The sequence below is a fragment of the Amblyomma americanum genome, chromosome 1 (assembly GCF_052857255.1).
Source record: "Amblyomma americanum isolate KBUSLIRL-KWMA chromosome 1, ASM5285725v1, whole genome shotgun sequence".
NCBI lineage: Eukaryota > Metazoa > Arthropoda > Arachnida > Ixodida > Ixodidae > Amblyomma > Amblyomma americanum.
Genome location: NC_135497.1, coordinates 67,293,887 through 67,356,122, shown reverse-complemented (window position 1 = coordinate 67,356,122; position 62,236 = coordinate 67,293,887). Strand labels below are relative to the sequence as shown.

At 43.6% G+C, this 62,236-nt stretch overlaps 1 protein-coding gene across 1 annotated transcript; it reads left to right on the top strand.

Annotated features, from left to right (window-relative positions):
- Window positions 1–6,602: 6,602 nt before the first annotated feature.
- Window positions 6,603–54,663, top strand: Non2 (upstream activation factor subunit spp27 homolog Non2). The gene is made up of 9 exons (XM_077645799.1): window positions 6,603–6,697; window positions 6,820–6,910; window positions 12,181–12,328; window positions 18,403–18,492; window positions 27,651–27,711; window positions 35,878–35,942; window positions 39,178–39,237; window positions 39,345–39,399; window positions 51,942–54,663. Exons 1-9 carry the CDS (start codon window positions 6,655–6,657, stop codon window positions 52,007–52,009), a joined length of 681 nt encoding a protein of 226 aa, XP_077501925.1. The 5' UTR covers window positions 6,603–6,654; the 3' UTR covers window positions 52,010–54,663.
- Window positions 54,664–62,236: the final 7,573 nt, after the last annotated feature.

The window sequence follows — 62,236 nt, the reverse complement described above, 5'->3', positions numbered from 1 at the left end:
CGAGTTGTCACCGAATTCACCTCAACCTCACTCGTGAGGTTGAGGTCATTTTGAGGTTGACGTCGACCTCGCGAGGTTGCCTCATGGGGTTGCCTTGCCCACCTCTGATGCTCACGCTGTTGAATAAGTAGCAAGAACACACAATGGGTCATTCCACGCCAAACGCACCAGACGTTGCACTCGACCATCTTCAATTTGTTCAAAAAAAATCGCGGAAACTTATCCTAATGTGCGTAAGCAAAGCACGAAATATTTTCCCCGAAAAAAATTTATTCGTGAGGTGAACGCACTTTGAATATTTAGAAAAGGCGAGAAACCAGGGACTGCTCAATAATTATTAAAAAATTTCAATTTTTAGAAAACACTTCACAATTTTTTCACTGACATTTGCACAGATTCTGGCTTTCGATATAATTCAGAGCATGCAGCTTCATACAGTATAAATATTTTTAAAAAATCGAAAGAAAAAATGAAAATGTACCATTTTTGTCGTTTTTTGTTTTAAACATCAACTTGCTCTCTGAAATTCGGAAACAGCCATTTTGCTTCTCCAGATGTCTAGTACCTATAATCGATGTTACAGGATATGAAACTGCGTACAACGAAGGAAAAAAATACTAAATTTGGAAAAAAGTGTGTTTTGAGCCAAAAACGCTCGTTAATTTCACCCCGAGGTGGTCCAAGTAAAGATACAAACAATAGCGGGCTACCTAGACCAGTTTATTACCTTTCATTTCTGACATTTTTATCGAGTTTTAATATTTGTTTAAAGCGAGAAAAGAATTTTCGAAGTTGAGCTCTCGCGCCGCAAGTTTCCTCGTGTCTTAACGCCTCTTCACCTTAGAGCACGACTCTGCTGACACTGTGGCCAGACTAAATGTAGAGTTCTTCTTCTTAACTGAGTTTTGCACTGCAGGCAAGAATGTTGAGTAGTCGAACAGGTATTCGTGGGAAAATATTTTCTTAACGCTGCCGAGGTGGCACATTCCCCAGTGGGCTAGTTGTTCGGTGTGGTTCTGTCACAGTCAGTCATTCTTATCAGCGCCTTGACAGACGTAAGCACCAACATAAGAGCTTGTAAGACGCCGATCTGGAAATGACCAGAACGATCCGGTGTTGTTGATACAATCCGCGACGCAGCAGCAACACGTGGTACCGTAAGAGGCTCATGTGATGTCTTGGTTGCATTTGATTTAATCGGTGCAATTTCTGCATTATTACTGCGGCGACAACTGTGCTGGCGAAGCGCCTTCATGTTGGGTGCCTCGATGCCAGCGCGGCGGCGCTGGCATCGAGGCACCGTACCTTCGTGCGAGCGACGCACCTACACGTTGACGAGCCGCGTTCCCCGCCAGCGCGTCTCGCGTTACTCGCCGCAGCGGAGTGCACTCGCACTCGCACCATCACGTGCGCTCCGAAGCGCAGCGCTCTCCGCGATCTTATTCGGATATAAATAACGCAGGTGTGATACGCCTGCCATGGCGGCTGGCCGCTCCTTCCACGTGGTCCCTGCTAGACAGCACGTTGAATTCCCCGGTTTTCCTTCTCTAGGCTGCCCCGCACCAAAGCGGGTCTGTTCGAACTTCGAAAGCGAAGACATTCTCTTTTATTGTATGCCACCCGGCGAACGGCACGCGATATCTTCTTTAGTTCCAGCCCTAAAAATGCACGGCAGCGAGCGAGGGCAAACATGAAGTGGTTATCTGACCATAAGTGTAGTGTCACGCCAGGTGCCGTTTTCTGCGGTGAAGAGGCATTAAGAGACGACGAAACTTGCAGAGCAAGAGCTCAACTTCAAAAATTCTTTTCTCCCTTTAACAAGCATCACCTAGATAAAATCTTCAGAAATTAAAGGCAATAAACTGCTCTACGTAAAGCGCCATTGTTTGTATTTTTACTTGGGCCACGTCAGGGTGAAATTAACGAGTGCTTTTGGCTCAAAACGCGCTTTTTCCAACTTTAGTATGTTTTTACTTCGATTTATCAGTATATGCGATTTCTGCTAAGGGCAGATGTACATGAAAAAACATGAACAGTCTCTTATAGCAAAATAGCGAAGTTATGCCAGGATAATGAAACATAGGGCATTGTGGAGTTACAACAAATATGAAGTACTGAGAGGTATTTGGAAATGAATAATGGTGCTGGGGCTTACTTTCGGGAATGAGGTTCTGTGCTTAAGGGCAAAAGTTCAGTCTAGATAAGGAGTAAATCAGAGAGCTGTAGGAAAATTAGCACTAGGTGCCCACTGGAAAACCACAAACGAGGCAGTACAGGGGGATATGGGCTGGGCATCGTTCGAAGCACGGGAAGCTCAGAGTAAAATACTATATGAAGAACGTCTGAGGAAATTGGACGACAACGGGCAGCTAAAGTATTAAATACCTATACAGAAAGAGTGTTGACTCACACTGGCGGAAAAGAACTAGATAGGTAACCAGTAAGTATGCCAGACACGATGACGGAGAAAGAAAGAGCATTAGACGACAGGTTAAAAACGCGGAAGGTAAAAATTAGATGAATGCAGTGGAAAAAAAAGCATGGTGGTAGAACTGTATCGATACTGGAAGAGGCAGATCAGGAAGGAAGCGTTTTATGGTAACTCAAGAGGCAGTGCCCAACTCTTTGAAGCTAGGTCAGGGGGTCTTAGAACGCGCAGCTACAAAAAAAAAATTAACGAAGAAGATGACGCATGTGTTGTGTGTGGTAAACCTGTAGAAACAATAGAACACCTCGTATCCAAATGTGATGTTATCCATGTCGATGCAGGGACAGTCACTCTTCCTCATCCCCTATGGTTTAGAGATAACAATAGTCATGTAAATAAATCTGCGGTGGAAATTAGCAAAAAGCGATTGGAAGATTGGCGGCTCAAAAGCAGAGAGGTGGCATAAGGTTAGAAGTGTACGAAGACGAATTTAAAGAAAATGGCGAAATTTTATAACTTACAACACAGTTAAACACTAATTAAGAAGAAAAACTAAGCATGGTGGCAGCCGCCATTACCTCGCTTCAAAGGATACGCTCCTACCTTCTATCCATACATCTATCCACCTATCCATCCATCCGAGGAGACGGAAGCGCGCGCATAGCCAGCTGGACGTGGCTAGCTACTGACCAAGGCGGATTTATCTACCTTGTACTGACGGTGTATTGTTGGTGCTACGAATCAGCGTGCTTTCTGTGTTTTTGCGAGTGAAGTTTCTGAAACTGCCGAGTGTGACCGTTTCTCTGCTCGAAATTCCTCTGTTGACACATTTTGGACCATAGAAAAGAAGAAAGAACGCGATACGCATTTAGATTTTTTTTTTCATACGGTGTCCTGTCTGCATCTACTGCTGTTACTCTGAGAGACACGGTTGCAAGTGTCTTGTCTTAGCTCACCTATTTGACAAAGAATGTCGGTAACAAGTACCTGATGGCCTCAAAGCTAAGTCAGGACCCAGTCGAAAATCTATTCGGTATGTACGAAGTGTTACAGGGAAGTAATTTTGAAAAATAGGCTTTTTGGGGTAAAAATATGGCCTTTGCAGCATAGTATTGCTAGCATTGGCGAACACCGGAAAGTTAGTGCATTGTCTTAAGTAATAAGCTGGTTAACTAATTTTTGATAATTAACTTTTTAATTATTTGAGTTAGGCACCTAGTTGCAATTAAAGATTTGTAGCCGGTCGTTAGTAATAGTCATATCAGTTTTTAGAATTTCGAAAACGCAATTATCCTCGGTGCTGTGGCTCGGCGAAATTTGGCTACATCGTGCCAAAATACATGCGCTTTCGAAATCATGCAGGCAAAGCAACCCCTCCAGTGCACGTAACTAGTAAAGAAAGCCAAATTTTGTCGAGCCACAGCGCCAAGTGTATTTGCGTTTTCTAAATTCTAAAAACTGACATGGCTGTTAATAACGACCGGCTACAAATCTCGAATTACGTCTAGGTGCTTAACTTTAATAGTTACAAAGTTAATTATTAAAAAATAGTTAACCAGCTTTGTCCACCAACACTGGTAATACTGTGCTGAAAAAGCCATATTGGTACCCCGAAAAGCCTATATTTTTGAAAATTATTTAAAGGAGTATAGACACCTAATTTTGGTGACGTGTTTTCTTCTCTAGAATGATGCGTAAGACTCTACTACGCATAAATCATCATGTGGTACTCATCTAGGACCACTAAATAATTTCTAATCGAATTTTTTCTGTCATGCTGTTTTGGTTTCAACAGCCGAAGGATAGCTGTGACGTCAGAGTGTGCTTTTGTGTCACGTAAGGCATGAAAAAACGTCCATATAATCGCTGCTTCATCATTTTAATTCCCTAAGTACTGAAGCCAGCCTTCCTCGAGAGCCGGAATGACAATGTGGAAGCAACGATTATATTGCAGTTTTTCGTATCTCACGTGACCTGTAAGCACACACTGACATCACAGTCCTGATTCGGCTGTTGAAACCGAAACAGCATGGGAAAGAAATGCAATTGTAAATTATTTAGCGGTCGTAGGAGAATGCCAGGTGGTAATCCATGTATAATAATACCTTACGCGTCATTACAAACAAGAAAACACGAACCAGAAAGTTAGGTTTCTATGCTCCTTTAAAGTCTTCCCTATAACACCTGGCATAGTGCGACAGTCAAGCGGTTGCAACACCCCAATTACAACCGCTTGATTACTTAAGCTTATTCTGTGGACTTGCAAGATCTGTTACGAATGGAAATGCTGAGCCAGAGAAATGCAACATTGCGCCCTGAGGGCATTTCTGTACGGTTTTCTTTTACAAAAAGTGGCATGTGATGATGTGAAACAATGGTACAACTGGACAACTGAAAGGGAAAAATGTCAAAGCGTGGCAAATTGTCAAGGCAAAAGAAGAAAATAGTGTAAAATGAACAGCTGTAGGCAAAGGTATGTAATGGGAAGGTAAGAACACAGATAATGCTCCAGCAGTATAGTAGGAACCCAAAAAAATATAAAAATAAAAGAAACATGAATACAATTTTCACACTGGAGCGCGGCGCTGCATCAGCATAATCGGAAAAGTGTCGTCGGCGGCTGTAACGAAACCTTCAGGTAATCGATTCTATTGGTTCATTGTACGCGGGAAAAATGACGATTGATATACAGATGTGCGGCAAGCTATTTCGCTTATTTTGCAAATGTGGTGTTTTCTGGCCGAGATACATTCGTAGGCGGCTTTGGAAAATACTGCGATCAACATAAACCTTTCCTCGCGCTATTTGCTTAAGCAGTGTGAGCCTGGATAAGGAGCGGCGTTTTTCAGCAGCTTGCCATGAAAGTGGAACTGGGTAGGAGTTGACAAAAAATAGAGAAATATTTATGTTAAACATGTTATTTGCCTCTGCAGTACGGACTGCGTGCATTACGAAAAGAACCACTACAACTAGATAAATTCCATGCGCCGCGTGCTCTGTGATACAGGTCTTAGTGTAATTTACAATAAAACCATGCTGATATATTTCACATGAAGAAAAAATGAAGGTAGCATTCCGAAACTCCGCAACGCGAAACCGCTTGCTGCGCCTTGCTCGCGGGCCGCGGCAGCCGATGCAGCCGACGTTTGATGGATGGATGGGTGGATGGATAAGGCTGAACCCTTTTAATCGGGCGGTGATTCAAGCCACCTAGTCATGACTTGCGAAATTTTACTCTTGTTTTTATATTAGCCACCAATCAGATAACCTTCGCTTGGTTACTTCTACCCGCTTAAAATCTACTTTTCTTTCCTTCACTGCTCGGGAAGTGAGCGCGCGTCACCTGGTGAGCTTCTACACAACCTGCCTCGCACCGAGGCCGCTGCTTTTGGCACTATCCAATAGTGCTAATAGTTGACTGTGGCCTCTCCTGAGTTTTCCTTCCTGCATGATTTTAGGGGCTTTCGCTGGTTGTGGCGAAGGCTCCTTGCGAATTAGGCGCGCGCCGACCCGCACCTGCATGGTAGACGAACTACTGCAGCGCCACATTCACCTCTAGGTAATTGTGAGAAACTGCATGGGGGGAGTGGTGAAGGGTTGAGGCCACAGAAAGTGTTAGTGTTGGCAGAAAAAGTCAATAGAGGTCGAATAATGGCCGAATATAATAGTTTCATATTGGGTCTGAGGTACTGTGGCATGGAAATGAAGCCGCTGTGGACGGAAGAATTGCAAAGAAAACTATTAAAAGCGAACACCAGCAAAATTGAAAGTGAACAGGGAGAGCTGCAGCAGTCCCAGCAGCAGCGCACATATCCTGTCTTACCTGCAGCCCATCCCAGGTAGAAAATAAACGTGTTTTTACAATAGAACTGCAAGAAAACACACATGCTTGGAATATCCATGCCAGAATTTGGTGTGTTTTTCGTTATCACCGACGTTTTTTTTTTCGAATCTAAAGCACCAGCAAAGCGTGACGAACAAGTAGTAACATCGTAAATGAAAGAACGAAACCGAAAGTTTGCTAAGCAAAATACATAATGAATATATTTTTGCATCGTAAGGTAAACAAAATAATACACAAGACAAAATGTGCAACCAAAAAGTTCTTTGCGTATATAAGTTTTGTTCTTATTTTGTTACTGCCACTGTTCTGTTGGTAAACAGCATACAAAAGTAGCAGCACAGGTAGCAGCACCTTAGAAGCACGTGTGTTTCGGACTGAAAAGATGGCGGAGGTACCGGTTAGCGAACTTCGAAAGTCGATTTCGGGTAAAAAAAAATGTCTCAGTTTCTACGTGCCCTCTTTTTAGCGCTTGTGATCGGCAGAGGTGCGAAGAGATGGTCTGCCAGATCTCGTGCTAATTTTGCGCGTGCTTGTGATGTGCTTCCAGAGATGCTGGAAGGTGCTGATCTGAGCGCTCTTTCATCGAAGAAAGTCCGGAAGCAGCTAGAAGAGAAGTACGGCATTGATTTCACTGACAGGTGAGCGTTGCGTGCATCATATTGTACTCGCTGTTATGTCAGCTGCTCAGGGCAGTGTGTCGTTAAGCTGCTTTATATAGGCAGTCAAAAATCGCATCTGAGATGCGAGGCTTAGCTGTCGCGTGCCGAAGCATTTCGTGGTGATAGGTGCCGTACGCGATCGCGTTTTCTCCAATTGTCTTCTCCCGGGTTCGAACCCGACCGCGGCGGCTGCGTTTTTATGGAGGAAAAACGCTAAGGCGCCCGTGTGCTGTGCGATGTCAGTGCACGTTAAAGATCCCCAGGTGGTCGAAATTATTCCGGAGCCCTCCACTACGGAACCTATTCTTCCTTTCTTCTTTCACTCCCTCCTTTATCCTTTCACTTACGGCGCGGTTCAGGTGTCCAACGATACATGAGACAGATACTGCGCCATTTCCTTTCCCCAAAAAACCAATTATTATTATTATTGTCTTCTCAAGCTTTTGCTTGCAGTGGCAATGCTGTCACTTGGCGAGTACTGCTCTTACTGCGAAAACTGAACCGTTGCAGGTGGTTATTGATGCCTGTGCGAAAATAAAAAAAACGCCCGCCGAAATGCTGCCCAGCGCGCCGACTCCGAATTGTCACTGGCCTCTGTGCACGTCTGTCGAGTGCCTGTCAACTTGTGAATCACGGGGCTTATACTAGTGCGGCGCTAATTTCAGTTGGCGAAATTAGAACATTAGCGTAACAGCGTTGTTTCGGCTGCGGTCGCGAGCGCGTGGGATTGTAGCTGTGGAGTGATGCCGCTACTGTGCAAGTGTCTGCGGCCTGTCGTGTTCGGCCTCGTACTGTTAAGTTGTCAGCGCCTAGCTTTCTGCCGCTCTTAGCATTTGATCCGCGCTTGGCATCAGCACTAGCGCAGAGTGTCAACCCTCTTTGATCGAGCCTGAGCCCCGCGCGTGAGCCAGGTGCTTGCATTGCGGCGTTCTGGGCTCGTGTGGAACCTTTAGCTTTGTACCTTTTACCGGAACGTGCCGTTCTGCGATTCGTTCTTTCGCACGCCTCGGGAATACTGCGTGCTGCAGAGGGAAATTTGTATATTTATTTTTGAGACGCGGCAAGGTGTTGGGAGGAGCTCGTGCATTCAATGTGTCAACCGTCCATATCATCTCGTTGCGCCTGAGCCTTTGCAGCTTTGTGTGCGTGTGTGTGTGTGTGTGTGTGTTTTTTTTTTACGAATGAAATGTTGGCGTATGCTGCTGTCACGAAATGGACTGTTAAGAGAAAGACTACGATTAAAGGCGACTCGCGCGAGATAACGGCCAGACATGGTTTAGAAGCATTTGAAGAGTCCTTTTTTGGTACTGTGACCAGCACTAATATTTTGGTTTGTTTAGCTGTATTTGTTAATGTTTTTCCACAGCTGCATGATATCGCTTTAAGAAGTGTAGTAATTTTCATTACCTAGTATGCTTAGGAACGTGTGCGTGCTGGGCACACCAGAATTGCAATGGCAAAATTGGCATGTGCTTGAGGTAAAGATAAGAGAGTTTCTGCAGACCCTGTGGCTACTTGCATTTTCCTACTTTAATGCTTCTGGTCAGGCAAGTAGTAAATCCACATATATAAGGCATTGAATAATGGTAATATGTGAGTTGAGCTTGTTTGTGAGGGCTGCTTGCATTTACCTGCCTGGAACATACAAGCAGACATTTTAAATCCAGTTCGACTGGGATTTCATTGAGCATTATTTAAATTAGTGTTGGGCTCTTTGTCCAGATGATGCATGCTTGCAGCTAGGGACAATCCAATATATATAGCTGTTTGGTGCATAAGCACAGGACTTAATGTACCCAGAACATTTACTGTTGTGATTGTTGTTATTTACCACAGGCTTTAATATTTAACAGCTGCTCAGCCCAGTACCCTTTTGGATGGCATGTATAGAATGGGAGCAGTTTTGCAACCAATGTTATTTTCTACCCGGTTCAGGCTCCGTACCGTGTGTGTCATGAGCCAAGTTTGGTCTTGAAAGTGTGCCAGAAGTATGCTCCTGCTTTGTAGGTCTTTGTTGGGCTGTCTCTTTTTTTTCTGTGTAACCTTAGTCTTATGTAAGGGGTGTTTTTTTTTTTATGGTAATAAATTTGTAAATTTTTTATCAGTTTTTATATTTTTGCTGGCAATATCAAGGTTATGTGAGCTATTTTATTGCAGAGTGCAAATTAGTTGCCTGATGAACTTTTTCCTTTCCTTATGTTTACAGAATTCTCACTGTCATTAAAGTAGGCTCGCTTTTTAGTATGTGCTTTGTTTTCTAGTTATTTTTGAGCTCTAGTTAATCCAGTTGTGTGTGCTAATGTCAAACATTACTTAAAATTGGTTGTATGCATTATGTATTGCCTGTGTCAGAGAGGTCTACTAATCAGTGTGGAGGGGAAATACAAAAATGTCTGCGTATTTTGCAATGTCAGTGCATGTTAAAGAACCGCAGGTGTTCTAAATTAAACCGCTGCCCTCCACTATGCGTATCTCATAGCCCGTGTGTCGCTTCTGGGCATTAAGCCTCACAATTTATAATTGAATCTGTGTGGAATCAATGTTAGTATTGCAAGAAAATGTCTCTTGGTTTGGGAAGTGCTAGTTTAAATTTTTTTGTGGAATTATTGATGTTTATTTGTTTGGCATATATATATTGTTGTTCAGTGTTATGCTGATGCCGTTACTGCTATCTGCACTTGTGTAGTTGTCAGTTTGGTGAATAAACCAAACCTGTGTGTTTTGGGGAGACCACATTAGTGAAGATATTAACAAGTGTTGCAAATGCTTCGGGAAGCTTGTGTTAATGTTTCCTGACTGTCGTGAAATTAACAAAAACCTGTAGCAAATGCTTTATTTTTTGGTAAGTCAGTAAGCTCGTAGCCTTATTTACTTACTGCGTATGGACATAGAACAGAAGCTATATGTCTAATGCAACAGCTTCCCGTTCTCAGGGGCGGGCTTGTTGTAAGCATGTGAGAAGAGCACACTTAAGGATGTTATCACCTCGTGCTTATAGCTTCTACCGTAGAGCTCTGAGAGGTGGTCCAGGAGTACATTTGTGCCTCGTTAATACAACTCCCGTTAATACAGATGACTCAAATTATGGACAGTTTTTCTGGGGACCAAACTTTTTCAAGGTATTTATGCCTCGTTAATATGGAAACTCATTGTCCGGACAATGGAGAGTACGAAAATGCACGGAGCCCACTGGGACCCATGTATTTTTTTCCCGTTAATATGGACAGCAATGAGGACAAAATCCCGAGTGCCTTGACTGGATGTTCTGCCCCTTTTATTCTGAGTGCAGAGCATCAACAAAAGGCAGTGTGGAAGTGCAAATGCCATAGTAATGGCCTTTTTTTTATGCGTGCGTGTGTTTGAATGTGTGTGTGTGTGGTTTCATGCTTTATAGTGGCAAGGTGCCCTGGCAATGTGCCTTACCATTTCTCGCATTGCATGAGTGGCTGCGAAAAAATTGTCTATGCACTACATTGAAAACCACATTCAGTAGCTGTCTGTCTGCCAAATGAGTACAGAGTTCTTGGGATGGGAACAGTCGAGTAGGAGATAATCACACCAAGAGGATACCATCATGTGTCTCGTGGACCACTAGGCACTTCAAACGTGCTTCAACCTGCACCACATGATTTTAAAGAGAATGGCAATCAGACTAATACACCTGGACCTTTCAAGATTGCCCGATTTCTTGTTCACTGCCTGCCACTATGCTCTTAAGCAGTCCATAACCGTAAACTTATTTTTTTTTTTCAAAATATTTCCTTTTGTTTTTCTTTATGATCTGTTATTACAGATGACTTTCTTTATCAACACTTTTGCGTGGAACCAAAGTGTCTGCATTAAGGGGGCACGTCTGTATAGTATAAAAGCTCATCTTTGCTTTAAAGACTTGCATGCTTTTTTGTGTGTGTGGATAAGATCTAATAAAGGCTTGTGAAGTTTGTGGTCTTAGCTTCATAATTTTGTCAAACAATTAGCCGGGATCCAGACAGAAGGTTGAATTTTCAACCTGCTTTGGATTTTGTCTATTCATTTTATAAATTTATTTCAGCATTTTGGTAGCCTCATATTTGAGGTCGTTGCAGGAAAGGGGCAGCATATGCAATACAGTTAACAAAGTAGAATGAGTCATGTGCATACATTAAGTCAGAGTTTAACAAGGCAGTACATAAGCATTGAATATTCATTTTACAAATGCTAGAAGCTGACAATACAATAAACAGGTTTTAGTCTCATGTTAGAAGTTTATGCATACAAATGCAAAAACAATGATGCAAGTGCATAAATCTGAAGAATTTTTTGGGCAAGTTGGTTCCTATTTAATGGAACTAGCTGCAATGTGAACAGAAATGTAGACAAAAGAGCACACAATTACAAGGACAGCGGTTACTGTGCCTTTAAGGGTGAGCTGTCGTACAATGCATTCAGACGTGATTATTGCATATTTTTATTGACTGTCTATGCAGTCATCTCTGTTACATTTTTTTGCGGGGGTGTAGGTGACAGCAGTGTTCTTGCTGTGCTGTTTCGTGTACTTACCTTTTTTAGCAATCCTGATATCAAAATACTTCATGACTCTGCAGTGAAAAGGTATATAAAGTTCTTACCTTGAAAAAAGTGACTAATTGCATCACTAATGAACAGATAATTGGGATATAATTGGTAACTGTTGCAAACTAAGTGATAAAATAACTGGTAAATTATTGGCAAGCCCCTGTGTGCAACATTCATAACATCAGTGACCCTTCCTCTTGTATAATCTTGAATATCTCGGTTATCTATACCACTTACAAGGCCAGAAAATTTAATATGAAGCAAGCTTGTGTGCTAGTTTAGGGTCACACGATTTTAACTTTTTTATAGTTGCCAAATGCAGCAGAAAAATGTTCCTTTTCGATCTTACAGTTCTGCCTAGTATACTGTCATGTTGGGAAAAAGTTGACATTGTTTGAGTTACAGCTATGATGGGTAGGAATAAAAGTGAGCCTATTTTTCTAGTGCACCTTCAACTGGTTCATGAAGGTTTTGTTCTGCCTTTTTGGCTATTGTACAGCACTCAGCATTTCCTTTCAATGTTTCTGTGCAATTCTTATGCACGTTAGTGTTACTGAAGCTGCAATGGGCATATGAATTAAAAGGGACAGCATAAAAAATTGTAGATGTCTTTTGCTGCAAAAAATTGGGGTCATGCTACGGATGGCTGCACTGATCTTGGCAGCTATCCTAATGCGTGTGACTTGTTTTGCTAGGAAAAAGGAAATTGACAACCTGGTGATGGAGCTGATTACACCCACTGAGAAAAAAGAGGAGCCCAAGGGCAACGAGGAGCAGAATGGTGCTGGGAGCTCTGCGTCACCTACTGGCAGCTCATCCAGTGAGATGGAAGATGATGATGAGGTAAGTTTTTGCAGTTTCTTTCCTTCCACATGATGGAGATGTGGCATGCATACACATTTGAGCATAAAAATAGTTGAACAGTAAAACGGAATAAACGGGAGCTAGTTAATGAAAGAAATTTGCACACCACAACATAACAGGGAACAGCCAGTATTCTAGTAGATGGTTTGGTTTATGGGGTTTATTGTCCCAAAGTGACAAAAGGCTGTGAGGGACGTCGTAGTGGAGGGCTCCAATTAATTTGACCATTTGTGGTTCTTTAACATGCACTGACATTGCCCAGTACATTGGCCTTTAGCGTTTCACCTCCATTGAACAGCAACTGCCATGGCCGAGATCAAACCTGCGTCTTTCGGGCCAGCAGCCGAGCACTGTAACCTCTGAGCCACCACGGTGCCTTTTCTAGTAGAAAAGATGCAATAAAAGTGTCAGTACACAGGTGGCTGTGGTGCATGGTACATTAGAGGGTCTGCAGCAGTTCTCCCCCCGAGATATTCCCAACAGTGTGTTCTAAATGTTATGTAGTGCAACAAAATGTTTTTATCTCACTTGAAGAGTTCGTGATTACCTTTCCTCTAATAATACATGCTTACTTTGAACAAGAGTAGTCTTTTTCCAAAGATGAGTGAACTTCTGTTGCTTAGAAGCTGTTTGAAATCCCTTTGTTTATAGCTGCCATGTTGCATTTGGTGTATCTCCTGAATTGCAGCCACCTAAGCTTAGAGAGGGACTGAAGTGAAATTCACTTATTACAGCATCTCATACCAGAGTATCTATTTGTGGAAATAGAAAAAACATGCAACTCAGTACCTTCTCGCGTGTGATATGTGTAAAATTGCATCCCATTGGTTCATGCGTTGTTTGTGTATTCATTGCTCTTGCTGATGTTATGGTCATTTTCACATCTTCGTGCATATCTTGCTACTAAATTTTTTTATGAGTAGGTTGTGGTGTCATCTTTATCAAATAGTTTGTTTTGGTCTTGGTGCAAAGTCATATTGTGACGTTGTGAATGACATCACTTGCTCCTTCAACTATATTGGAAGTGAAATTAATATAGGTTGTGTGAAAAGGAAAGGCATAGTAGCTGTGTCTCACGGAAACCTCAAACCATGCCTTGAGGGGAGGGTTCAAAGCAGGAGTGAAAGAAAGCAGGTGGCCATATTGATGACTGACTGTTCTTCTAGAGGGAAAAAATACATTTAAACTTGTACAAAATGCTCTGAAAATGAGCTAGAGGTAGTGAGCATTAAGTTTTGAAGGCTACTGCTGAATACATGAAATTCAGAGTCTCTTTCAGGGTGTTTGACATGCTCATGAGGGTAGCAATTCGGGCATGTCGGTGTTTCATGATGAATACTTTACATATTATCTTCCCATGTTACAAGGGTAAGAGAAAAGATTTGGTGTTGGTGTGGATAAAAAAGTCGGCAAAGACACTTATGACTGCTTACGTGTGAGAAGGCGTAAGCCCACCCGCTCACTTTGTGATTGCAGTCTCCTCGCATTGTGATGCAACCCGATGCCACTTAGCTGGCAATTCTACCTCTGCATGGCTGTATGTAGCTGCCACCGCGATGCCACTGCACCCCTTCTGACCTGTGCGGTAACTTTGTGAAGGCAGTCGCTGCCGTACCGCGGCCCATGCTCCGTATTAGGGTATGACGCGATAGCTAATAGGTTAATGCTCATATGTGCAGAATTATCTCTACTTAACAGTCATATATCCCTGGCAGTCCTCGCACCACTCCTGGCGCAGTGGTGTAGCAGTCAAGCGGTGCGCCACTGCCCTGGGATGGCAGATGCTGCCACCAGTGCGGCTTGTGCGACCCAGGTTGCTCTTCCCGAGCAACCTCGCATGAGCAATCATTAATTTAACCGCCACCTGTCAAGGTTGTATGCAGATGCCACCTTTTATGGATAACATCAAGTGTCAACACGCGCGTGCGCGGCAGCATTACTGTTAACGCGACAGCGTTAAAGGCCCTGTTACCGAAAAAATCCCGCATTGGCATTGTCGGTGTTGTGAGCGTAAAATCACGAGCATGATTCTGGCAGGTGGTTCCCAGTGAGTAACCTACAAGGCAGGTCGGCCACCTACGTCGCGTGACCTTACGGTGTCATCACAACCTGCTCCACCAGATAGTGAGAAAGCTGTCCACTGTGGCAGGTGGCTGTTAATGATTGATCGCTTGGGAAGATCAACCTGGGTTGCAGAAGCCCCACCGCTGGGAGCACCTACCATCGCAGGGCAGTGGCGCATTGCTTAATTGCTGCACCACTGTGCCATGAGGGGTATGAGGACTCCCAGGGGTCTATGAATGTGAAGTAGAGAATGACATTCTGCATATATCGGAATTATCCCATTGCACTATCCCGTCATGCCCTCAAGGCAGAGCTTAAGTGTCCCCTCAATTATTTTTTATTCATTGTACAGTCTCTGTGGCTCCCCTTTTTAAAAATTGAAAAGTAATTTAAGGGAATAGCCTGCTGCTGTGTACAAGTGTATGGGTTCACTTCCATGTCATGGCAGCTGTATATTGAAGGGAGTGAAATGCGAAAAAACTTACTGTTTTAAGATAAAGCACTCCCTTATTTTGCCCTCCACTAAAGTATACAGTTGTGAGCACAGTAAAAGCGAGCACGGGATGCGTGCCATATATCTTGGAGCCCTTCATGCAGTGGCTATGTTTGGAAGTACAATGGAAAAAAGGGTGTGATGTTTCTTGCTAGCGTTCCATTTGTGAATGTCAGGGCTGCTCATATGCGAAAAAATGAAGTATAAACTTTTCAATACCACATGCACACAAAAAACCGTTTATCACTTTGCAAAGCACGTACATTAATGTGACTGTGAAGCTGGTTATTTTTGCTTGCCATCACTATTTTTCAATAAAATATGCCCTTAGTTTTGCCCACAATGAAGGGAGTGCTAGCAACAGATGGCGCTAAAGCCTTCTTTCCACCATATTTTCACGCATCACCACCACATGCCGCCATGTGTTGAGCAAGGGGCTGTTTGGTACATGCTGGTGTTTTTTTTAATGTTTTCTCATTACTACCCCCCTCTTTGCAAAATTTGTGTCTATACTCTGTTTCACACATCAGGTGCAATGCTGTCAAAGCTAGTACTCTTGTTTGCGCTGCCTGCATCCGCGAACAAAAAGTAGTGCGTTCCTTGTGGTCAGTGAAAACTAGTAAATGCTTTGCCTGCAGGTTTATTACATGATACATTTTGCCATGAGATTGAATAAATGCACTCTTATTGCTGACGACATGCTGTCGCTTTCCCGTGCCTTAGACCACTCGGCGACATAACAAACGCAGAGTAATACCCCTCCCTTTATTTTTTCATGCTGACTACTGCCGTACCTTTCTCAGCGTTGCACTTGATGTATGAAACAGAGTATAGTCCAAATCCAAATCCACTTTATTTCCAACCTACAAGTTGGGGAGGCAAAAAACTGTCACAGGCAGCTTGACTGGGCCCTGGGGGCCTACAGGCAGCATCACGCAGTGGACTTTACAGCACAATCAAAATGAATATGAACATGAAGCTTATACCTAGAGCAAATGCAGTGCTTACACTTCCTAAAAAAATTATACAAATAGCAAATGCAGTGTTTACACTTTCTGAAGAGTTATACAATAATTATTCAATGTAATATATTTCATTTCTATACATTTAAAAAACCAATACATGCTAGCACATTATGATGCAAACAGAAGTTAATCAGTTGAAAACCAATCAGTTGTCCGTCGGTCGAGTAGTGGTGTCAGTTCTTGTTGGTCAGTGCCATTAATTTGGATTGCAGTAATATTCATTGCTTCAGCAGAAAATTTCTTAATTCGTGTCTAAATATGTTAAGCGAGGCAGTAAAGTCAATGTGGGTTTAAAGTTAATTATAAAGTGATGGTATGCGGTAGTCAAGAGTGGACCGGCCACAATTATTGTGTTATGCCGCTGAACGAAATGTAGAGAGGAGGTGGGAGAGTGGAGAGGATGAAATGTGAAGGCCAATCACAGAAGGGGATGAGAGGTACGGGAGGAAACGCAGTCGCCTATCAGAATACGTAGAGGGTATGGAGAGGAGGAAACATGGTGGCCAATTACAGAGGGGAGGAGTGGGTGGAGAAGAGGAAAGCGCTGTCCATAGGCTGTATAACATGTCAGTGGCAGCACCCACTCCTGTCTGCCTATGTGTGTGAAGCCGCCACCTTCTGGGCACCCACCAGTAAAAATGCATCTCAAGCCCTCCCGCCTGCAACCCAACCACCCATCCTCCACCAACCTCCACTCTCCACCCACCTCCAACAACCTCCTGACACCTCCCCATACCACCAGCCCATTGTGAAAGTAAACTCAGACACAAACAGGTCATTTAGCTGCTGAAGCTGGGTGCAGGAGATGCAGACTCTAATGCTAACACATACAGCACCGCATGAATCGCATTGATTGTCTGTGACTTTTTATTATTATTATTATTTGCAATATTACCACATAGCTCTGGTGTAGTTTTTGGTATGTAAAAATGCATTTGTGCATTCTTAAGTTGCATTTAAGAGTATGGTATCGTACATAAAGCATCAGTTGATCGCAAACTGTAGTGGAACTGAGGTTATACAGCTTTAAGGAGACAGTGTGAAAAAAGGTGCACCTTTGTGCTTGGCAAAGCATAAATAGCTGTCAGTGACTGACAGCATGGCTTCTTCTGGGAGTGACTTCTTGTACTTGCACTGTTGAGCACCAAATCAAAACAATGAAACCTTGTTAATTCAACCCCCGTTAATTTGGAAACCCAGATACTCATTCGGATTGCCGATGTTGTCCTAGCCAACACCTGTGCAAGTCTATGGCGTCAGAATCTTGTTAATTCGGATGCTGCTGGGCTCGCACTGGTGAATTCTGACGTGCTCCCGACCGGAGGCAGTGTCGTTATGTGAACGACATAACGAGCGGTTGTGCTAATGTCTCTCATCTTGTCAGATATCACGTCGGAGAGGTGCCTGCGCACCTCTTGTGTCAAGCAACGGAAGGTGTAACAGCGTTCACGGTGCGCTGGCGCTGAAAAATTGTACGGTCACATAGTTTTGGTTTTTATTATGAGTCTTGCTCCAGGCCATGGCAACGGTGGCCTGGCCACGCATCAGCCAGCCAAGTACAATTCTTTGCAGTTTCGTATGCTGGCTAGCGCATCACTACTCTTGTCATTTTCTCACTAGAAGGCGAGATGCCTTTTGGTGCGAAAAATTGTAAATTATGGGGTTTGATGTCCTGAAATGGCGCGTGAGCCATAAAGGATGCTGTAATGGAGGGCTAGGATTTTGACCACCTGGGGTTTTTTAACGTGCGTTGACATCGCACAGAACACAGGGGCACCTTTAGCGTTTCACCTCTATTGAAACGCAGCCGCTGTGGCCAGGATTGGACTCGGTTTCTTCGCCTCAGTAGCCGAGCGCTTTAACATTTGAGCCACCGCGGCGGGGTTTTCTCTCGGTTCCGTCCGCTTGAATGTTCCACTCTTTTATTTGGGCGAAACTGCATGCTCGCCACGCGTTGTTTGCTGTTTGTGTGGTGGTGCCTCTTCACACGCGACGGCGCAGCTTGTGAAGAGGCTCCACTGCTACCGCGTTGCACCGTGAAGGAAGCCACGGAGGCCTTTATCAATATTCTGCAGCAGCTCTGCGTTAACAATCCAGAGTGTGCACGCAGTAATGCATTGATGTTAATAAAAAAATGTCATTCCCGTGCAGTTGTCATCTCGAATGCAGACAACCGCCGCCCAGTTTTTGTCTAATTTACTGTGGTGTGAATGCTTTCTGGCAACTTTTTTTTTTTTTTTGGTGTTGGTGCACATTTGTTATTTCTGACCTTCTGATTCTTCGGACGTTATTTTCCACAGCTCCTTGAAGGTCGAATTAATGAGGTTTTACTGTAAAGTCACCATGAGAAAACCTCGCATGTGCCAAAGTCAGGCAACCTCTTTTTTTAATCAACTACCACTCACGAGGTGACCAAACTAGTGCTGCTCACTGTGCACATATCCATGTAATATTGTTCACCTTACTTGCAGGAGCGCAATGATGGTGATGATGAGGAACTTGCCCGCAAGCTACAGGATGAAGAAGTTCGTAGCCGTAGCCGTGCTGTGAAGAAGTCGCGGGTGAGCACCCTGTCGGTGTGTTTAGTGGTGAACATTAGAACGGTGGTGTCTGTGACATGCTACCCTGACGTGCTTCCACTGGGACCCAACTTCACTCGCACGAGGCCTTTCGGGGCCATTGCACATGTGCAGTTGGTGCTTCATGGAAGTGCGCATGCACAGGTAGCTCATCGCTGAACGTGCTGAAATCTAATAGCTGGTGCAAAATGCAGCCATAACATTAAGGAGAGATGGGGAGTTGCACCATGTTTATAAAGGGATGTTTTAAAGCTAAATGGATGCAACCAAAGGCAGAGGAGTCACAGGACATTATTAGCTGAATAATTAATTGAGGTTTTATTGAGAGACAGGCTGCCAGGTACAAGTTTGCCATACACGCACTGTTAACAATGCACATGAGAACACTGTGTTCATATTCAAGAGTTCAGATTTCTTATCCATAAAAAAAAAAAATTGAAAGGGTGTAGCCACACCAGAATTCCTGTGTTTCTCTACCTGTCCTCTGGGATTTTGCATGCCTTTCATATTTTTCCATTGCCTTAATTAAATTGAAACCTCATTCAAATACATTGCACAGCGCACCTGCAGCTGTGAAGTGCCAGGTGACCCTCTTCACCAGTGGTAATCTTATGTGCTCATGCATTCTGTCACTTTTAATGAAGATGTCTTTTTTGCAAATTGGTAACCCCCCTGCTGTAACGCCTTCGGGCAATGCGGGGTAATTATTGAATAAAGAATAAGAATAAAGAATATAGCTTTTTTGACTTGTGTGAACTTTTCCACCAGCCACTTCTGGGTTGCTTTTCTCTGGATTCAGTATTCTGTGCTGCAGATTTTTTTTTTCCCTCTTGTAATGAAAGCTGTGAGAAAAGTTGGTTTATTGGCAACCATTCTATTTTTTTCTTCAGTCGTTAGTCCAGACAATAGCCTTTGTGCTCCTGTTTCATGTTGCGCCAACTGGCCCGCCATTCAGCCTTTATAATGGTAGCAGCAGCGCAGTGGGTACTTCGAGCTTCAGTGCATTGTAAATTGTAAGAAATAAGTGAAGTGGATTGTCAGGTTTCTAAAAGAACTTGTGGGTTGGTATCTTCGGTGTCATAGGGTGTCTGCAGCAGTGGGCATCACAATGTCACCGACATTACTGAGCTGGAGACCTGGGTTCGAACCCAGCAGCAGTGGCTCTACATTTTTGTGTAGGCAAAATGCAAAAGGCATCAGTGTGGCGTGCAGAACCCCAAGTTGACTAAATCATTCCGAAGCCCTCTACTATGGCATCCCTCATAGCCCACGTGTCGCTTTGGGACGTTAACACGCAGCAGTTAACAATTTTTTGTAATTTCTGAACTAGCTATTCAAAATATTGGGATCACAAGTTGCTGCAGTTTCAGTATGTTCTGGGCACTTAAAGAATTCGTGCTCATTGAAGGAGCCATCCCTTAAAGAAAAAGAAACTGTATTGCAGGCTTCAAAATGTATTTTATATAAAAACTTAGTAGATAATTATTGCTTGTACTTACTGAAAACAATGTTCCACACATTAAAAATGATTCCAGCAGTGCAGCACAAATACTTGAAAGTGCCTCTGGTGAAGGTGTGGCATGGTATATTGGCAGTATACAGTACACTTTCGAAAATTCACTCTGAAAATTCTTACTTTCGGTTAATCCAAAAAAATTTCAAAATTTTTTGTTGGCTGGTGCTGGTTATATTTTCAATGTATTCTCTACTGCCTTAATTCGTACTGCGATTTGTTTTAATTCGACAAAAGACAAAGTTTGAAACATTCTGTCTTGCTCCTACGCTCCCGGCGTGCGAAAGAGCAACAACTGAGGTTGGATAGGTCAGGTTTCCGGTGTTGCGTGAGCTGAAAATTCGTCGCCTCCAAACAGTTTACTCATACACTGTCCTAGGGAGGGTCATGCCGATCGAAGTTGCCCTGTCACTGCATAGTTTAGTTTTCTGAGCTTTGCTACCAGCCCACAACGATTTAAGCTGTTGACCGCGCTTCAGCGAGCCAAGCCCACTTGCATGCTGGTTCGGCTGCTAACTGGCGTGTCGCTGTGTCTTTTTTTCTTTCTTTTTAGTTTGTATCTTGTCTTTCGGGCACAAATGTTCGTTCCCCTAATTTTCTTTTCATCAATGTGGTGCATCGATAATGCGTGCTCACCATGAGCTGCTTGTTGTGTGGTGAAGCCTTCTTACGTAGATGCTGCTGCTTGTAAGGAGGCTGGTATATTCCCAACAGCGGGCATGCGGTACACCATGGCGGAATTAAGAAAAATGACCCCATCGCCGTGCAGTTCTCTCTTAAAAGCAGACGGTCATTGCCTATTTTTTTTATCAGTTAAATTAGTTACGATGCGAAACTGTTCCTGAAAGTTTTTTTCTTTCGGACCATTTTTCATTTCCTTGGGGTCTTAATTAATGTGGTTTTACTCTATTGGGAAACCAACCCATTATTGATAACTTTTTATCAATCACACTTGAGTACAGTAAAATCTTGTTACTACGAACCTCACATTAACAAATTTTTCATATTTATGAACTTTTTCAAAATCCCCGCCAAAATGTCTATTTTCAGTGTAAAACTATTTCACTACTACGAATTTCAAAATACTGAACATTTCAGAATAACAAGCATAACTTAATTGCCCACCTATTATAAATGCGCCTCATTATTACGAACTTACCCCGAAGAAGTGAGCCAACTGCCCGTGAGGGACACGCTAGCTCTGCTGATCGATATGGGCAGTCATCCGATACAATCCAGTCCAATCCAATATACATGAAAGTGGGGGGAGACCTTTACTACAGTGAACTATAATATTGGGTGGGTAGTGTGCTCACTCTGCGGCGGCTCAATGGGGAGGGGTGGCCTCGCGAATGTCGACAGACTTCTTTCTGCTTCGTGGCGCCGACACGAGGTGGCTCCACAGTAGACTTCATGGTAGGATTTGCCATCCATGTCGTTGCGCTGTTGTTGTAAATTAAATTGGTTTTTTGGGGAAAGGAAATGGTGCAGTAACTGTCTCACATTTCGGCAGACACCTGTAAAAGGGGAAGGTTAAAGGAGGGACTGAAAGAAGAAAGGAAGAAAGAGGTGCCGTAGTGGAGGGCTGTAGTGGAGGGCTTCGGAATGATTTCGACCACCTGGGGATCTTTAACGTGCACTGACATCGCACAGCACATGGGCGCCATTTTCATTTTGCCTCCATCGAAACGTGGCCGCCACGGTCGGGTTCGAACCCGGGTACTCCGGATCAGAAGCCGAGCACCCTAACCACTGAGCCACAACGGCAGGTCTTGTTGATCCGTTGTGCTGTTTTGCGCTGGTTTGTGCGCTTCTCGGAGTCACTTCACGTTTTTGTTCACGTATGGTGACGTTCACGTATTAAGACATTTTTAACATTCCTTGACAATTGGCAGAGGCTTGTAAAAAGCAGTCGTGGTTTTCTGAGCGCCTCAACAGCCGCTGTTCTTCATTTGACTTTTTTCAGCAGACTTCAACTGTTGGCATACCTGAACGAAAAGCTGAAGTACAGATATCTGATAACTTCAAAGCTTAGCCAAGATCCTCTTGAGAATCTGTTCGGAATCATAAGGCAGTCTTCAGGATGTGACCAGCACCATGCACTGACCAAATTTTTAATGCTAGGCAATCATCCTGAGACAGTGCTAGATTCTCTGCTAGACTTTGAAGACGTGATGGAGCATGCCCAGATAAGCAGCCTTCAGTGTGAAGGCCTTCCATCAAGAACAGAATTCAGCTTGTATGCCAGTGCATGACCACGATGAGCACATTGCTAAAAGTGATTGTAGACTTTTTTTCTACCTTGCAGGGTGTGTGGCACGTAAGTGTGTATTGAAGACAAATTACCGAATGTGCGTAACCTTGCTTACAATGCAGTCTTCAGATGAAAACTTTTTCCTTGCGAGGCTGACAAAATACCGTGACCATGGAGTACTGTGCTGTACCCATCGGTGCAGCTTTATGGCTTTGTGTTGAAACTTTAAAACTTCTTCACAGAATGGTTTAGCTGGAATGAATTGCATTTTGAAAGTATTCTTGATGTGTTGGAAGTATGTAGTTAGAAGTAGACTGCAGAAAGAAGTTGGTTGCCCCGTTCACACAGAAGACCTTCCTGAAGAAGTAATACGGTTTTACTTAATAACTAGACTGCACTTCAATGTCAGAGGAGTCATTCAAAAAAAAGGGGAGAAAAACGCAAACAGGCGAAGCACCTTAAACTGAGCCGTTGCTCTGATGTGCTAGAACAAGTTGAAAGAAAAAGAGACGAAGTGAGGAAATGAGCGAGCATATATATGCAGTGGTGACAAATATGCCTCATTTGTTTCTAACAGCAGTGGCTGCATGGCTGCCTAAATAAATAAGAAGTCACTGTTACTGTTGTGTCTAAATGGCTGTGCATCTCGGCTCCTTGCGAATTAAAATAATTGTTGCCGCCGTCACTCTTTTAATTCTGCGTTTGTCCTTGAAATGAATCAAATGCCGCTACACCACATGCTACTACTATTGACATTAAGTATTAAGTAAAACCTCGTTACTACGAACATCAGATTAACGAAATTTTCAGATTTACGAATTTTTTTAAAATCCCCGCCAGAATGCCTATATTTTAAATGTAAAAAACTTTCAGTACTACGAATTTCAAATTACCGAATATTTCAGAATAACGTATGTAATTTAATCTCGCAATCATCGCAAGACGCTTCGTTATTGCGAAGTTCCGTCAAAGTTTCGTACCAAATCCCTGAAGCTGACGCCTATCATCATCCGAAGCAGTAGTTATGCGCTGGGGAACTTGTTGCAACGGATACAGCCTCAGCGGCATCGGCATCAACGCTAGTGTCGCGTTGAATGAATATAGGCTAGGCGGCGCAAGCTGCCGCCCGATACAAAGGGTAAGGCCATTATCATCCATCCAGCGTGTGGTCGCATACTGCGCCGTAGTCTTAAGCCTATTCAGCGCAGTGTCACCACGTCGACAGCGAACGGTAGGATCTGCAAAGTTATCGGCGCTGTGATTGTGTTGTGCATTAGCTTTGCTGACAGTGAGTTCTCCTGGCTCCCGCGTTAAAAAGAAGCAACGCCAGTTTTCGCTTAAAGAAAAAGCGGACATTCTGTTGAAGCTGAATGCTGGAAAAAAGCAAGTGAACTTGTGCAGGGAGCTTGACATCACACAGTCAACAAATGCAACTATGCTCAAAGATCGGGACAAGATAATAAAACTACATCCAGAGTCGCTCTCTCAGAAAACGTCTGCGGCTGGGCCACTACCGTGGACAGCGACTTTCGAATTATGTGGACAGCGACAGCGTGGCGGCTACATGCGCGGAGCTCACCACCGAAGACATCGTGAATCAAGTGCGTGAGCAAGAAGAATGTAGTAGCGATGAAGACGATGCCGACACTGGATCAGCGCACGAAGAGGAAGAGATTGTTTCCGGCTCGGATGTCCTAGTCTTTCTAGAAAAGACCCGATCATTCCTCGGGCGCTGAAAAGATGTCCCCGATGATGTGCACAGGAAAGTCAAGGATGTGGAGGCGTTCGTCCTGCAGCGCTTGTCGTCTACTTGCCAGAAGAAGTTAACAGACTTCTTCAAGCAATAAATTGTAGTTAAACTGTGCCCAGTGTTATCGTTTATTATTTACTTACCAATACATAAATCTGCTGCAAAGGTACGTAATTTTAGTTCTTGTGATGCATTACTGACAAGAAAATAAAGGTTTTTCAGTACTACGATATTTCAAAATAACGAATTAAATTCGGTGGTCCCGTGAAGTTCGTTGTAATGAGATTCTACTGTAATAGAAAAAGCTGTACAACCCTTCAGTGTGCAGTGCATTATAATCTCCAGCAATACTCCCTCATGCAGTGTCCCTTGTGAACCTTTGACAAATGAATAAACATGTGCACAGGCCAGAAATAAAGTTCCATTCAAGGTCTGGCTACCACGCCTACTGCAACGCCTGCTGAATGCGCCACTCGTTTTTGCCAGTGAAGACGTGAGCAGCGCAACCACACACCGCCGCGTCCTGTCGACACCGGCAGGGTCACCCCAAGCAGTGCCTGTGAGCACACTACCCAATATTCTAGTTCACTGTACCTTTACTACAGTGGCTTCCATTCGGAACCTCCTCCGCGCATGCACAGCCGTCGCCGGGATATCCGTCGGGGGACTATGTGACCACGGTGTGCATATGACTGCCTCCACGCTTTTCTTTTTTTCCAAGTGTGCAGCCGCTGTGAGCGCGAGGCCTAGTTGTTTCTCGCCGCCGCGTGTTGACTGTGCTGACGATGAGTTCTGCAGGCGCCTGCGTCAAGATGAAGCGACGACAGTTCATGCTTAAGGAAAAAGAGGATATTCTCCAACAAGTGGACAGCGGAAAAAAGCAGGTTGACATCTGCAAGGAGCGCGGCATTGCGCCATCGACTGTCACGACCATACTGAAAGATCGGGAGAAAATAACAAGCCTCCATCGGCAGTCGCAGCTTGCTCCAACTAGAAAATGGCTACGAAGACATCATGAGCAGCGTTCGCAAGAATGAAGAGTGTGTCGAAGAAAATGAACTGGACGACAATGCCGACTCACCGCCGTCAGACCAAGCGGACAAACCTGTGTCTAGTGCGGAGGTTCTTGCTTCCATAGCCAAACTTTGCACATTCATCGGACGTTGTAGCAATGTGCCCAATTCTGTGCACAAAAAAGTTGAAGACATTGAAGAGTTCGTCCTGGAGCGCTGTGTCGTACCCGCCAGAAGAAAATCGGATTTCTTCAAAAAAACGAGCGTTAAACCTCTCGTTTGCGTTCCTGTTTGAAAATTACATAACTTGTTGTGTGCTCTTCCTGAAGGTACAGTATTTTCATTGTCCAGTAATATTACTACCTTTTTTTCGCGAGTCTTTCGTTATTACGATATTTCAAAATAATGAACGATTATTTGTGACCCCGGGAAGTTCGTTGCATCGAGATTTCACTCTAAATATATCACTGCCTTTCATCCATATTACATGTGGTGCTAAATCTTTTAGCTATATTTACATAAAGAAATAGATCCAAAATTCTGTTTGTATGTATAGATATCCATAAAGAAAATCGTACTTAGTTTTAGATATTAAGGTGCACTTCTGATAATTCAAGCAAAAATTTCTGGTCCTTTCAAGTTTGAATTAATGAGAGTCTACTGTATTACATTTCCGGTAAGCTTGGCATATCTGTTCTGCACTGTTGTACTCTTTTTGTGGAATTTTCAAGCAGACTTTTTATTTTGACATTGGCAGCAATTTGAAATGTGTGGGTTTGATATGAGCAGTTTTAAGAACTAAATAGTAGTAGGGAATTCTCATTCTATGTCACTCGGTTGTGAAAAATCAGGTTAGGCACTCATTCAGTTACACAAAGTTTATTGTAAATGGAGCAACACAGCTGGATGCTTGCTATGCATTTCTTGGAGTGCTTCATTTATGTGCTGCAATTTTTTTTAGTGCAGTAGTACTGCTTGGTGCATTTTCTGATTTCGTGCATACGTACGTATATACTGTATTCACCGTACTCACGTATAACCCGCCCCTGCATATAATCCGCGCCCCTAACTTTGAACTCCACGGGAAAAAAAAACCTGGCGTATAACCCGCACGTTTACCTGAAAAAAAAAAAAAAAAGAGCACTAGAAAGATACAACTGCACACTCGGTCATCATTTCGTTTTCAGAAGATTTATTCAAACGACCACCACCACGTCACTGGTTATCCAATTCTCAATCGCCACTGCTCTTACTGCTGCCATCTGAGGCTTTATTGCCACTCTCAAAGACCATCCAAGCTGTTACTGATGGCACATTTTTTAAACCTTTTACGCACCAAGCCGGCCGGTATCGCTTTCCACGCATCCATGATCCACTGGCACAGTAATGGAATATCGGGCCTTCACACGCGTCCCTTCGGTGTGAGGGCGTAAAGGCTGTCGGCCATCCACTGGGCATACAGCCGCTTCACGTCTGCCTTAAACGGCTTGTTCAGGTGCACATCGAGTGGCTGTAGCATGGACGTCATGCCGCTAGGTATTATAATGAGGTCGGTGCCGGTCTCGGTGAGGCGAGCTTTCACCGCATCAGTGCAGTGGCCTCTGAAGGAATCCAGTACGAGCATCGAGCATCCAGTACGAGCAGCAACTCTTTGCTGATTTCTTCAGCAGTGGCTATAATCTTTGGCTTTTCTTTCAGTGTGAAACACTGCCGCCGAGTCGCACTCATGACACCAAAACAAAGCAGGCAAACAGTGCAAACTGGGGTGTAGTACATGAAACAGCGCCTGACACTAGGCTCAACAACGTTGGCTGAAGAAAACGTGGCCAATGGCATGGGGAAGAATAAACAGACAATCAATGTGGATTTGGCTATGCTTTTTTTTTGGCCCCTCATCGGCTTGACAAACGTCGATGATGGGGATTGCGGACTACACGGGGGAGGCCGCCATGCATTGCCCTGAAGCCAAACCCCCCTCCCCCAAAGAAAAAATTCGCAGATAACCTGCGCCCCCACTTTTGAAACGTGTTTTTTTTTTAAATTTTGATGCGGGTTATTAGTGAGTAAATACGGTATGTCCCTGAAGCCTGCTTTGTAGCGGCCCAGCGTGTTGTGGGCAACCTGCCAGGTGTGTACACCTTGCAGGCTCACCTGGGTGAAGGCCTTTAGGGTGAAGGCCTTCATGGTAAATGCCTTTTGGGTAAAGGTCTGAGTGAAATGCCTTTAGCACGAAGGACCTTAAGCCCACCGTAACTAGTGCTACTGCACAATATTCTGTGCTTAGCCATGCTAAACCGTCTGCCAGTTTTTTTTGTGAACTGCAAGATGAATTAAAGCCATTGTGGTTTAATAAGCTTTATGGTCTTCTGCTGTACTGGTCTGAGTAGTCTAGGTGAGCTGTGATTGAATTGCTTTTAAAGGAAATAGACTTTGGAGCAATGTAATTTTGCAACATTAAATTCAGTGATGTTGGAGGTTGTGAAAAATTTGCATTTTTTGTTACTGTTGCACAGTTATGAGCCTATTCATGTTAAGGCCAGTTTATCTAACCTGCTCCTTGTTGAAATAATTCTATTGCATGTGCTCATGATGGTTGTATGTTTTCTTCAGCCTGCCAAGAAAGAGCCTGCAAAAGCCAAAAAAGCTACAAAGTCATCTGGAACAAAGCGAGGTAACTAAACTTGTCATATTTCTGCCCTCTTCCAGGGTGTAGCAGTTTGCGACTGTGCATCTGTGGGCTCAGTGGCTGAACAAACTTTTCTGGCTGAATTCCGGAGCTCCCAAACATATAGCAGAAGCATCATAATCACAGTTTTTGTGGCTGTGTCAACAACATAACCATTCAATTTAGGCATTTGGAGTCAGCTCCACTTGCTGTGTTTGACGGCTGGGCAAAGACACTTGGATTAATTGTCTAAAGCAGAGTACATTTCTGTAGTGCTGTTTAATAATAGCAGCTTTCTTTTTTAATGCAGGGAAATTTTTTGATCATGCAACAGAAAAAAAAAAAAAGCATGGCTGGCTATGAACATGGAAAGAAGGCGGCACAGGCAGTTTTTAGACCTTATGATTGAAAGTGCTGTTGTGCATTGTATGACCGACAATACAGTGTAACCCCGCTGTAGTAAACACGGCATAGTAAAAACTTGATATAGAAAACTGAAACTGAGGTTCGCTCGTTTATTAATTTTTTTTAATTTATAGTAAATACATCTTTAATAAAGGTATGATTATTCTAAAGAACTTCTGTCCATGGTGTCGTACTTCCTGCAGAATAACAACATTGCAGGATGTGCATAGTCTAGGGCATCTCAGAGCCACAGACAGGTAATGAATGGCATAATCGCAACAGGAGGAGGCAAATCGATATCAACTTTAAACTATAAAGCAGCGCTTTTTCAGATCGCTTAACCAAGAGGCTTGTGAGCTGCAAGGAGAAGCAAACTTAGTGAAGGCCTTGAGGCTGAGAGGCAAAGCACGTGGCATGCAGAGGAAAAAAAAAAAGTAATGCTGACTATGAACATGGGAGGAAGGCGGCACAGGCTGCTGAGAAAAAAAGACTGTTAAAGTGAGGAGCAGGGAAGGGAAAAAGGGGGGGGGGGGGGGGTGTAACACAAAGCAGTTGCAGCAAACAGCAGAGGTGCAGCAGCACTGCGTGGGTGGTTATGCCGGGCCCTAGTTGTGTTGCACATGTTAAGATGTAAACTATTGCCTTATAAATAACACTGAAGTCGTGGAAGACGGACACCATGTTCATGCAAAGTGTTGTTCTCATAGAATCAACCCCCTCCCCCCTTTGCATTTATACAGTTGAATCTGGTTATAACGAAATTTTAAAAAGTACGCGATTTTTCGTTACATCTAGGTTTTATATGTAGTTTTTGTGTGAAGACTTGGAAACGAAAACCGTAATAAGAAACAAATGTAGTTGAAATCACCTTGATGTTTATAGTACCCCCCCTCCCAGGTCATTTATGCAAAGAGAAGTTTCACGGTCATGCTGATAGTGTAACTGCGGCTGCTGCCGCAGCATCGAGGAATTCACTGCATGGAGGTTTGTTACATCCAGGTTTACCAACTCTTAGCCATATTGTATTTGTGCAAATGCAGTACTTCCACAAGACTTGGGACGATGTTTAAGATAAAATATGATAACTGAAGATAAATCATTAGCACAAAATGGGACAGTAAGAGCAAGAATGAAGGTATTTTTAAACGTTTCATTTCTGAACCAAAACTGTGTTTGGTAAGTAGCCAAATTACCAGACAGCACCCATCTTCAGAGCCATGCCATCACCATGCCATCACTGGTAAAGGTTTTTGCTGGTCCGAGCAACTTCACTATAGAGGGGTTCTACTGTATGCTGGCTTTGCCATTACCATGGGTCTATAATAAACGATTATGCTTCGCTATTTAGCCTGAAACATGTGGAGCCTCTGCAGGGAACCCTATTCTTTCAATTTGCTGCTAAATGCACAACTTTTAGGCACCACAAGAGGTGCAGTGTTTGGTGAAATGAATGCCATCTACACGTGTGTCCTAGGCTATACCCCAGCACTGTAGTGCACTGGCAGCAGAGTCTGCTCAGTACAAAGAGTGAATGGGTGAAACCTCGGGAACTTATGCAGAGAGCCCAGGCAGTGATGCTTTGCTTTCTTCTATTGCTGTAAAAGGGCTTTCGAAGGGACGCATTTAGGTGCTCTTTATAACCTATACGTCTAATCCTGGAGCGTAGAATGTTGTCACAATTAAATTTCTGCACAGCAAAGCATTTCAGATTCTCTTGCAGCTAACCATATACAGCCGTCCCGGAAATTTAAAATTATTGTAAATATCAAACTGTCAGAGCATTCCATTGAAAGTCCTTTGGAAAAGTACAGCTCTGTTGTTTGCATTTATTGAACTCCCTTCACCAAATTGTTCAGCATATCGAATGGCGTTGGAAATGGCGCCTCTCCTAATGGCTCTTCCATGATTATTTTTGCGCGTGGAGATGGGTCGGCTGCACGGCCTTGGGCACCTGCTGGCAACGCTAGCACAATAAAGTCATGTTTTGAGGTTAATGTCTGGGATGCTTGAGAGTAGCCTTCGGTTTCTTGCACTCATTTTCCACATTACACCGCTGTTATGCGAAAAAAGCAGCATTAGATACACAGCTGTCATACTGTGAAGCCAACGTAACTGGCCACGGCCAAGCAGCAGCCCTCGCCTGCCATGCTCCGCTGCCGCAGGCAGTTGTGTAAACGAGCTAAATTTTAATGAGAGATTGTTCTATTCAGAATGTACTGGTAGCAGGATTAAACCACTTATGATCAGCAATGGCTAGTTCCAGAGCACCATCTGCTGCAGCTTCGATGCAAAGCAGGCTATGGCTAATGAGCTGGGTGCTGCCAGTAAGCTGACAAAAAAAAAAACGTGGCATGTCACAAGTGTGAGTTGTGTGTTTTCTTACTTCTAGGTTGCAGATAAGCTTTTTTGTGTCCATTTTTTATATATCAAATTATTGATATATCAAAATTTTGCCATTATCCGGGACTGACTCTAAATCCCCCACGATGGGCGGCTTTTACAGCGGGGTTCAGCTTTGATGAAGAATTTCGGAAGTAATAATTTAGAAATATATTTTACATCGTGAGTTTCTGAATCTTTCTAGCTTTTTGGAACCATAATGGCTTTCAGAATGTCCTGAGGAACCTTGTGTATCCAGGCTTCTATCCCTTCCAACCTAACAATGGATGTGAAAAAAGGGCATGGATTTAGGTCCACAGGCAACCTAGAAAAGCACTCAAAGGAACCCAAAGGTTCTGTGGGACGCAGTTCTTAAACTGCTGTTTTACATATAACAAACATTAGGCTGCCAATTTCTTTTTTGTACAATTTAAGATGCTTACGGAGTTGAATTGCATTCGCTTCCTCTCACAGACTATGGAAATATCTACAGTAAAACCTCATTGATACGTTTTTAAAAAAATTGCGGAAAAAATGTCTTATACGGGCAAACGTACTATCCAAAACGCCTAGTTTTGAGAAAGGTAGCTTTTGAATCAGGTACAAAAACATTTATTGACAATTTCACTTCATAAAAATTCCGGTTAGTATTTCTTAGCACAAGATCTGAATAGATCCTGTTCTAATGCTCGCATAATTCAGTCCACTTTCGAGCTGTCTTAAGCGGGGAACAAACTTTGTTTTGCATCCGGTCCGTCAACGGCATTAACAAAAGCAACCAAACTCCCTTCCTCTTCACTTTCTTTTTTTTTTTTTCGGATGCTACGCCCCTTTGCACATAAGTACTACGGGGAAGCCACCGCAGCGGCTGATTGTCGCAGCGTTCCTGCTTTTTAAGCTGCGTTCCCGAGACCCAGCCCGCTCGTATGTAAGCGCATCGCTGTAGTTCGTAGATGCTTCGCCTCTTTTCCCTAATTCACCGTAAAGAAACCTCAGCATTTCTCTTCGTGTCACGTCCCCGCAAGAACAGTTGCCTCGAATGCTAGCGTGCCGTTTTTATTTTCGTTATTGGTGGTGCTTGGCCGCCTTGCATTTATGCACTGCAGAGAAGCCCCGCAGCAGGTGACTGCCGCTGCATTCCAGCTCTTCACTTCGCGTGCCCTCATGTTCGACCGAGTTTTATGTTTGTATATGTACGGTTGGTCCATAAGCGTATTATACGACCACAATTTGTGAAAATTTTAAACATAGTAGCCGGGAAATCATGTTTTCTGGGAACATATTAACCGGGAGAAATATAGTGTAACACTATAGGACATTTTTAATGTCCGCGATTTTGATCGTACGAACTAGGAAATCGTATCAGTCGGGAACGTATCAACGAGGCTTTACTGTATTCAGGTGATAGGGCTGACATTGATATTGGGTTGGCATGCACATAGTGATCAGATTGTGCATGCGCTCATACCGTGTAAACTCTTGTAAGGCCCACATTTCTTTTTTAATTCGGGTGTGAATTTTGAAGGTGCAGCCCTGACACTAATTTAGAAAATTGATGTATGAATACGATAGTCTGTAATGCTAAATTTGAGCGCAGCTCTTTACACGCCACCTGCGACCGCTGGCAGGCGGTGAGTTACTGTGCTCATCACCCTCCGGGATCTTCCCCTGGCAGCCACCTTCCAGTTGTCTATTCCTGCACTCTCGCTGGAGCAGGTGGCATTTCTCTCTGCTACTACCTGCCACGGTTGTCAGGCGGTGTGTTACACTGAGTATGCTGACAGCGGTTAAAAATTTGCTTTTGAGAAGCTCAAATGGTGTCAAGTTTGGGTTCTGCTAGACTTATAGGGCTTTTGTGCAGCACTGTTACATGTCTGATAAGTTCAACGTAAGACAGTGGGAAAGGCTTCAAATGTGCTCCAGCTGATATAGCTCGATTCCATGGGTCTCATTCACATTCGCTACTTTAACACCACAATCAACATCCGAGCTTCTGATTTGATCTTGCAATTGACCACGTTAGTTTGAAATTTCATTGTAGAGCCTGTTCATATAAATAGTAGTTCTAAATAAATTAAGCCATTTGCAATGATGGGGTGGCATTCTTCGTGGGTTGGCATACAGTTGTGCATGCATGATATCAAGCTTGTGTTGTTACGGTACGAGGAAGTCTGAACTGAGTCTCTTTGTGGCAAACACTTGAAGAGGAAGCTGCAGTGCTCCGTGAGACAAAAACCGCACATGCATGATAAAACGTTTCGTTGCGAGAGGCGCACCCATGTTGGACTGCAAGAGACCTGTCATAGTCTCCTAGGAACATGTGCTATGCCATCAAGTGGCGTGGTCTTGCTGTGGCATCATGACTTCAAGGAAGCAAAGTGGCCACACTCATCCCAGATCATCGCTGTGACCGTGGTGGCCTCTTAATGACTAATGTTAAGCCAGAATGAATAAAGTCAGAGCACATTTTAAAGTGCTACTGTTGTGATGTAGGAGCGAAGTCACGTGCCTATTTGAAACCTTGTGGGCTTTTTTAATGTTTTATAAAGGAAACCACGCTAAAGTGATTTTGCGTAAATCAACTGGAATAGTCATTTCTCAGCATCTGGGCTACTTTTGCACAGAAAAATTTGCACTAATGTTAACAATACAAAATTTCGCTCATTTTAATTATGCAATAAGGGTATTTGGCAGCATTTGAAATAAATACACAGAGTTGCCCTAGACTGCTTCCTATAGCCCTGCACCATTCAAATCTTCGTGCAGCGCATTGTCACTTTTTAAACTGTGGCATTCTCACTATAGGGCTCCTGCTCCAAATGGAATTTTGTCCTGCCACAAAGCCTGCTCCAAAATTCTTTTGGCCATATCCCCCACTGCAATGTGGGCTTTGCCTGATCGTGTGTACCTATGGCAACATGTGTACAACAGTGCAGCAGTGCAGCTATTGAACATCTAACACATTAAACTGATCTGAAATTGTCTGTATGCAGTGATAGCATGACATCTGTTGTCGCATGCAGTGTGATCTTTCAGGAATGTAGAATGCTCAGAAGACTAATCAATTACTTGCTTGGCAAATCTCAAGTTAAATATTTAATTTCATCAATTGGTGCCATTTGTGAAAACCTCAATCAATAGGAATCTTACTGGAGCACAGGCAGATGAAGTCGTGTTGTAGCTGGTAATGAAGTGTGGAAATGAGCTGATGTCAAGAGGGGCAGTAACCAAACTGATTTGTGGAGGTAATTCATGCACTGTCTGGTCATATCTGTCACTGCTCTAGGCAGATTTCACGATGAGACCTGCTTCAGCTAAGCTCTCGTTGCAGCATGCTGTGACTTTACCATCTAGGGCCCGAAAATTTAGTCATTTGCCGGAAGATTCCTAATAAATAATTAAATGTGGCATTCCAGAACTTGTACGCAAGGAGAATCCCCCCCCACCCCCACCCCTCTCCTTTAAAGGGAAGAGTTTAGGCGAGGCTGTTGGGTGGTAGTTAGTAAAAGTGGGGGCTAATAAACGTCTTTCTTCCTTAAACTGCCAGGTTATAAGTGCATGCATGTAGTATTTACCTGCATAAGAAATGCACTCAGTGAATGTTATAGCTGTCCTTGTCTGCTGCTCAAGAACAACAATAGAATGCACCCAGGCTATCGGCGAGCTTCCTGCAACACTGCGCTGCCTGCCAATCTGCTAGGCACTTGGTGGTGTGATGGTTGCTGGGCATTGCTAGGCCTTTGTGACAGTCTAGGAAATTGTGATTTGGAAGTTGCCACTTTATGTTATGAATGTTACCAGTTGCCAGTTGTGTTACCAATTTACCATCAACACGCACATTAAAATTAGATATGGTTTTTTTTTCTAAACACTCCACCAGAGAAAGCAGAAAAGCAGGCCTGGTGGGTGCCACCTTGCATTGGTGGCCATTGCTGTGCAGTTGTGGGTAACAGTTTTCATGCAAGGCTAGCTGGTCAGGCATGCAAGGATGTGTTCTTTACTGTCAGCTGAACTATCGTTTCAGCCAGACGGTCACCACATCGCATCACTCTATACACTCGTATCTCTGTGCGATTCTTATTTGGAATAACATGCCATAATGTAGTGTCTGCCACCAGTAAAATGTGTATTTTTATATGGTATATAGTAAATATTTTTTTATTGCGGTGAACCATACCAGTATCACATTTCCTGTTATTATCTCGTTTTGATAATGTCAATTTTTTCCTAATCATAATGAACAACCCTCAGAATTATTGCAGTTTTTCTAAGGAAAAAAAAGTGTGGTATGTGAATACTAAATTGATATTTTCACCTGGAACCTAACATTTGTTGGTATGGTATCAGAATGCAATAATGGAAGCAGTAGCTGACGGCCTTATGACCTAGTTCGAGGATTGGGCAAAGCACTAATGGCAGCTACACTGAAATGCTTGCCATGTGCAACATGTGCATTTATGTGGGCATCCATTTTTCTCTGCATTTCAAGCAAACTTAAAAATTTTTTGTTGGTGCCTGTTTTCAGTACCAGCGCTTTTCCTATGCTCATCTATTTTAAACCTGTGAATCATTTCTACTTTTATCAGAATAACACTCATCCTAGCTAAGTTTTACACCATCCTGTTCACTCTGTGATAATAAAGGTTTACAGTATTTACAACTGTGGTTGGATGGCATAACGGAAAGGTGGACAGAATGAGTAAAGTTGCTAATGAAACTAGAAAATGTGTTCACCTTCGGATTTTGTGAACATGTATGAACACATGTATTTAATTTATGAGTGATCTTGAGGTCATAATGTCTTGCAAATAATCAAAATAGATATCCAATGTGAAAGAAGTTTGGCCATCGTATTATCACTGTTGGCTTTATTTACCTTTATAATGCCAAAGTCTTGTTATAAAAGCCAAAATTGTACATCTGGATTAGTTTTTTGTTCTTCAGGCATGTCATATTCTGTTAATTATGGTAAAACCCCTATAATTTAAAATCTCAACTTGAGCTCCTAATTGACCTGTAGATATCGTGCAGTACCAATGTTTGCAGTCAAAATTGTAGTGGACTTCGACCACCTCTGATTCCTGTATTGTGCTCTGAAAACTCGGCACACAAGTGTTCCTGCATTTTGCCTCTCTTGAAATGTAGCTGTTGGCGCCACAGTCCCAACCCACAAACTCATGCCGCATATTGCTATACTAGCTGCTGCTCCTCATAGTGGATGCTTATTTTGATAGGCTTCATGTAAATGAGCCTAGCAACATTGCATCAGTTTGCATCAAAAAATTGTTTTTGAGCACGTTTTGGTAGTCTCTTGTTGTTCTGGTTGAACTTTTGAATTCATTTCACCTCTGCCGCTTAGTTTATTCTTGCTTGCTTCCTTTATTGCAGAGTCTGCGTACTCCAGGAAGTGTGCTCTTTCTCCAGAGCTTGCAGCAGTGGTTGGGGCCGAACAGGTATTGCTCACTGGTGGCTTTCATATTTCTCTATTGAAACTTTGCTTGCGGGGCTCCTGCTGTGGAAATGCTGTGCTAAACTTTTTTTTTTTTTCATGCTTTGGAGAGACGTTTTATTGAATCATTTTTTTAGCACTGGCTTTTTGTCCATACTGTTGCACTAATAATGTGGTCCAATAATGTGTACAATGTACCGGGCAAGACTTTGTCATGCTCAAGGAGCTACAAGAGACTTCCCCGTTGTCTTTTTATTTGTCATAAGGTGGTTGCCGTGTTACACTATGTTGCTGCAGAGCTGAAGCTCTTTCTGCAGCTGTTATGCTGCAGTGCAACTGTAAACTTTGAAATATAGGCAATATTTTTTTCACCCTATATTGGAGTACAAATTTTTACAATGGGTGAAAGCTGCCCCTGGCCTAGTGCTCGGATTAATCATGATTAAATGCTTGGGAAATGAGTCTCTGACCCCACCTTGAGCAAACAAAAACACCGTGTGGCATGGCCCTCTTTGGCCGCAGATGCCCATGCGGCATAAAAATTCACTATCATCAAAAAGAATTAATTTCATTCAGTTGTTTTTTGATTATATGCTAGGCTTACTGAAAGGTTTATTTTTGATAACTGAAGTACTGTGGTGCTGGATACAAGGATTCTTGCCCAAATTTGTCGCCCTTGCTGGCTTGTTCCTGTGTTTCATCCCTCACCATCTTTTATCTTATTTAGCATATTGCTCTTAAAAGCAGGTGCAGCAAATTTTTTTATTGCATTTTCTTTTTTTCTTTTTCCAATATGCTTGAGCCATCAGAATACGGGATCACCCTGTGGAATTTGCCTGTGCTACTGCATACAATTGAACTCCTTTGTAGCACTTACTGGAGAGCAGATTTTTCTGTTACATGAGAGGTCCCTAAGCAGTGTATCGTCTTTTCGTTATTTACTGGCCACCCCTTATTTTGACGATGTCATCTAGTGACTAGCAGTTTCACAATAAAAGGCTATAGCCATTTGCACAAATTCATTAGCTGCAAAAGCAGCTGTTTACTTTCATCTTCTCGACAAATGGTGCTCCTGACATCGGTTCATGTCTTCTGCTGCACTGCAACTGATGTTGCCAAGCTTTTTTGCACTACTTATTTGCTGCAGAAGAGAAGAGATAGTCCTCAGTAACTTGAAATCATAAAAGCTTAGAAATATTTTGAGATAAATGGAGTTCAAGATGAGCATAGTACTGAAAGTTTGTGTACTTATTATGTACTACAAAAAATCTGAGCCTCCTGTCTAACATTGTTTTGCACAGAAACTTCATTATGCAAGCCAGGCTTTTAAGTTATAATGAAAAGAGCCCCATGTAGTGGCACAGCAGCACAAAAAACACAACCAACAAAAGTGCGTGCAGTGAGCGCATGATAGCGTTGCTAAGGCAGCTGCTACTATCTCGTGGTGGGCAGGAGCTAGGCTTTGAGCCCCGCTTCCTCCTGAGTGTCCCCTCCTTATGTTTGCCCACGCGGCGTTGCCATGTAAAACAGACCTGCCTCTCATACCATGAGTTCTCAGTCTCCGCTGTAACTGCCAAGCTTCAAGGCTTGGCAGTTCAACACATGGAACCAGCACCCCGCCCCCCCCCCCCCCCCCCCCCCCCCCCCCCCCCCCCCCCCCCCCCCCCCCCCCTCTCGCCGCACGGGGCTGCTGATAGCAGCTAACGATAAGACCTTGCATGCAGTTGCCTTTGAGGCGCTTTTGCCCCAAGTGCTTTTGCATGTCCTACTTGATTTAGCTGCCTTAAAAACCGTACTTTTTTTTTTTTTTTTGCGTCGCTCTGTTCTCGCGCAAATGTGCATTCGCTTTGTTTCCCACCATGTGGTCGTGTGCCGAAAATGCATGCTCTTCGTGAGCTTCTGTGTGATGGCTCCGCTGCTACTGTGTCGCACCTGTGAAGGAGGCCGCAGAAGACCTTACTATTTCGAAGCAGTTCTCCTTTGATATTCATGACAGTGGGCGTGCAGTGCACCATGATGTCATTACGAAAAATCGTCACTGGTGCGCAATTTTCACTAAAAGCAGACTACCATTGCTTATCTTTCCATCAGTTAAATTTGCTGCGGTGCAAAAATGTTCTCTGAAAGGGTTTTTGTAGCCATTCGACTATCATAACTTCGAATAATTTGGACTTTTTTTTTTCAGTCTCTTGAGGTACCAATTAATGTGGCTTAGTCATTCGGGAAACCATTGCATTATTCAGAACTTTTTTTTGACCATTCAACCTGACTAAAAGCATTAGTGCCTTTCACCCATATTTTATGTTGTGCTTAAAGCATTTAGCTACGTTTGCATGGTGGAAGAGTTGTAAATTACTGTTTGCATGCATAGGTGTCCATAAAGCAAATCACATTTAGTAATGGGTCGTATTAAGGAGCACTTCTGATAATTGAAACAAAAATCTCCGGTCCCTTGAAGTTTTAATTAATGAGAGTCTTCTGTACTAGCAGATGTTTGCTTGTTGGTTTGTGACATTACCTGCGGACTGCACAAACCGCTGGGTAATGGGCCTCTTTTTTGAATTTTGACCACGTGAGCAGAAATCCCACTGTGCACACATTCCATGGGCTTACACCAATATCAATATGGACAGACACTCACGCACCCTTGCCGGTACCCCCACCAGTAGATTGCAAGCACGTTTTTACACGACACTCATATTTAACTCTTTGAGCGCTAGGTATATATATATCTGGAGGACCTGCTCCTTGTGTGCCAGGTTTTTTTACAGCGGCAGCTGTTAAGCGCTCATTCCTGGGTTTTGCATCGGGTGTATAGTAGTAATATTAATAATAACAGTAGTAGCAGCCCAGCAGCTGCCAAACTTTTGTGAAGGCTAAATGGCCAATGCTGTCTAATGAGGCTTAAAGCACGCTGAAGCACACCTCCAAATGAGTATGGCCGTCTGCATGGAGCATCACTTACTCTGCTGGACGGCATTTGCTAACTGCCACAGCACAAACCCCCTGGCAGCTACAAGTACTCCATGGACTGCTAGCGGCGAAAAATGAATACCTCTACAGCTGCAGGCAGTAGGCAAGCAGTCGGAGACAAAAAATCAGAAGAAACTAATTGACACCTATTCCTATTGGGGCATCTTTTAAATTTTGTGCTGGTTCGTTACCTTAGTATATTGTGCTGCATAGTTTTGCTGTTTATCATGGTATGTATCTAAAATACAGTTCGCTCTTTTTGGCAGATGGCAAGAAGTGATGTTGTGAAGAAAATGTGGTCGATTGTTCGGGAGCGGAACCTTTTTGTAAGTTTGCCCATTTTTCGTCGCATTTAGTGGATGTTTCTCTTGTTTTGCTATTTGCAATGAAAGCGTATGTTATACTTTGTGCTGATTGTCCACTTGCCTTTCAGGACCCATCGAACCGGCAGTTTGCTCTTTGTGATCCTCAGCTGTTGAAGGTTTTTGGTAAGAACATCCTTCAATCTGTACTTGGCTCTAATCATTGTTTCCTGTCTTATTCTTGAATATCCTTGCATTGTAGAAAACCACTGGGAGCATTGCCTCCCATGTATATTGGCTTTGGTTATTCTGGTGTTATTTTATCTCTTTGTATAAGTTGGCTGTTTCCAAAAGTGCAAACAACTGCCACTGCTCAACTGTGAGGGATATGGGTCTTATAACTTTTTTTATTTATGGTTGGATTCTTACTGAAATCACTCTGGATGCGTTTTTTATGTAGAGCCCAAATATGCAATTAGTGTTTGAACAGCACAGTTAGAATTTGAGTTACAGGCAGTGTGATTCTATTTGGGCTCTTTCTTACAGGGCATTTGCCAAAAAATGTCTACAAATTATTTGAAATATTAACAGAACTTGAGGGGAAGCGCAGGTCTTGAAATGATCGAAAAATGCGGAAATTTTTATTATGCAAAAATAGCATATTCTGGATCAATACACTGACGTTCCTGCCTAAAAAGTTTGAAGGTCTAAATTCGACTTCCAACTACTAAACTAGCTATATATTTTGTGCCTACGGAACCCGGAAATGACGATTTCGGAGCAAAATGAAGCAGGACTTTGCACCTTTCGCTTCCCACGATTGGGCCCCCAATGGCTACCACTTGGTTTTGTTTGAAAGCTGGGCCCCTTCCCCACTACTTGGCATTAATTACTACTGTGAAATATTTTTGGAATGTCCGCATTCTGCTGTTTTTTGAGGCTTCTACAATGACCTCCGAATGGCCGGCGTGTGCAATTCAAACGCGATTTTATCAGGTTCTCGTTTTTGCCAACGTAACTAGCCTTACGGAAGTTTTTATTGTGTTTTTTTGGTGCAATTTCACTTAATGTTATACCGTTGAATTCAGAAAGAACTAAACTGTGAAGCTAGGCTGTTTTTGTTTGGCTGAGTCAAACTTCAAAAACATTTCAAATTTTGTGAACCATAATGTCACCTAGCTATACTTCATTGTTATGGTGCTTGGACAAAATTCAAGACTTTTATATGCTGGTCTACTTTGACAACAATATGATTAACATAACTCCAAATGGCAGGCCTTTGGCAACAGCCCCATTTCTATCGAAACCAAAAAATATAGAAAGAAAGGGTTGTAATGAGCTGTAAGAATTTAACTAGTTAGTCTTCAGTTATTCTCCCAAAATATAAGAACAAATTGAAATATACTGAAACTAACTGTATTCATGAAAACAGGAAGAAGAAACACATATGCACACCTAATTTCATTATATCTTTAATAATAAAAATGTTCATTTCAAGATCTGCGTCTCCCCTTAATCGCAAAAGATGTACTTTGCACGTGAGGCTGTTTTTGAATTTGAGGCTTGAAGTCTTGTGTGCAGTTATTGGGTAGAAGGAAACCTAGTTGTGGGAAAACACCAATAGCTTTGGCTGCGCTGATGTGGAGTCACCTTGAGATGTGTCAAATGAAGGCGCGAAATGAGCTCTCAAACAGGAGCAAAATGGCAGCGATTGGGGAGAAGTATTGGAATTGCAACCACGAGTGGAACGTCATTTGAAGGTCGCGCTTCATTTTTCAATCGCGCAACTCTTTAAGTATTCATTTTTTTGTACTTAGGATCATTTTGAGCATGGATATTTTGTGGACGTATAGTTTGAAGTATATTTAGTAAAAAAAAAATTGTTTTCCCAAAATTCGCTTTTTTCGCGATTTTTTGTGGTCCCGGAAGATCCGCGTTGTCCTTTTAACTAAATGTAGCTTAGGTGCTATAGCAAGTTTGCCCTTGTTTAGCATTGGTTATCTTTGTTTTGCTTCTTAAAAGTTTGAAAATTCGAGTTACATCCAAATGTTCCTGCAGTCGTTCCTTAGCATTCCTCGTTGCAATTATAGTCGCCCTCCCCTCTGTTCAGCTGTCTCTGAAGCCATTTGTACACATCTCTCTACTGCACTTTCCTTTGGCGACTTCATCATTCGCCTTTTTTTCTCTTGTTCTTCATCTGTTTCCGCATCCCGTTTAGCAAGGTTATATGGTCTCCGCTGCTGTGCTTCGGTTCACTGCCTTGCTATAATCCACTGGGTCAGTTGACTCACATTGGCACTCTGTTTTGTGCTACTGGTCAGCTCATCGTGGATATCATTCGGCTTCGGAATGTGTCGAAGGACGGGCTTCAGCCATGATTTACTGTTTGCTGCACTGCACATTCCTCCGGCGACTTCATCCTTCGCCTCTTCTTACTGTCATCTGCATGTGCATGCAATCACGTTCCTCGCTGTTTATAATCTTCTTAATCTTATTTTCCCATTGACTGCAACTGGCACGACTCTCCTCCAACTTACCCTAGCTTCCTCCCATTGGCTGCAGCTGGCAAGAGGCTTCTCTGAGCTTACCCGAGCTTATTTATTTAATTCAGATACTCTCATGGCCCTGTGGGCATTGTTGAGGGGAGTGGAACAAGGCATGCAATGACACAGATGACAAGAAATTGGAATGCCATAAAAACTTGGAGAAAGGCGCACTTTTTTTTCCAGATTCGAGGGCCAATTTTCGAGGTGTGGCCCATACACACAATTTTTCGAGAAAAAAAATTTTATGTCAAAACACACCAATCAGGGAATGAGCGGCATTTATTTTACTTTCAATCATCACTCGCGGGCTCTTCCGACTGGTACTGTGCACTGGTGCACACGCTCTTCCCACAAGAAGTCTCGTAAGCATATCCGCTGTCAATGCGTAGCCGTTGTTCCGCACTTGCATCACATAGCAGAGCAGCTCTTCTTTCAGTTCAGGAAGCTAGCACTACTTGCCTCGGAAAGCGCACTTTTTGCAGCTTGTGTTCCTAAATGCATCCTTTTGGTTGCACCATTGTTGGACGCACTTCTGCCGCGTCGAATTTCCTGGCCACCGCACGCTTGCCGTGTAGCGCGGCTATTACACCTTAATAGCCGTGTAGCTACTACAGTGCTTGCCCATCGTGCTAAAATTGCAACACTCGGTGGCAGCACACGAAAGCCACAACTACAGTGAACTATTACCCTACCGCATTTCCCATGCCCATGCCTTTGACAGCCTCAAAAAGCTGGAGCTGGTGATGCTGATGCCGATATGAATAACGGGAGAAGGATGACGGTGATGAGCCATGGCCTCGTGCGCCATGCGTGGGTGGCACCTGGAAGCTCCTGTGCGTGTGCACGGCCTCTGCAATCAAGCACTGCTCGCTGCCAGAGCTGATTGCGGAGGCCACGGCATGTGCATTTCGAAGGCTATTCCTGCGTGGGTCGTGGAAAGTTCGGGTGCAGCCCTTACACAGGTCTTTTTTTTTAATATTTTCTTCCGGGCAAACAGGGGTGCAGCCCTTACACATGTTTAAGGGTATGCTCATGGATTACAACACTATGTACGGCTCACTGCACTGAGTATTGCACATTTCAGCAGTTGTGGACCTGCATGGAAAACTAGAAGAAGAAGAAAAAGAAGGAAAATGAAAAACAAAACCAAAAAAACAAACTACAAATCAGCAAGGCAGAACATTCATGTGGCACTACGAACCAAAGGGCACACAAGTCGTGAGCAAGAAAAGCAGGCACTTAACTTTTCCTTAAAATGCTCGAGATCGTCGGTGAGTGCCACATCTGCTGGCAAGTGATTCCACTCAGATGATGTAGTTGGAATGAAAGAATTTAAGTGAGCGGTAGTGTGACAAGGTGGAGCGTCTACTTTGCATGGATGGTCATTGCGCGATGAACACAAACGGTTGGAATGAGCAGTGCATTTTTCAAAACAGGATTGAGGTTGTAGATCTTAAAGACAGAAGCGTGACATTTTTCAATGCAGTGAAAGTAATGGTAGTGACAATGTGCTTTTAATTAGTTTGACATTTGATATGCTGAACAGCTTCCAAAACAGATATAAGTGACTTAGCTTGAGGGTCCCATATCGACATGGTGTATTCAAGCTTTGAACGAACCAGTGTTTTATAAAGAAGGAGTTTGACTGAAGTTGGTGCATTAGAAAAGTTTCTTTTTAGGCAACCGAGCATGCGGTTAGCATTTCCAGTAATATAGGTAATATGCTGATTCCAGGAAAAGCTTGATGGTCAGATGCCCACAGAGGTATTTATACGAGGTAACCGGGGCTAATGAAGCATTGTTGATGCTGTTAGAGGCTGGTGGCGAAAGACCACAACGTGAAAAGCGCATGGATTGCATCTTGATGCGTTTAAAACCATTTTCCATTTAGTGCACCAGTCAGTAACGCAGTTAAGATCTGCTTGCAGTAAGTGGACATCGTTGGTGTTTTTAATTCACGGTATAGTATGCAAATGTCTACAAAGAGTTCGATTGAGGATTTTATATTGTTAAGCAGATCATTATTGTACACAAAGAATAACAATGGTCCGAGTACCGAGCCTTGTGGTATCCCAGACGTAACCGGCATTGAAGATTGAAGACCGTTAACATAGACAAACTGCGAGACATTGGTCTAAAAAACAACGAATCTATGTTAGAACATTCGGATCGATCTGAAGATAAGCAAGCTTATACAACAGGAGGCTATGCGACACTTTATCGAAAGCCCTGCAAAAATTTAAGAAGATGACGTCGACCTCTGAACCTTCATCAAGAATGGAATAAATTTCGTTTTTGAAAGATAACTTGGTTTCACAGGAAAACTGCTTCCTGAAACTGTGTTGTATAGGCATGAAAAACGAAAAGGATTCAAGAAAATGAGCTAATTGAGAAAAATTATATGCTCCATGATAGGGACGATAATTAAAGGGGGAATGCTTGTCGCCAGATTTTATGGAGTGGAATCACTTTAGCAGTTTCCATTCTTGTGGTGTATCTCCGGTTTGAAGCAATAGTTCAAATAATTTTAGTAAAAAAATTGCGGAGTACACTTCAGTATTGTTCAAGACTTTGGTGTTAATGTTGTCAGGCCCGCAAGAGGAGGAGATTTTCAAATTGTTAATCATGCTAATAATTCCGTCATACTAAACCTGATAGGGTCCATTGGAAAGCTTAGGTTACATGCATAGTCTATGATCTTAGTGATGTCAGTTACGGTACTTGAAAAAGCTGCACTAAAGGTCTCATTAAGGTTGTCTGCGACGACAGTGCTTGAAATAGGGTTTGATTAAGAGTCAACGAGGGATATAAATGACTGGTCTAGCTTATTGACACTACTTCAAAATTTTTTTGAATTACACGTTAGAAGCGTTGGCAACGTCACATTAAAGTAGTAGTGCTTAGATTCCTTCAAAGACTTCTTGTAACTGTCAACCATTTTTTGGAGTGCTGACCAATGCTCATGCTTTCCAGAAGACTTGGCTGTGCTGAAAAGCCTTCTTTTTTTTTGTTTGACAGATGTTTTTAAATAATTAGTGGTTGTACCATGTATAGTGGCGGTTAGTTAAAGCCTTTTTCGAGGAATATACAAGTCTACCAGCTCACAAAGCTTATTTCTGAAAAGGTGCCAATTAGTATTTACCGACTTTTCGTTGAATTTTGCCAGAAATTCGTCAAGCAAGTCTTCAGGTGCTTTATTGATTGCAGTATAATTTCCTGTAGCATAGTCATATATTACTTTTATATTGTTATACGACGTAACCTGAGTAACCTCTGAGTAGCCCGACTTTTTCAGAGGCTTTGGCGTGACGCTCTTCCAAGCTTACCCGAGTTACTCTGAGGCTTCACCGCCAGACAGGACAGCTTTTCTGCTAGCAAGGTGTCTAGTGCTAGTGCACTAAAAAAGGAACCTTTTTTTAAACTCCTTTCAGAGAGTGGACAGGTGTATTAAAAGTGCTCCCAGTCATACTATAGGCACAGAAAGAATGACTTTATATTGACTTTGTGAGGCCTGTGCCAACCTCCTAGCACCCCTTAGCTTCAATCAGGGACTGTCGCAAAGGAAAACGGACTCTAGAAGTATGCAAAGGACCGTGGGGATAAAAACAGTGCCTGTCCTACTGAAACTATAGAGCTGTGGAGACTGCTCAGAGCATCAGCTAATAGTCCATGCAAGCTGTGTTTTGTGGAGTGCTGCACGGCATTAAAAAGAGAGCAGTGGGGATGACGACAATGTTGGGGAGCTCCTGCCAACGTGGAAGCTACGCTCACAGGAAGGTGTTCAGTGTGTAAAGGTGTTAGCAAAACTTCACAGCGCATGTCAGTATTGGAAATCTCCGACAGTTTCGAGTTTTAGTATGAGCTTTAGTTTTGATCTTTAGGGATTTCAGGTATGTAAATAAATTTGCCGCAGGTTCGTAGTCTTCCTTTGACTGAAATTTCAATGGTTCAGGCCAATTTTTTTATATCATGTGAGATTAAATTAATGGCCATTGACGACGTTCTGTTAACTTTGAAGGTATTTTTTTTAATTAGAAGCTGTTGTCACTATGGTCCGCAAAATTTTGCATCAGTCTGCTTTGCCATTCTATACAACATGCTTCTTGAGTACGCATGGAAATGTTTGCATTCAGATGCCGGACAGATGTGGCAAACATTTCTGTGACGATTGTGCGGTGACCTCGCAGCTTTCATACTCGCATGCCTTGCGTGAGAGCATAAGTGGCTCTTTGGCTCCCTTTTTTTGTTGATTTTAGGTGCTTCTAGCAGATAGAATTGGCCATGTTTCACGTTGCAGCATGACTGGCTGCATACATAGACAGTACATTCCTGTAAGAAATTTCTATATCAAACTCTCTGCAGTTTTCATGAGTCTTGAGTTGTCATTGCCAGAGTTGCAGCAACATACAATTTTGGTAACTTGTATATGTAGGCGTTTGGCAATGGAGTTGCTTTTTCACATTTCCATTTTCTTCTGTGAAGGGACGCAAAAGGGGAGTATCAAACTAAGCAATATGGATAGGTTATTCCTCGGGAACGCTGCCAATGTTTTTTCAGTGCGGAAAGGTGGCCGCATTGCTGAGAAAATCGCAAATGAAAGTCCTGAAACCCTTTTGCTTTCAAACTGCTCGCAAAAAATAAGCACGGTGGTTTCATTTCCGTGAGGCATCTGCAGTGGAGCTCTCCGACCTATCAGGGGCCTCACCAGAGTCCCTCAGTACTTCTGGTCATGAACCTTCCGTGCAAATTTGAAACAGGGACAGAAACTGCTGCTAGGCGCGCCTCGCACCTTTAGAGGGTATCGAAGTGGTACTGGCACTGCACTTGGCACATCCATAAGGTCCACATATGCGATTACGGCGATTGTGGAGCATATCACAAGTTTCAGCGATTGCTAATGGCTGTCAAGTGTAGTTTTGAGAACAGCGACCTGAAATTGGCAATTGCTTACAGCTTAGGACCTGCATACAACCTTTGTCCGTAAAGTTCCGAGGCTGAGTCCATTAAAAAAATGCGTTTAACATTGAAATCATTTGTGCAGCACCCCTTCGAAGTAGTCTCCCTTGTAGTCTGTACACAGCTTCGAACGCTACTTTAAGTCTTGGAAACAGTTGGAAAACGCTTCTTTTGGCAGGGCTGTCAGCTCCTTTGTTGTGGCGTCTTGAATGGCCTCCACGCTCCCCATCCAGCAACATTTTAGGGCTCTCTTCACATGAGGAAACATAAAAAAATCGCATGGAAGAGGTCAGGCGAGTATGGCGGATGGGGAAGTACAGTAATGCTGTGCTTGGCGAGAAATTGTCACACTGAGAGCAGTGTGCGGCCTTGCGTTATCATGGAGGCGGCTCCATTGTACAGATGACCATAAGTCAAGGCGACGGCGTCGCAGTGCATCACGCATGTGTTGGAGCACGCGGATATAAAACTTTCGATTCACCGTCTGCCCTTGTGGGACGAACTCGTGGTGTATGATACCTCTGGCATCGAAAAAAAAACTATCAGCATCTTCTTTGTTTTGGTCTTCTGTCGCCGCACCTTCCTTGACGCCGGAGAGCTTGTGGACCGCCATTCGACGCTCTGCCTCTTTGTTTGAGGATCATTTTGAAAACACCACATTTCGTCTTCAGCAATGATGCTGTCGACGAATGCAGCATCCTTCTGTCCCTTTGAGAGCAAATCAGCACTCACTGATGCCCGCGTGTCCTTCTGGTCCGGTGTGAGGGAGTGCAGCACAAGTCTGGCATGCAGCTTTCGTTTCCCCAAGCTCTCACGCAAAATTTAGGGGCATTTGTCTTACTAATGTTGACAGCATCTGATAGCATGCGGACTGTAAAGGTGCGCTCTTGCTGTACGATTTCCGGGATCCGAGCCACGTTGTTTTCATTCCGCGAGGTTGAAGGGCACCCCTGCCTTGTGTCGTCTTCCATCGATGTTCTCCCCGAAATGAACCTCTTCTGCCACTCGACAATTCGTGCCCGCGATAATGTCTCTTTTGCCATAAAGCATTACAAAGGAGCTCATACGTCTGTGTGGCTGTCTTGCCAAGCTTCATTTACATGGTGTTCGAGGTGGACGTCCATCTCTCCACATTCACTCACAGTAGAATGCGCAGACAACTAGTGGCAACGTATTTTTCTACATGGAGTGCCATCTAGCGGCTGCCACAGCAATTAACATAAACATCACAGGTTAGCCCAAAAAGATGGCGCTGCACATACGCACCAACATTTGTTTTGGGGAATCATTTCTAGATAAGAAAATAAATCAGTCTCGAAACTTTACGGACAAAGGCTGTACAATGAGTGGAAAGTGCCAATGTGTCCCAGATTGCTGAGCAGTAATCCAGGTGGCCAGCAGCAGTCATCGATGTCGCTTATGGGTGACAAATTAGGTCGTTTTATGCCAACGGTCACTGAACATATTCTGGATAAGGTGATTATTCATTATTATTATCAGTATTATTCATATTGCAGAAAACAGACAATTAGCAAGAAACACCGGCCCTTTGCGATGTCAACAGCAGGGTTGCTAAGCGTTTCTTAGGCAGGCAATCACATTGGTGCTTCCTACTGAGGTGTGGCGAATCGGGGCTAGTTGGTGCAAGCATGACATTTTTCAAAGCGCTAAAACAACACAAAGAAAACAGACACGAGCGCTCGTCCCTGTCTGTTCTTTCTTCGTCCATGTTGTTTTAGTGCTTTGAAAAATGTCATTCCTATGGAGTTATCGCACTGCATAAACAAGCAAGCATACAACCATTGCAAAAGAGAAGAGTATATTTTACATAAATAACTGTGTCTTGCAGCCTTGGGCGGGACAGGGTGAAGCGATGGCGACAGTTATTGGGTCAATGTGAACTGTGCTAGCATTTCAAAGGCATTCCAAAATTTTGGAATGTCTCCGTGGGGGTTCCATCGACTCGAATGACATCTGAACGGAATGCCGTCAAAAACTTCCTGTAGCAGCTGAAGTTGGGTTGTTGAGTTGAATGACAAGATGGTTCGATGGCATTTGAAATGGCAGTATGTTAAAGGAACATTGCTTAACTCGAAGTAACAGCTGTACTGCGGGTCTTCTGTTTGCGCGCTTTTCATAAAATGAGAGAAAAAGCATACTGTAACAGCGCAAAGCATAAAATTATGTTTCAGGCAGCGGAACTGTGTTTTTAATTTTTGAAGCTCCAGGACATAGCGTATAGCTCCCACTCCTGGTATGCCGTCTCAAAATATTTGTTCCAGTCATCTGAGTATCTGCAGATGGAGTAAAAGATAAACATTCAGCTTATCAAGCTTGCGTATCACTGGTACGCTGTGACGTTGTGCAGTGACCAGGTTTGTAATGAGGCGCACAGTACTTACCTACATTCAACATCGCTTTCAACAGCAACTGCTTTGGAGAGGCTTGTACACAGGGATGGCACAACCTCTACTGCCTTCTGGCGAGCTGCCGGCAACATTTTGTATGGTTTTGTTGCTTGTCAAGCGAGGTCTCAATTTTTGGTTGGACAAATACACCACTCAAATAGCCACAGTGCAGCGCCCAGATTGAGTTTCAGAATCTCTCGCTTCGACGTGACAGCAGCACCGACCATAATCCATTCGTCAACACGAACTATGCCACTTGCACCGAAATGTTCCTCGCAGACACGGACATGTGGGGAGTCGAATGTAGAGCCATCGGTTTCTTGCTACGGTATGGCCCACTTCCAGTTTTCCCACTGCTTTGTGCTGGTAGGCAAAGAGAACACAGATGGCTTTGCTTGCATTCCCCTGTAGCTGGAGCAGCAGCCAGGCACACAGAAGGTGTACAGTATCCTTCCCAGCATTCACGCACAGCATGCCAGGCACAGCACACTGAATCAAAGGCAAAAACCGTGCGCCACTTAATCACAGTACCACACATTGATAATGGTGGCCGCCTTCCCTCCTGTCTACTCGGTGCCCTATGACAGTGCAGTCGCTACTGGCTGCGTACAAAGCTCCCCCATAGCATGATGGTGAGGCTTCGTGATAATTGATAGTATTGATAGACTCTGGCACCACTTCCAAAGACTGAAAATGCGGCCAGAACTGGAATTAGCCTGCTAGTCGAGTCATCTATCACAGCGGCAATGTGCAAGTTCAGACTGACTCAGTCCCGCCTCAATACCCCCCGTTCCCCCCCCCCCCCCCCCCCCCCCCCCCCCCCCCCCCACCGAAAGGCAGATGCTCTTGCTTCATGGGTGCGAAAGAAATCGTGAAGTTATCGAGGGAAGCTGCACACTGCAGAACAAACCACGTATATACATTGCCGATGACAGCGTGAGCGTGTGGCCTTTTTTGTATTATGTGCTGTCGTGAAGTGTACTCGTAAGCTTTGAGAGATTCCCAAGAGTATGTAAGTAGCAATCCCGCTCTAACATACTTCATTCAAAACCACGTCTGAATGAAAAATTGCATGTGCATTGCTCTTCAAGTGGCACACAGTGCTGTCAATTATCGTGTGTCGGTTTACTAACTACGCAGTAAGTATGACCATAGACAATATTTGTCATTGACTTTGCTGTGATCGTTGCAAATTCAATGTTCCTGAATTGCTTCCTGCGGGTTGTAAGCGGAAAAAATCTTACATTCTGCCCACCTGCAGTCTGCCACCTATAGCTGTCGACAAGGAATGCGCACATAATCTTGACGAACACACATCAGGTGGTTGAACGTTTTTCTCACGGAAGCGTGTGTATATTTAATACCAATTTAGCTGCATATTGTATCTGTATGCTATGCTAGGAAACTTTTTTCTTTAATGTGCCAAATGAGGGTTGATGTTGCATGCATGTGGTACTTTTCAGATATTTTTCAGCATATCTCAAAGCATATTTGTCTTCCACTGCGCAGAATACATGGAAGACCATGCACCTGTATCATGTTCACAACGTTGACAGGCATACGTCTCATGTCTATGTGGGCGTGTACTAAACAAAAAAAAAAAACAGGTCATTTGCAATTTTATAACTCCCGCAGCCTGCACAAAATAGCCGATTCAACAAATTAAGTGAGAATGAAACCGCTTTACCGGCCGCCTAGCAAGCACAATGGAGCATGAAGGCCGTTGTGAGCTTGCGGTTCTGAGTTTGGTTCATACAATGGCCATACGCTGCCTGAATGCACAGAATGCGAGGGGAAAGAATCAACACTGATGCTTATGTCTAGCTTTTCCCTCAGTCGTCTCTTTTGCACTCTTTGAATTATGGGACTCTTCACATTCTTGGCTACACTAGCTGGCTGTGCTTGCTGTGCTTCTTTCTTCATATATCAAAGATGATTGCCTATTGACGACAAAGTAGTGTTGAAGAAAGGGCATAAATACGTCGCCATATGCAGTTGTATGAATCCGCTAGTGATGGCACCACATGTGCTTCACTTTTATAGAATTTACTAGGCTTGTGCGAATATTCGATATTTTCGAATAGTTGAATGAATAATGCGCTATTCGATATTCGCTTCGATTTGAATTTTGTTATTTGTAAATTTCGAAGTGTTCGGCTCGAACGAATATGCAGGGAGAAGGTGTTTTCGGAAGTTTCGGTTTTGGATTCAGTAATACTTTTCCAATCCAAGTCAAGCCAGGAAAAAACAGAACTATACTCACAACAAAGGCGTACAAAAACGCATCTCGTTGGCGTGGTGGTGGGGTCGATTGCGTTTAGTGGGCGACTCTGTCTCAGCCGCAGCGGCATTTGATCAATCCCAGCCGCCTTGGACCACTCCAGAGAGCACCATGGGGGACTTGCATGTGGCTAGCAATCCGATTTGGAACATTTATTGCATCATACAATACGCTGAAGGTTTAATCACTCAGTTTTTTATATTTTCTAATGAACTGCTCGAAACCTTCCTCTTTCATTTTCTGTGTGCTGTGACATTTAACGGCTTGGCCTTGAAAGTGCTGGAAACAGTCGCGCAACACTTGGTAGCTTATTTGCATAAATTGCCAAAAATACTTCTGCCATGCCAATATGGGACCTTGCATTCAGTAATGCTCTGGACTACTGTTGGTATGATGACGTCCTTGCTGCAGGTTGTGTGGTCTTTACTCTGTGTGCTGTGTTAATTTTTAATTTGTGCTCGTGTGCTTTTTTTTTAGCTTAGTATGATGACAGTGTTGATTGTTTCTGTTGCTTTTTTTCCATGCGTCATACCACAGGCCAAAAGCGTGTTCGCATGTTTGGGATGATGAAGTACTTGAAGAATCACATCAAGGATGTCAAGTAAATGCCCCCCAAAGTGGGTTCAACTGTGTGCCTCTTCTAGTAAACCTTCCTGCCTCTGTCACCCTTCCCTTGTCCCATCCTTCCCATTTTTTGTTTTTGTTGTTGTCACTGTAATGTGACCGTTGAGTGTTTATCGCGTACCGGAGCAAGAAAGCATGCTCACTACTTTCTCTTCATTTTACTTTATCGTTTTTGTGGCCAGAGAGGAACTAAGGCAGTTTGCTCATCCTTTTCTTGTGCTTGCCAGTTCAAGATGCACCATACATCTTCCAAGTCATCACTACAGTCTTGTTAAATATTCACCTCCCATAATCACTTCAAATTGTAGTATTGTTGCACAGTTGTAGTACCATTCAGAGAATTCAGAAAGGATTGAATGACTCATGTGTTTCCTCATCTTTGTATGCATTTTTCTTCATTTTTTAGCCGTCCTTTTTTAATTTACTCCTGGCCTTTTCCTCAACCTGCAATCATTGCTGCTTGGAAATTGTAGAACAGGTGCTTTGGCGCAGCCATTCCTGTGTGATGCGTTTTTTGCTGGCTACGTAATTCTCTGATGATAGTGCTGCGTCTGTGTGTTTGTGCTCAGATTCTGTTGGCAAGTGTTGTACCAAGCTGTTCTCCAAGAGCATTTTGCTTTGGTTGTGTTTAAGCTACCAAATGTTCTTAAATTGATGTTGCAATGAGATCACTATCACTCAGTGTGATGCCCAGTGATTCTTGATTAAAGTAGGATACAACTTAAAAAAACGGCAGTTAACACTGGGCCACGCTCCGCGTCGTACTGTATTACTCCGCTAGCCAGTCACAAAAGTAAATGAAATCAGCTTTTTAACGTTTGGCTTTATTAAACAAGCCAGCAATCAAAATTCTGGAGCTGATAACATTTTTCTTGCGATTAACTTCTTGTTTAGGTGACAAGAAAAGTTTTAACAACGGACTACAATTTTGTTGTGGATGAATAGACCTCTGCCTCTTTGCAAACAATGTGATGTCAAGGCGCGCCGAAAGAAAACAGGCTTGGTTGGCAAAAGCAGCCCTTCCGGTCCGGTCTGCCTGCTGTGTGTAGTGTGGCGAGCTGTCCGACGACGTGTATTTTCTGCCTGAAATTGTGCATTAACTATATTTAAATAAGGCCTAAGTGTGCAACACTTCGGTACCCGGACCTATTAGCGACTGACAACGGGAAAAATTATTGTAAGTGTACGGAAAACGTGCACTTCAGAGATATTTGTGGGCGCCTAGTTAGAATAAGCCTGAGCCTTGCAGTGCGCAGGCACTGAAAATATACCAACCGCCCAAAAAGTATATATGACCTCGCAATGGAAGGACATGCTGGCAAGGGACAAGGACGGCAGAACCCTACAAAGCGCAGGTGGGTGCTCGTGAGCAAAGACCGTAGCGTATGCGAGCACCCTGCGGTCGATTTTGCTCTCAAGTATGGAAGTTTCCAATTTGTCTCATTTAGATTAAGTAGCGCTCGCAGGCCATGGCACGCGGCGCTGGACAAGAAAGGAAGTCGGGCTACGCCGCCACAGCACGAACAGCGCAGTAAAAAAAACAGTTCGAACCTCAACGCTGTCGGAGCTGGTTCTTCCTCGCCTTAGCTCCGACAGTTACATTCCGACTGACGAACACATGGTATCATCGCTAGAACGTATGCTATCTAGGCGATAGGTGCAGTGCAGAACAAATGCTGTGCGCATCACCATAACCAGCTGCACTCAAAATAGCGGAATAATTGAGCGTGTTTTTCAGAAGACTGCATAATATTCATGCAGATCACACTAATATTCATAATCAGAATGACACCACAGTGCTTGATTGAGTGTTGTATGTTGCAATTCCTGTTTTAAATGTAGCTGTGCTTAACGGCAAAGGTACTGGCATACCCCTGTGAGCAGTCTCGTGAGAGAAGCTAGTTTCTTGAACATGATCTGCCACACTGGAATAAACTACAAAGGCTTATCCAAATGTTCTTACTCCCTGCGGTCACATGCCATCCAGGCCTTTGAGTGCTCGATCAGTCATGATTTCAGTGCAGTTCGTTCGGGAAGATAATTGCACTAAGTTCTTGCTTGTTCCCACAAAAGTACATCTGCTTACAATCAAATGCGTGCCACATGTCCTGACAGCGTCGGTCACATTTGCTCTTTGCACGGTTTCAAAACTCATTTTTCGCCGGTATTCGCTATTTGAAAACCAAAAGGAATATATGCGGCTGGTCTACTTCGATCCATTAGCACATTTCACTGCGCAAAAGCTCTACGGCATTGAGAAAAACAGAAAATTGTCACTACAAGAGACCAAATCCACTGCACCACGCTGCCAGTAGCGGAATGTTTTGCCAACCACTCCGTCACGCCCTTCACCCGTCCTCCAAAGCGTTATCGGTGACATAGGCCAGGAGAGGTCTATTCTGTGCGGCAGTCCTGATTGTGGGCGGAGCTCACTGCAGACTTAAGTTGTATCCGACTATAGCAAGAAAATTAATTCTTATCTCTATTGGCATCCAGATAGAGAGCGTGTAAATGCTGTACTCCTTCAAGAGCTTGTAAATGCTGTATTCCTTGAAGTGCTCATAAATGATATATTTCTTGGAGATCTGAGCCCATGTACCATATGCAAAGCATAATAAAAGTACGCTGTGAAGAACTTGTCTGCTGCCATGTGCTTTTGTTTGGTTGGCTGGTCCTGGTGAAAGTAGGTCATAATTAAAAGTTCAGGAAACCTTAGCCAGTAGTCGGTATTGTATCAAGTTTACTCACGAATGGAAAAAAGGAAGCATACGTATTGTTCACAATGGGGCGCCACCATCTGAAGGCCGTACCGGGATGCCATTAACTACACAAATGTAATCCCAGCAAAAGTACATCCACTTGTTATACAGAATGGGTGTAAGTGCAAACTCCAAGGGCGCTTTCTGGGCGTACATGCGTAGCGTCCGCGCTCTTTGCGTACGCCAGAACGGGCGTCGAAAAGGGGCATGCATCTCCATGTTCCTGGTGCTGGGTCGCTTCCCCTCTCGAGCCAATGTAGATTTCAAGCCGTGAAGGAAAGGGGTTGGGGGCGCTGAAAGGACAACATAAACCGTGAAGAAAAGTTAGGAAAGCACCTGAAAGAGCTTCAAGCCATGAGTCGCCGAGAGCCCCGCGCTCCTCCAATTGTTGCAAACCGGACCTCGCTTCCGACGTGCGCGCTAGCACCCGTGCGCTGGCACCGATGTCTAGCACGGGCAGGTATCGGCGCCTCGCCGAGGTTCGCTGGCGTCTCCTGCAGTGCGCCGCGCGCAGACTGGTTCTGGCGCACGCCAACAGCGCTCACACTGGGCGCGTACGCCCAGGAAGCACCCTTGGATTTGGCGCTTTAGGGTAGTAAATTACAACGCGAAGGGAATCGAGGAAACAAAGTGCTGTGGAAAATGCTACCTGCTAGAAAGGAAGTCTGAATAATGTTTGAAATTGGTTTTTGTTTTTGGTGTTGAGGAAAGGTAATGACGCAGTAACTGTCTCACATACCTCGGTGGACACCCGAATCACGTCGTAAGGGAAGGGATAAAGGAGGGAGTGAAAGGAGAGGTGCCAGTCTCCGGGGTATTTTCGACCACCTGGGGATCTTTAGCGCACTGGCATCGCACAGCACGTGGGCGCCTTTTTGCGTTTGTTTCGCCTTCATCGAAATGCGGCCGCCACAGTGGAGCTTGAACCTGGGCTCATCTCGTCAGCCAGCACGCCTTTCTCATCCTCGTGGCTACGGAATTCATTACACCAGCGAGGAATACCACTCGGAGAAAGAAAGCTTTGCTTAAAGCAGATTAAGTATATTTTACCGTTTGTTCCAGCACATAGGGTGTTTCAGCGAACACTTTCAAAAATTCCTGAAAATATTGGGTTCAGTTTAGCAAAAAAATAGGTGTAGGATCACACTCTTTGCCCCGGCGGGCACAATATGCTGCAAAACCCCTCTAATTATCCAGGTAATTAACAAAATTCAGTAATTAGCTTTTTAATTACCGTAGCTTGGTGGTTAGTCCCAACTGGGAGTTTGATGCCGTGAATAAGACAATGTCGTATCAGTTTTTGAAACGAAGAACTCAATTTCTAGAGCCCTGCAGGGCGAAGAAATCTGACACTTTTTCCCGCATGCGACCGAAACAGCGCACAAGGAGCGCCGGAAGTATGGCGTAAGCGAAGTGTCCGTTGGTGACGTGTCGTAATGCATTAACGCAGCGCCAAGTTCAAAACGCGTGTGCTAACTTTCCTAGGAATGCGTTAGTGGCAGAGGCGGCGGCTATTGCCCTAGCGTGCATCAGTACCAAAGTCAAGATCATCTTGTCTTACAGTAAGGCAGCTGGTGTTAACTTTTTTAAAGGGGTGGTCCATTCAAGCCGCCAAATTACATACTAAGAAGATGCCGCTCAAGCAGAGGGGTCTCCCTCATATTGGTTCCTGCTCATGAGGGTATTCCGGGTAATGAGGCTGCTCACAGCCTCGCTCGAGAATTGTACATCCGAGCAGCTCTGGAAGTGCCCCGTGGGAATAAAGACCCTGTAATAACGTTTAAAGAAATAACCGAAACACATATTCTGGATAGGGGAAGACTCTCACTTCTGGATTGGTCACTGACTCCAAAGGAGTGCAGGGCCTGGAGGAGGCTTCAGGTCATCAGATTCTTTCCGTACTCTATGCTACACGGTGAAGACACTGGGGAACCTGAGCTCTGCAGTAGCTGCCACAGAATGTCTTCGCAAAATAACGTAATTTGGGAGTGTCAGGATTCTCCTGGGGCTAAATCACAAAGCATCCCAGACCTTGCCACATGGGAAGAGCTGATCCGGAGCCACAACCCGGACCAGCAAAGAGCCACCATCCGTCAGGTGGAGACAGCTTACTACAAGACACTCTCCGCGGTCTCCATTGCTGAGAGCCGGCTGGGAGGCACTCCCTCCTAATTGCTGCGCCCCGTCTGTGAGGCCTCATGATAACGGGAATAAAGTTAGTTCGTTCGTTCATTCATTCGCTAGAGAACCTCGGCGCTCAGCTTAGACCGCGGCCGGCGTTATCGACTGCTTCGTCGCTCGGAGTATCAGAATCATGTTTATTTAACATCATGACGATGTTGGGTGCGCCGACAAAAGCCATTGGGAAGGCTTGACGAGGCCGACGCACCCCACAAAGGCATTGCAGTGATACACAACGTAATAGCACTTCCAGAAAAAAGATGAACAAAAATAACAAATTTGGCATTAGCTGTACATTAATTCGGACTCCTTATTTAATCTATATGGGAGAGTGTAGCTCAAAATTTGATAACCATAATTTGTTCGCATCCTAGGCACATACGATTTGGGTGTCGCTCGTGTAGAGTACTTTGGCTCTTTGCATTGTAATCCTGATAGCTTTAGCATATTGCAATTTTTGTGGTTAACACTGGCTGTATACCGCTGTAGAAATAGAGCTTCGTACAGCTGTGGCAAGCGGATGATTCGAAGTTCATTGAAAATCTGTTCGGTGTGTCCTAGTCGAGGAGCATTCATAATATTTTGAGCAGCTTTCTTTTGAAGAAGATACAAGTGGTTAATATTTGTAAAAGACGTGCTACCCCAACCCCACCCCAAAAAACTAATTTACAACAGAAGAAAACAGTGCACTATACAACATTTCCGTGATGCTCTTCGGCATGAAATATCTCAGTCGACACAAAATACCGACAAGCTTTGACAGCTTCTTCACCACCATGTCAACGGGATCATTCCAACTCAAATGCTCATTAAAAATAACACCTAAACTTTTTACCACAGGGACTGTTTCGACGAGTAACTTACTGATCCTTAAACAGAGTGGTGGCATATTTGTCAATTTGTTACGAGGCCTGAAAAGCACAGCCTTCGTTTTTGCAGCGTTTGTTTAATAAATTATTTTGAGACCGTTCTTGGAGTGACTGTAAACATTTTGTGGCTTGTTCTCGAGATCTAGCAGCTGTGCAGCTCTAAAGAATAATGTGGTGTCATCAGCGTAAATCACAAAGGTTGGAAGATTACTAATACAGACGATGTCATTAACGTAAAGAAGAAACAGCAATGGTCCCAAGATGCTACCTTGCGGAACACCTGAAACGATGTGTCTAATATCAGATAAATCATTGTTTATTTTTACTTGTTGCGGTCGAGAATTTAAGTAAGACTGAATTATGTCAAGAAACTGTCCGCGGAAACCGTAATGCTCGAGCTTAGTTAACATTATTTTGTGGTTAATGCGGTCAAACGCTTTTGAAAAATCGAATACTGTATGCCAAGAGTGAGAAGTTTCTGCTCAAAGGACTCTAGAATTAGCTCTTTTTGTGTCAGCAGCGCGGTTGCCGTCGAAAGGTTCTTTTTAAACCCATGCTGACTGGGCATTATTATGTCATATTTGTCACAAGAACTTGATATCTGTTTGAACAAGATCTTTTGAAAGCACTTTGAAAAAACAGGTAGAATAGATATTGGACGATAATTGGGACAGACTGTTTTTGTCTCCACCTTTGTGAATAACTGTGACCTTGGCAGACTGCATTTTATTAGGGAACACTGCTGTTCAATACAGCTGTTGAAAATAAATTGTAACGCAGGACTAATTACATCAGCGACATATTTTACTGGTGAAATTTTGAGGTCATCAATGTCACACGACTGGCTGTTACGCAAGGCTAGGAGACAATTTTTGATTTCGTTCGCATCAGTTGGAGACAAGAAAGCGCTGCAAACAACCCGCGAGTCAAGACACTTCATATTCATAAAATTATAGCTCACGTCTGCCTGAGACACAAAATAATTATTGAAATCATCTGCTTGTCGTTTCCCACTCACTGTTTCATTGTTGACTAGAATTTCAAGTGCACTGGGAACAGTTGTACCTCGATTTAAAATTTGGTTGATGTTTTGCCACACAAGAACACTCCTTTTTAATAAGTAAGTCTTGGTTGTACAGATTTTCCATGTACTCTTTTTTTCGCCTGTCGAAGAACAGATGTAACTTTGTTCTGGTATGTTTTAAATTGTTGAAGATTATCTAATGACCTGGTTTGTATAAAATGGTTGTAAAGGTCTGTTTTTGTTTTTATCATTTTGAGACATTTGGCGGTTATCCAAGGTTTGCGAGCTTTGCGGGGTTTCTTTGAAGTTACGAGATTAAAGCTTTGTTCATATATGGATTTAAATATGGTAATAAAGACATTGTAAGCATCTTCTGGGTCCTTGTTTTGCATAACACTCCAGTCAAAATTTGATAGGGCTGCCCTAAAGTGATTCAGTGTGTCATGATTAATGCGTCGGTGTGTAATACTTGGAAGCATACGATTTTTAGGAGAGGGGGAACTCTCGATAACCAGGTATATTGGAAGATGGTCACTTATGTGGCCATTAATTACTCCAGAGTTCAGGCGATTCGGTGGGGAGTTTGTAAAAAAGACGTCGATTGCTGTCGCTGTTTGTAATTGTGTGGGGACATTTATAACGTTAATAAAGCCATTGCATTGCAGTATCGACTCAACCTCTAACTTATTAGCTGATTGTTATAGAAAATCTGTTTGTCACCCCCTAAAGCAAGGCTAAGGTAGTTCTCTGTGAACCATTGGAGGTATTCATCAAGGAAGCCGGCAAAATTCAAGAAGTTGCTTTGTGGAGGTCGGTAAAATGCAGAAAAGACGTTTCTACCACTTTGTAAGGAGAGTATTTCATAGTCATCATGAGTTAACGTGAAGTCGACAAGAAGGCTGCATTTAAATTTGTTTTCTATCGCTATCATCACGCCCCCACCTCGTTTATCAATACAATTTTCCACATATGTGTTTGGCAAATGTAAGGCTTCACCGCTATTTTGGTGCCAAGTTTCAGTAACCATTATTATGTTGAAGTGGAAGTTAAGCGCAGAAAGGAAAGATTCGAACTCATCACCTTTATTGCGCAGGGACTGTGCGATGATGTTAAAAAAAGACATGCAGCTCTTTTTCTGAGCAGACGCAGTGTTTAGAGCAGATGGCAGGAAGAACTGAGACTTTGTTCAGTTTAAAGTGGGGGCGGCAGGTCCAATAGGGGTGCGAAAGAAGGTGCATTTCTGAGCAAGGGCCTAGCCTCTAAAGCAGTGCATCAAGTGTACTTTCCTTTTAAAGAACTTTCCGTTCCTTTGAAAGAACTTTTGTACTTTCCTTTCAAGGAAAATTAGTCATTGTCTGCTACACAGCTGGCGCTTTTGGGAACACTAATAAGCGCACCTGGCGCTCTGCCTGTTTGGTTAACTCCTGAAAGAGTTTAATCTCTTTTTTATTTTCGTCACTAGCTTCGTGAAAGGGATAAAGGTACTGTTATCTGACGGTGTGCACATTACTGTTTAACGTTAAATAGTGCCGGTATATCGACATGCATTGTATTATTTCTGTCAAGCTTCTATTTCTTTTACGCGGTATCGGCTTGACTGCTACAATAAATGAGAATGGCTTCGTAGATGAAAAGATTCTAACTGAAAACATTGCAATTTTAGCACTAAGGTGCTCCGTACCGGCTGGCTCAATACAGTTGCCGTGTGCTGGATCAGACACGTCCTGTGCTGTAAGAAGTGCTAGTACTTAATTCGGACACCTTGTCTGCAGATGGTTAGCACTTTCTAGTTGTATAACAAACAGGAATGAATGAAATTTGTACCCTTTATGGATTTAGTTGGTTGCAGCCCCACTTGGACACTCCAGGAAAGAACTAGTGTATGGGATGAAAAGAAGCCGTTTTCACATCACGTGTTCAAAGTGCTTACCGCCCAATGCGATGCACAATACAATGCGGTCTTTGATGGAATTCACAGCAGAAATGAGCATCTCTCTGGGAATCATTTCAGCTGACATCTTGATACGCTCCTTCAGGCCTTCGAGGTTCGCTGGCTCTGTATTGAAAACTTCGTTCTTAACGTATCCCCAGAGGAAGGTATCCAGTGGGGACAAATCGGGCGATCTTGGAGGCGATATCTCCGTAGCATCTTGCAGCGTCCAAGGGGTGGAGCACAGTCACATTCAGACACGTGCTCAGCCAGCGTGCTGCCGTACCCCGCGTTGATAGCGACGGCATGTTCTCTTAGGCGATCACTGACACGTCAGCTGTGTCACCCACATAAGACGCTCCACTATACAGCGGGATTTCGTAAACCACTTCACTGTCGCATGGGGTGAATTCCTTCTCGCACCGCTTTTCACACCGCCCTGCCCTTGGGCCATCGTTATTGACCATTTCGCATAGAGCTACTTGGGAGCGGCCATCACTTGGACTCACGCCAGGTCACCCCGCTACTTTCTTATGGCATGCCTGCTGTTCTCTTTGCTTCCTTATGCAACTTCGGGTGGCTCTGTTGGTGCATTTCATTCAGAAGCTTGAAGCCAAGGCTGCATATGAAGGCATCCGGGAATCCCGCTTCGAGTAGACGTTTTTGTTGGGCTTCGAACCTTTATTGCTGACAGTGCTGACACTATCTGTTAATGTGCAGTGCGCCCATAGTCACTGCTCTTTTCACCAACTTTGTGTGCGCTAGTAGGCCTTTCTTCGATCGCGGGGAATAGCACCAGCACAGGTGAATCATGCTTCGTAAGTAGAGGTATTGGAGCTGACCAGCTGACCTTTATTTGGCAATTGTTTCGTCAGCTCGAAGCCCTTGAGGTTTTAGGAGATCTTGAAGATATCGTCCAGGTCCTTATGTGGGCCCTGGTCAGACAGCTAGTAGGCCAGCAAGAAGTCAACAACAAAGAGAAAAGTCCCTATCACGGTGTCGTGCAAGGCTTCCGTTAGCCAGCAATCGGAGCGTGGAATTGCAGAACGTTGCTGAGAAGTGGCGCAACACAGGAGCCGATGCACGCCTTCATCAAACGTAATAAATTTGGAACGCAGATAGAGGGCTCGGATTTCGAGAAGACTATCTATGTTAATGCCCCACGCTGCTTCTTCGGTTTAATTCGCTGCAATATTTGCGACAGCCTGTTGCAAAAGCCGGACTGAATATCGGTGTTTTTGCATGTCTCACTAGACAAACTCAAATTTTACGTCATAGCCTCTTTTCGTCTGGTGATACCGAAACTACATGAGAGCAAAAAAAAAGTCAATTTATTTGCTGATTGTATACGGCTTTAACGCGGCGATTTATGCCTATTAACGTGTTGGGTGTCATTAGAAATAAATAACACACAACCATAGTTTAGTGTCGGCGCCTAATTTAAT

Coding starts and splice junctions, on each gene's coding strand:
- Non2 (XM_077645799.1), top strand. CDS start 6,655: ATGGCGGAGGTACCGGTTAGCGAACTTCGAAAGTCGATTTCGG. Junction 18,493..27,650: donor GTGCTGTGAAGAAGTCGCGG/GTGAGCACCCTG, acceptor TGTTTTCTTCAG/CCTGCCAAGAAAGAGCCTGC. Junction 39,238..39,344: donor TTCGGGAGCGGAACCTTTTT/GTAAGTTTGCCC, acceptor CTTGCCTTTCAG/GACCCATCGAACCGGCAGTT.